The 72,089-nt window shown below is 39.1% G+C and overlaps 2 protein-coding genes and 1 long non-coding RNA gene across 6 annotated transcripts in view; 2 read left to right on the top strand and 1 right to left on the bottom strand.

Annotated features, from left to right (window-relative positions):
• Positions 1 to 491, bottom strand: part of lpar6a (lysophosphatidic acid receptor 6a) — a 2,653-nt gene extending 2,162 nt beyond the window's left edge. The window contains exon 1 of the mRNA XM_051863919.1: positions 1 to 491. This exon is cut by the window's left edge and continues 2,162 nt beyond it. The gene's annotated coding sequence lies outside the window, so the exon portion shown is untranslated.
• A 23,696-nt stretch (positions 492 to 24,187) lies between these two features.
• LOC127496187 (NLR family CARD domain-containing protein 3-like) lies at positions 24,188 to 70,520 on the top strand. 4 transcript variants are annotated; one of them, XM_051863899.1, is made up of 12 exons: positions 24,188 to 24,875; positions 28,806 to 29,050; positions 29,560 to 29,622; positions 34,616 to 34,712; positions 35,006 to 35,119; positions 39,636 to 39,731; positions 39,951 to 41,669; positions 53,545 to 53,634; positions 54,131 to 54,304; positions 55,093 to 55,266; positions 67,750 to 67,923; positions 68,462 to 70,520. In XM_051863899.1, exons 4-12 carry the CDS (start codon positions 34,663 to 34,665, stop codon positions 68,469 to 68,471), a joined length of 2,601 nt encoding a protein of 866 aa, XP_051719859.1. In that variant the 5' UTR covers positions 24,188 to 24,875; positions 28,806 to 29,050; positions 29,560 to 29,622; positions 34,616 to 34,662; the 3' UTR covers positions 68,472 to 70,520. The 4 variants fall into 4 exon arrangements, with proteins under 4 accessions (XP_051719859.1, XP_051719857.1, XP_051719860.1 ...); XM_051863897.1 differs by having other exon boundaries at positions 29,560 to 29,633; XM_051863900.1 differs by lacking the exon at positions 55,093 to 55,266 and having other exon boundaries at positions 29,560 to 29,633.
• Positions 37,192 to 38,724, top strand: LOC127496202 (uncharacterized). The gene is made up of 2 exons (XR_007925262.1): positions 37,192 to 37,866; positions 38,444 to 38,724. It is a non-coding gene; the product is annotated as an uncharacterized LOC127496202 (long non-coding RNA).
• Positions 70,521 to 72,089: the final 1,569 nt, after the last annotated feature.

Here is a 72,089-nt window from a genome sequence, read left to right as displayed (position 1 = left end):
TGTTGCCCCAAGCTTAGAAGCTACTCACTTCAAAGTTTCAATTCACACAGTTCTTTCCTCTGCTTTGACTTGAGCAATACCATCCACAAGCAGCTAAAGGGAGTAGTCCTGTTAGAATCCACTCCTAGTATATCCAATTGAGAAAAAGCAAACTTCTTATTCCAACATACTAATTAAAGTATTCTAAAATAGTTGTAGTTCCCCGACTTTTCTTGAAGTATCCTTTCAATTAGCCCTCTTTGTTCTCAGTCCCACATATAGTCCAGTGATTGTAGAGCACCTGTAGACCGCATGCAGCACTCCCTGAGTGTGTGATAGTGCAAATGAGCGAGTCAGACTGGCTTCAACCGAGGGTCTGTTGGCCCACCCCCTTCCTCACTGCTCTGTCTTGGTGTCTAAGTCAGTAGTAGCCCAAGGGGCATTCTGTGCTGTGTGCATTGAAGAGGCGGGAGAGAGGCAGCTGTGCTGTGGAGGACTTTACAAGCCGTTGTTATCATGACTAACGTATCTGACTAACCATGGCTCCTCCTACCTCCTGGATAGATCCCTCCTCCTCTGACAGAGAAGCCAAACAGCAAAAAATTATTATTAAACAGTGTGCAAGGTGCAAACTGTATCTTTTGACAACTTTTAATGTATTGTTGTATTCTTTAATATTAAACCTTACCCAAAAGAAAAAAAAACAAATTCAAGAGATTGTGCTTTACAGGCTTATTGGTGTTCTCACATGGTGTGTCTTGAAATCTGGAGCTATAAAATGTGGATAGAATAGCTCAGTTAGTGGGACTTTGAAATAATTTGTTGAGAAATGTTTGAGTTCATATTGAAATCTCGAACTCGTGCAGATACTGGTATCTTGACAAAGAGTTCTGCGTTGTAAGCTTACTAGGGAGATTACTAGGGAGTCATGCCTTTAGCATGGACCAGTTAGCCCCTGCTGGTAGATGCCATAATTACACCTTCTGACTGCAAAGCGCATTGTAATATAGTATAATATAATGTATAAACAATATAATAATTATTATATTATTATAATTTTATTTTATCTGAGTAGCAAGAGACTTTTGCTACTTGTCGGAGAGAAACCATTTAAATATATTAAAGAGCTCTCACTTGATTTTATTGCATGAACAGAGAAACTGCATCTCTGTGCTTTTCCAAACAATAACAAAGATTAAAAAAAAAAAAAAAAAAAAAAAAAGCGGAAGTACAACCAGCTACCTCAGCAAAACGTCCTTCAGTTTAGAGACATTATTTTTGGGTTAGGCAAGACATTCTGGATTACACCACACCCTATGACACATTGCACGTAACTTTCAACAACAATATGCAACGTATTATGCAATACTGTGAGGAGTCTTTGATTAAATAATAGAGGGATCGTAATTCTGGAAGTATTTTCTCATTCATTCATTTTCATGTAGGGATTTTAGACAAAAGTCCTCAATGACCATGAATAACCAGTGCAGAAAATCATATTAAACTTAAAGACAGCAGCACATTATAAAACAAAATACTGATTTATAGACATTTATTATGCATATTAAATGCAATTTATTTCTAGTCATTCATACCATTCATATAAAAAAGACGGTGAAGAATGTTAGAAATTATTTTATTGTTATAAATCAATTTCTCCATAGAAAGGGAGTTTAACTTCCAAACCAATACGTGTTTAGACTGGCAGGTGATAAAACAGGCCAAAAATCCTCAGTCAAAACTCAAATATTTGATGTTGTAAACCTTACAAACATTGTGATATTTCAAATGTTTCACTTTTCTTTGTACAGAAAAAAAGAAATGAATAAGTAAACATACTCCCTAAATGGCGTAAACTGACGCTTTTGGAAAGTTGTAACCTGGTCGGCGAATGCTTTGTTATTGCGCCATTTGAGGCTGAGATTTGACAGTTTGTAACATGCTGACATGTATATTCATGTCTAATGTATTGTGTGTGACATAACATTACCAAAGCAAACATCAGCAATGCTAGAGTGTTTGAGATTTTATTAAGAAGTGAAAATACTCAGCAAACTGACATGAAAATATAACTCAGAAAGCCTGTGCCGACCCTGTAAAACATGTAAGATGTTTTATGGCCATTGTTCTGTTTTCCCCATGGGACTCTCTTAAAACAAACACCACCAAGGTCAGGGAGACATTTTTGGTGAAAAACAGACATGTCATTGTCTGCTGCACGCAAGACCTCCAACAAAACCATTGCACTGAACACATAAAAACAAGACTCTCATTTGTGCACTGCTACTAGATGAAACGTATGTCTCAGGAACGCAAAGCATCTCATTTCAATAGCAGGAAACTGCGCAAAGGCCAAGGTATGCTCGACTGGGGACCAACAGAAGTGTTAGCTGTCCCTCGTGTCATTTAAAAAAACTATAGACATCTACAGTACCTTGTCCTTGAAAAAAAAATAAAATATATATATATATATATATATATATATGTGTGTGTGTGTGTGTGTGTGTGTGTTAATGCATCATTTTGTTGACAAATTATATTTGCTAAAAATAAATTGTTCAGCATAGTGGTGAAATCTCATTAAATACATTTTTTTTTTTTCATTTTAGCATATTATTAATTAAGAGTACACTGTAAAAAAAAATTATAATAATTTTACGGAAAATAACAGATTTTTTTACAGTCATTTTCTTTTCTTTTAAATTATACTCAAAACTCTGTAAAATTACAAACAATGTATGTAAACTCAGCTGTTATTTTAAGTATTATGACATTAATGAAAAATTACAGTAATTCACATATTTTTTACAGAAAATTTACTGTATATTTTATACAGTATTTGTTCTGTTTTCTTAAATTACAAACAAATGTATGTAAAATTACAAAAATAATCAGTAATTAAACAGTATCAAAACAGTTAAATGATAAAACGGTCAAATGAATGGAAGCCAAAAAACCCTGTAGAATTAAAGTAAAATATCCTAATTTAAATAAACTGAAAAACACTGTTATTTTACAGGTATTTCCTGAATTATTACAATCAAATACCTTCACTTTTAAAAAATCGTAAAAAAAAAAAAAAAAAAGGTCAACGACTGGCAGCAGTGGCTGCCAAACAAAGGCTGTAAAATTAAAAGTAAAATATCCTAATTTAAATAAACTGAAAAACACTGTTATTTTACAGGTATTTCCTGAATTATTACAATCAAATACCTTCACTTTTAAAAAATCGTAAAAAAAAAAAAAAGGTCAACGACTGGCAGCAGTGGCTGCCAAACAAAGGCTGTAAAATTAAAAGTAAAATATCCTAATTTAAATAAACCGAAAAACACTGTTATTTTACAGGTATTTCCTGAATTATTACAATCAAATACCTTCACTATAAAAAAATCCTAAAAAACGGTCAATAACCGGCAGCTACGGCTGCCTACAAAAACCATAAAATTAAAGTAAAATATTTTAATTTAAATAAAGTGCAAAAAACTTTAACAAAAATTTTCTTTAAATGTTAAAAAATGCTTTTATTTTACAGGTATTTCCTGATTTGTTTCAAATGACTGGCAACAACAGAACATTAAACACTAACAGATCTCTCAAGATCTCAGCATCTTCACTTATTACAGTCTAGACTTTATTTCTTTTATACTAAGGTTCTTATTGAAAATTAACAAGGATTTAGATGTTGATGTTTTATTGAAAAAAAAAAGGTTGATGTCACCGTTATGGAGGTAAGCGTTTGCTTTAGTTGGGCTCTTGACTCTTGACTTTTTCTATGTTAGTTTTATCTGGCTGCTTTAACTGTGTGTTTTGAATGCGTGTTTGTTATAGCAAAAAGTGCAGGAGAAATGCTGATCAGGTGATTTTGGCTGCTTGTTGATAATATAGTTATCATAAAGTGGCCTGATTCACTGATATCATTTAGTGTAAAATTTCTGAGTATATTAACTGTTAATTTCATGTGATTTACTGTAACCTTGATATTGTGTTATCATATTATAATAACCTGGCTTTCTGATTTGTAAGTCATTATGCAGAAAATGTTTTCAGCCATGTGTTTTTTTTTTTTTTTTTGTGGGGGGGGGGGGGGGTCCACGGAGACATCAATTATCAACATATGAATCTCAACAATGGTGACAATCAACAAAGCTTTTTTTGTGACTTTAGTAGCTTGTTTTGTGACGTTCAGAGTTGATCTGAAATTTTCTTTTTTTTTTGTCACCATTGTTGAGATTCTTGATGTCTGTGTGAGTCTGCATGACCTTGACAAAACATTTTCTGCATAATGATTTAATTAAATTGTTTATAGTATTATAGTACTGCAGTAGTATTGGCATGTTAAATTACAACTAATATTAAACAATTTAGTCAAAGACTAAATCAGATCAGACCACTTTATGATGATTATATCATCTGATCTGAGTTTTTCTTGCATTTTTTGCTATAACAAACATGTATCAGAAACACACAGTTAAAACAGCCAGAGAAATACTAATGTTAAAGAGTCAAGGGTCAAGAGCCCAACTAAAGCAAGCACTGACCACCAGAATGGTGACTTCTAACTTTATTATTTTATTCAATAAAACATCAACATCTAAACCTCTGTTAATTCTCAATAAAAACTTTAATATGAAATGAAGTCTGGATTGTAATAAATGAAGATGCTGAGCCTTGAGAGATCTGTTAGTGTTTCATGTTCTGTTGGGATTTAAAGGGTTTCTGTATCATCTGTTTTGTGGATCACCATTGTGCTGGAGAGTAGAGGCTGTGCTTCAGTCCAGGATGAGCCAGAAAACATTGGTGTTATGTTGCATGTTGCATTTCATCAAAAATAACTTAATTTGTGTTTCGAAGATGAACAAAGGTCTTACGGGTGTGGAACGACATGAGGGTGAGTACTTAATGACAGAATTTTCATTTTTGGGTGAGGTGAACTAACCCTTTAAGGAAATACTATACTGTAATAGAATACACTTAAGTGCGAACTGAACGTAATGTTTTTAGACACTTAATTACATGTATATATATATATAAATACACCGATCAGGCAACATTATGACCACTGACAGGTGAAGTGAATAGCACTGATTATCTCTTCATCACGGCACCTGTTAGTGGGTGGGATATATTAAGCAGAAAGTGAACATTTTGTCCTCAAAATTGATGTGTTAGAAGAAGGAAAAATGGGCAAGCGTAAGGATTTGAGCGAGTTTGACAAAGGCCAAATTTTGATGGCTAGACGACTGGGTCAGAGCATCTCCTGGTCTGCAGTGGTCAGTATCTATCAAAAGTGGTTCAAGGAAGGAACAGTGGTGAACCGGCGACAGGGTCATGGGCGGCCAAGGCTCATTGATGCACGTGGGGAGCGAAGGCTGGCCCGTGTGGTCCGATCCAACAGACGAGCTACTGTAGCTCAGATTGCTCAAGAAGTTAATGCTGGTTCTGATAGAAAGGTGTCATAGTTTATTGCGTATGGGGCTGCATAGCCGCAGGCCAGTCAGGGTGCCCATGCTGACCCTTGTCCACCGCCGAAAGTGCCAACAGTGGGCATGTGAGCATCAGAACTGGACCACAGAGCAATGGAAGAAGGTGGCCTGGTCTGATGAATCATGTTTTCTCCACATCCACATCACGTGGACGGCCGGGTGCGTGTGCGTCACTTACCTGGGGAACACATGGCACCAGGATGCACTATGGGAAGAAGGCAAGCCGGTGGAGGCAGTGTGATGCTTTGGGCAATGTTCTGCTGGGAAACGTTGGGTCCTGCCATCCATGTGGATGTTAATTTGACACGTTCCACCTACCTAAGCATTGTTGCAGACCATGTACACCATGGAAACGGTATTCCCTGGTGGCTGTGGCCTCTTTCAGCAGGATAATGCGCCCTCACTCAAAAAAATTATACTTTAAACTAACTCGTCATGGACAGTGGTTCCACACAACCAACTTAGTTTTTATTAACATTAAAGGTTTATTTTTAATCTATGCAAAATCCTTGAGTTGTGACAACACAACTGACTAAAGAAGAATCTATGTAAAATAGTTATGTCCAACCAACTCAATTCAATCATGGACAGTGGTTCCACATGATTGAAACAAGTAAAACCCAATAGAATCAACCATGTTAAACTAACTAGAATCAATTGTGTTCATTTAACTTGATTGAATGGTTTTAGTTTAAATAAAATAGTTTTCATATAAATTGATTTTTACAAATAATCCTACAATTAATGCTTCTTGTTTAGTCTTATGATTTACATAACTATTGTGATATTCTGTGTTGGCAGTCTAGAAGCGATACTGGTTTTATCCAGAGCACTACCATAGTGATTACTTTATTATTAAAGTAATTTGAAATTTTGTTAGCAGGTCCTCAACCCAAGCACAAGCTCAGCACTTCACAACAATGGTAACCCCAAAACTATTAACATAACAGAAACTTTTAAATACCAACATAATAGAACAGTAAACATTAAAAAGTCTCTCCATTTTCTCATCTTGCTAAAAACTGCTTAAAATAACACTTTATTTCAACATTTACTCTCCCAGTTCAGCCCCTTTGCAAAGCATGATAGGAAGTGAAAGTCCTGTTTGATTGAGTCCTGGTTGAGTTTACTTGATTGAAACATGTTATTTTAATATGAAAACATCAAGTTAAGTCAAAAAGTAATTGTTTCAAGTTAATTTAACATGAAGCAATTAAATTTGAACCAGAAACCTAATACAATGGTGTTGAATCAAAATAAGTTGTTTAAATAAAGTGAACAGCATCAAAAATCATTTTTTGAGTGCTGCCACAAAGCAAAAATGGTTTAGGAATGGTTTAGGAGCACAAAGAGTTTAAAGTGTTAACTTGGCCTCCAAATTGCCCAGATCTCAATCCAATTGTGCATCTGTGGGATGTACTGAACAAACAAGTCCGATCCATGGAGGCCCCACCTCGCAACATACAGTACTTAAAGGATCTGCTGCTAACATCTTGGTGCCAGATACCACAGCTAAACCTTCAGGGGTCTAGTGGAGTACAAGCCTCGACAGGTCAGGGCTCTTTTGGCAGCAAAATTGGGGCCAATGCAATATTAGGAAGGTGGTCATAATGTTATGCCTGATCAGTGTATATATAGTAGGACTTAAGTACATCTTAATATGGAATTATGGGATTTCACAATTGCTCCTATTGTCTTTAAACTGCGTCAAATCTGTTAACTTTGAATGTAATATCAAATAACCCTCAAGTTGTTCCAAACCTGTATGAATTTCTTTCTTCTGCTGAACACAAATGAAGATATTTTGAAAAATATGGGTAACCAAACAGTTGATGGAGCCCACTGACTTCCATAGTATTTTTTTTTTCATACTATTGAAGTCTATGGGGCCCATCAACTGTTTGGTTTCCCATATTTTTCAAAATATCTTCTTTTGTGTTCAGCAGAAGAAAGAAATTCATACAGGTTTGGAACAACTTGAGGGTGAGTAAATGATGACAGAATTTTCATTTTTGGGAGAACTAGAACTTTAAGACTGTTTTAAGAAACAGTCATGAAGGTGCACTCTCTTAAATGGCCTATTACTTCAGTAATATTATAATATCTGCAAGTACAGGGTTTAAAAATATATACTTTTAAAATTTGAAGTACAAGCGCACATTCAATACAATTAGGTGCACTTATTTTTCTCAAGTGTTAGTTTTTGTAAGTGAGATTGTGTTGATGCTTACATAATTACTGTACCAACTAATGTAGAAACACTGGATATTGACTATACACTAAAGAGTAAAAAGATCAGATTTCATTACTTACGAAATAACAGTACGGACAGTTAATCAGGATTTGAAAACCAAATCAGATTTGTGTGGCATGTGAAAACCCTTTATACCATCAATTAAAGCTGCATTAGAACGTGACATTTCACAAATTGTATACATAATGCACTTATCTGTATCTGTTCATTAGGGAAAAACGATTTGTGGGAAAATCCAGTATGTATGTTCTTCCTGCTTCCCTTTGGTCATAATATCTTATCAGTAGACAGCTAATAGTTGGGTTAGGTTAATAGCTGCCTTGGTCGAAACACATTAAATATTTAGCCTTACAGACAGTTGGTCTGCATATAATGGACAAAAAAACAAAAAACAAAAAAAATCAATATCATGGCTCTTTGATTGTTGACTATTGAGAGGGTGTATTTATACAGTACATGTGGGCATATTACTGATGGCTACTTGGCCATTATGTGGTACATCCTGTGTACAATCTATAGTTGATGGTTTGCTTTTTGCAAATAGAAACACATTATAATGTGTACCAGATGTTTCTTACTGTTTCCAAATCTAACTTAAGAGGACTAGTTTCCCTTATAGTTTTTGCAGGAATAGTTCATCCAAAAATTAAAATCTGGCCCTTTAAAGTAGTCAGTAGTAGACTGGACTTTTCCAAATATTCCCTTGTGAAAATAGTGCACTTTTCCATTATAGGAAAAATAGCAGCCGGAACATTGTGCTACAGATTTCCTTTTGTGTTCCATGCACTGAAGAAAGAAAGTCATACAAGTTTGTGAAATCTTTCCTACCTGGTTGCCTTCTCCCCCCAAAAAAGTTCTGTTAAAGCTCTTGTATTTGCTGGTGTTTATGGCACACAGCCTCAATTTTCATATGTCAAGGGAGAGGTGTTTATTTGATGTTGCAATTCACAAATTCAGAAGAGTGGTTGGTTGTTGACAAAGAATGTGTGGCAACATGTTTGTACAAACTGAAAAGACACTGCGTCATGAGTCAGTGTTGCACCATTGGCAATTCTTGCAAAATTCTGGGTACTGGTAGGAAGGAAAAGTGAATGCAGTGATGCAATGTGCACAACCAAGTAACATCTTCTAAGAAAAAGAAATGTAAGAGGAAGTAAAGTATATACATTGATGTTGGCAAGTCTCTCACCAGTAGCGAAAATGCTTTTGTTTTGCATTTTGCAATACAATTTTGCTATACAAATTATGTAATTATGTAACAGAAACACGTGTGATTGGTAAACGCGCCAGTTGGGTGGATCGAATATACAAAGTATGTTTACGAAGTTTCAAAGTTTGTTTAACCAATATTATCACATTATCATTAAACATATATTCTATTAGATGAATATTTTGAAACAAATTTCCATGACTTTTCCAAAACTTTCTGGTTTATTCATTTTTCCAAAACTTTTCCAGGCCTGGAAATCGCTGTTTTAAAATTCCATGACTTTTCCAGGTTTTTCATGACCATACGAACCCTGTTTACATGTTAATTGTCTGTCACACTTTTTGAGCATAGATATGAAAATGGCTTTTCCAACTTAAAGGTGCAGTATGTAGGATTTCTGTCCGCTAGAGGTCGCTAGAGGCCTATTCAAAACAAAGGCGTAGCTTGGTGATGCCAAGTTTGAGCGCGGAATCTTGGGACATGTGGTCTTCACCTCAACAGATGGTGTAAAAGAATAGGGATAGGACTTGGGAAGAAATCATGTTCATGGATGCGATTATTAACGTTACTGTAGTATGAAGCAGAGCAGGTCCGAGTGTTGTGGGAGCTGAACGAGGCCACTGGAGCGATTGCGCAACACACGCCTCACGAGCAGCTGAACTTTTATTACGCCACAGTCGCCGGCACCGCTTCCGCAAAAATAAAGTTGCATCTGATTATGCTATGTTAGCTACTTGACAAAATAGTGTTTTTCTCTGAGGCATGCCTAAAATAATAAAGCATGGTACTCGCAAAAAATCAAGAAAATTTGATTTAAACAATAAGACTAAACGTGTTGAGCTATATAACAATAATTATTTTTCTGTCTATAAATGTAACCAAACAGTTGTTCCCTTGTCTATTAAAACGTGTAATATATTAAAGCGTCTTTGGTGTTTCCATGGAAACCGAGGGTAACACGGGTATGAAGCAATTTACAGGCGACTCCTGACACGTCCCAGAGCCTTGGTTACAATAGCAATTTTAAAATAACATAAGAATAATGACACTGACATATAACCTGACAACATCTCATCTCATCTCTTCTCATCTCAACTTTTTATGCGTTTTGGCTGTTCATTTACACGACAGCAGTGGCCTGAAAAAGCAAACTTTTGAAAATGAGTTTTAAAGTGCACGTTTTTGAAAATTATACCATTATTGTCTCTGTGTAAATTACAAAAACGTAAATTTGTGAAAACGGTGACATCATGCGCATGTGTATTACATCTTTATGTTAGTCAAGTAGTTTTTCTTTACAAAGCGACATCGCCTACTACTGGCCTGGCAGCATAATACAGTGTTTTTAGTCTTCACAGATCCATGTGAACAGGATTGTTTCTGTCATCTGTACACGCAAAGGAAAATCTTTAAATTTTTAGTACTTTGTTGTTGTGTAAACATACCCTGAGAATTGTTTTTTGTTGTTGTTTCTTTGAACCCACTTTTGGCTCGCAACCTACCAGTTGAGAAACGCTGAATGGTCATATTAACATGATCAGTAACCATAGAAACAAACAAGGATTGGGAACACGACCAAACAGGAAAAGAACAGAACCAACCCAAAACAGAAAGAAACTAACATACTCGTGACAGTATATGAATGATATTAAAAGGCAGGTTTGGACTGTGCATTTGTATACTGTAAAGCTTTGGGCTAATTCTAGTTGGTGAAACAGTGTTCCAAAATGTCACTACTATCTTTTCAGATAGATAGACCACTTCCTGTGAACAAAATCATAATAACCTTTGATTATTTCAAATGTAGGATGGTAATTTTTGCCATTTGATACCTGATAAATGTGAAGTGAATAACAAATGGGGAAAACATTGCGTGTTAGTAGGCTAATAAAAGGTGGGAAGACAAGCATGACAGACAGGAAAATCTAGAGATAAGAGGCTGTTAAGGTTTCCAGACACCCACAGATTTGGTCATGGTAAATCTAGGTCTACACACATTTTAAGATACTACACAATTCGATCAAAGTCTGGAACTACATCCTCCTTTCATGCTGTTTTGAAAGTCAAACCCAAACTCATGTTAACTGTGAGGTCTTGTGCTTTAGAGGAAGTCTTGGAGACGTTGAGGCATGTGTTTTTCTCAGAATGCTCTCACAAGCATGAACTTGACAGCCCTGAGACACAGGCAGACCTTAATTCTGAGTAACAGTATGTAATCTGTGACAACTGCATTTTACAGTGCACTTAGTCTGATGTGTGTTTTCATGTGATATACTGCCATCTAGGGATGTAACACAATAAGGCACAAAAGTCTGTGACTACATTGAAAATCTGAGATTCTTTTTTGTAATTTAAACCTGGACATGAAGATTTAGGATTTTTTTTTTTACATTTTTTTTTAAAAAAATGTTTTAGATGTTTCAAAATTATGATGTAAAATTCAATCACTTTCAAAAAACAAAAGGTTCTGCTAATAATCAAGTAGTCAATTTCAAGGACTACTCGAATGAAAATAAACCCACAGGGTGTTTAGATTTATTATGATGAGACATCAACCATCTCTGCATAAAAGGCATACTTTTATAATATAACTGTTTATTTCAAAAATATGAAATATTTGAACTCTATATCAACATTTTGACACGGTGTTCTAAAAACGTGGCGCTCAAGTTAAAATCAATTCAACTTTTAAAAAACGTGCCTCGAGACCTTGCATTTTTCACCCCATTCCACTGGCCACGTCTCGCATTTTTCAAAGCAAAAACGCGTTCTGTGTGAACTGGCCCTTACTCTGTCTTATCATCTATCACAGTTTTAACATTTATAAATTGGGTAGAGTAAAAACAGAACAGCAGTTTAAAAACTATGTTGGACTGTGTTGTGTTGTTTTGTCTGTCCATGAATACACATATCAAAGATGCCATTATTTAGAAGTAAACACAAACAAAATAAGCTTATTCTTTATTGACTGTTTAATCTGCAAGCATTATAAAAGTGAAGAGAACCTGTATTTAAAGGGTTAGTTCATCCAAAAATGAAATTTCTGTCATTAATTACTCACCCTCATGTCGTCCCAAACCCATAAGACCTTCGTTCATCTTCGGAACACAAATTAAGATATTTTTGATGAAATCCACAAGTTTTTTTATCCTCGATAGAAAACAACGAAATTACCACATTCAAGGTCCAGAAAATAAGTAAAAAGGTTGAACCACTGTAGTCATGTTGACTGTTTTTACAATGTCTTTACTACTTTTCTGGACCTTGAATGTGGTAATTTCATTGCTTTTTTTATCAAGGATGAAAAAAAAAAGTGGATTTCATCAAAAATATCTTAATTTGTCTTACGGATTTGGAACAACATGAGGGTGAGCACTTAATGACAGACATTTCATTTTTTGGTGTACTAACCCTTTAATGCAGACCACTTTGTGGCCTCCCCTGACCCCCAGGGCTAGTCCTCCAGTCCAGTGTCAGAAGGTGAGTGAGAACAATTAAACAAATAGTGAACTGTTGTCATCTTGCTAGTTAATCTAGACTAAATAGACTTCATCTATGTACATCCTGTGTGGAGCCTGGACCTGCTGCCCAGCTACACCCATGTCTGCTCAGAGAGAGAAGAGGATTGCAGTTCCAGTTCCAGTCTTAAAAGTGCCACAGAGTGTCCACTCTTTTTGTTTTGTAACTATTTTATTGATCACATGCGTTTTTGTTTGTTACTTAATAAAAAGTTCATATGAGAACACGTTGGGATTTTTTTTTGTTTTCGTCCCTTGGGGGAAGGACCATTCACCATTCTTGAAAGCAACTTGAAAGCACCATTCTTTCAAAGAGTGTCAGATTACCTAGCAACAGCCCTGCTCTCTTCTCCTATGTAAGATCGCTGGAGTGCTGGAGTCTATCCCAGCATCTCAGGCTGAAGAGAGGGAAACACTCTGGGCATCAATGGTGTTTACACATTTCACAATAATTAGTGGTGCTTTTTGAATCATTCATTGAAAACGATTTTTTTAAAAATAATTCATTCAAATTCATTAAACATTTTTAAATAGACTGCAGCAATTAACATTTTGTCAGAACCTTTAGTAAATTACATGTTATTTTGTTTAGTTGTCTGTTCAGAATCATGGGAGATTTGTGATCACTATTTAAAACAAACAAAAAAAAATTGTGATTGTCAATTTATCCAGAATCGTGCAGCTCTAGTGCTTGCGAAGCGAATCTCAAATGCTTACTATTCTTCTTCCATACAAACTTCGGCGCGTAACTAATCCCACACCGTTGACGTAGAATGAAGTGTAAAATCATGTGGCTTATTTAGGAGAGATGTGCTATGACTTTTATAAGTGATCAGACATACGATGTTCGCACAGCGGGCAAAAAATCCAGACTTAACTTTGGACAGAACTTTGTGTCATATCTCTGCATCAGTATGTCATACAATCTTGAGGTTGAGCTAATTTGACTTGGCTTAGCAAGCTAATAAATAATGACATTAAACTTCCTAGCCAAGCCCTAGCAACCACTTACAGTACCCTAGCAACCACCCCAATGACATCCATTGAAAAAATGTGAGAGGTATATCTGGATCAGAACATTGTAGAGACAAGTAGGTGCCTCTTTTGACTTGGCAAGTAGACTTTAAATATCACCATGGAAACTGTCTAGCTATGCCCTAGCAACCATTTAGGGCACCCTAGCAACTCTATAGCAACATAAAAAGCCATATCTCAGCTTTACAACATTGTACAGACATTGTATCTCTCTAGCTGTGAGATATGTGAGCGGGCTAATTCCAAGCCACATATCGTCACTTCTTGTTTGTTGCTGCCGCGCTGTTTGAGTTAGAGCTCCGTCGAGTTGATTCCTAATTGCTTGTTTTTTTCTTAAAATCAAATTTATAACCTACCATTCTCTCTTTTACGGCGGGGGAACACATCCCTGACACTATTTTATATAAAAAACACTCGGATTGCCTTGATATCGCTAGTTTTATCCGATAATTCGCTACTATCGCTACTAATATCGAACATTCGCTACTAGCTTTAGCCCGTTAGCAATAGCGGCGTGGTCACACTAGCGTTTGTACTCTTCTCACTCACAATATTATTGTTCATCTATACTAATGGCGGGCGTACCGAATGTGTCTCTATCTTTGAGTGCAGGTGAGGACACGTTCGAGCTGCATGCGGTGCAGTTGGAGCTGGAGGCCGTGGAACGACAGATCCGGACCCTTCTGGAGAAGCAGGCCGAGCTACGGGAGCGGCGAACAGCGCTGGAAACATCCCGTGCTGACGCTCACCAATCCTCGGTAAGTTTGCAGCGCGATATTAACATTCCTGCTTCCTCTACGCCGTGTGCTTCTCTGCACAGGGCCCGAGAACCCAGAACGCGTTCATCCCAGCCCTCGTTCACTCCGGCGCCGTCACACCAGGGACCTTGGGTTCTTCAGCAACGGAAGGCGCGAGCCAGGCCTCGGACCAGGACCTCTCCCCCTCCGCCGCCCCCGGTCTTCGAGGTCTCGACGAGGAACCGCTTCTCCCCTCTTCGCAAGGCAGAACGAGACGCCGTGGTCATCGGAGACTCCATCGTCCGTCACGTCCACGCTACCACAACCAAAGGTAAGGTGCGCAGTCACTGTTCTCCTGGTGCTGTTGTTCTGTCGGAGCTGTTGTTCTGCACGTGGGGGTGAACGACACCAGGCTGCGGCAGACGGAGGTGCTGAAGCAGGACTTCAGGAGCCTGATCGAGACGGTACGAGCCACATCGCCCGCGACGAGGATCATCGTGTCCGGACCGCTTCCGACGTACCGACGTGGACATGAAAGGCTCAGTAGATTATTTGCTTTAAATGAATGGTTAATGTCTTGGTGTACTGAACAGAAGCTGCTCTTTATAAATAATTGGAATCTTTTCTGGGAGCGACCTAGGCTCTTCCGTGCTGATGGCCTGCACCCCAGCAGAATCGGAGCTGATCTTCTGTCGGAGAACATCTCCAAGACGCTTCGCACCATATGACTAGTAAGTCAAACCTCAAATCACAGTCTGTGTTCTACCCACTTAATTGATAGAAATGTGAGTGTAATACAGTCTATAGAAACTGTGTCTATTCCCCAAATAGTGAGGTTCAACAATAAAAATAAAGGATCTAGAAAAAATCTGATCGTGATCAAACCAGAAATTCGCAAAATTACCGAACAAAAACAATTTCTAAAGCTAGGGCTACTAAACATTAGATCGCTGACACCTAAGGCGGTTATTATAAATGAAATGATCACAGATAATAGTCTTGATGTAATTTGCCTTACTGAAACATGGCTTAAACCAAATGATTATTTCGGTCTTAATGAGTCTTGTCCACCTGGCTACTGTTATAAAAATAAATGCCGTCCGGTTGGCCGTGGCGGTGGTGTTGCAACAATCTATAGAGAGATTCTTAACGTTACCCAGAAAACAAACTACAAGTTTAATTCATTTGAAATTCTCGTGCTAACCGTTACACTCTCAGATATAAATAAAAAGTCGCTACTATCTCTTGCTTTGGCTACTGTTTATAGACCTCCAGGGCCTTATGTTGATTTCCTAAAAGAGTTTGCAGACTTTCTCTCAGACCTATTGGTCAACGTTGATAAAGCGCTGATTGTTGGAGATTTTAATATTCATGTAGATAATACAAATGATGCGTTAGGGGCTGCGTTTACAGATTTACTAAACTCGTTTGGGGTCAAACAAAACGTCACTGGACCCACTCACCGTCTTAATCATACACTAGATTTAATTATATCACATGGAATCAATCCTACTGATATAGAAATTCTACCGCAAAGTGATGATATCACTGATCATTACCTTGTAACATGCGTACTGCATACTGCTGATATTTGTCAAATTGCACCGCAATATCGACTAGGTAGAACAATTCTCCCGACAACTAAAGATAAATTCACAAATAAACTGCCTGATCTGTCTCACCTGCTCATTGTACCCAAACACACAAATGATCTTGAGAAAATTACTAGCAGTATGTGCACCACTTTCACTAGTACATTAGATACTGTTGCACCGATGAGATTAAAAAAGGTTAGAGAGAAAAATACTGTACCATGGTACAACAATATTACTCACGCTATCAAAAGAGAAACTCGTAATCTAGAACGCAAATGGAGACAAACTCGTTTAGAGGTCTTTAGAATCGCGTGGAAAGACAGCTCGTCCCGTTATAGAAAGACTCTAAAAGCAGCCAGGGCCGAGCATCTCCGCAAACTCATAGAAAATAACCAAAACAATCCAAGGTTCTTATTTAGTACAGTGGCTAGATTAACAAATAAACAGACATCACCAGAACAAAACATTTCATTACAGTTTAGTAGCGATGACTTTATGAATTTCTTTACTGAAAAAATCGAAAGCATCAGAAATACGGTTGTAAATGTACAACCCTTGACAGAGTTTTATGATTCAGCCTCAATTATCGTCCCTCAAGAACAGTTGCAGTGCTTTACAACTATAGGACAGGAAGAGCTAAATAAACTTATCACAGCGTCTAAACCAACAACATGTTTATTAGATCCAATACCCACTAAACTACCGAAAGAATTGTTACCTGTAGCAGAAGAGCCTCTTCTCAATATTATTAACTCGTCTTTATCTCTAGGTCACGTTCCAAGACCGTTCAAGTTAGCAGTTATTAAGCCTCTCATTAAGAAACCACAATTAGATCCAAATGTATTGGCAAATTACAGACCCATTTCAAATCTTCCATTTATATCGAAAATATTAGAAAAAGTGGTGTCGGTCCAATTGTGCTCCTTCCTGCAAAAAAATGCTATCTATGAAAAATTTCAGTCAGGATTCAGGCCTCATCATAGCACAGAAACTGCGCTCGTTAAAATTACAAATGACTTACTTCTAGCTTCTGACCAAGGCTGTATCTCAATACTAGTGTTACTTGATCTCAGTGCTGCGTTCGACACTATAGATCATAAAATACTCCTAGATCGACTACAGAATTACATTGGTATCCAGGGACAGGCATTACGGTGGTTTAGGTCGTATCTATCAGACCGTCACAATTTTGTTTATTTAAACGGGGAAGAATCTAAGATAACGATAGTAAATTATGGAGTGCCTCAAGGATCTGTGTTAGGCCCTCTGCTATTTTCAATATACATGCTGCCACTTGGTAATATTATAAGAAGACATGGAATTAGTTTCCACTGCTATGCCGATGATACTCAATTATATATTTCAACACAACCAGATGAAAACTCTAAATTATCCAATCTGACAGAGTGTGTTAAAGAAGTAAAACATTGGATGACTAGTAATTTTCTTCTATTAAATTCAGATAAGACTGAAGTATTACTTATTGGGCCAAAAACCTGTACACAGAATCTCTCAGACTACAATTTGCATTTAGAAGGATGTACTGTTACTCCATCCTCGACAGTTAAAGACCTGGGTGTTATATTAGACAGCAACTTGTCCTTTGAAAATCATATTTCATATGTTACAAAAACAGCCTTCTTCCACCTCAGAAACATTGCTAAGATACGGAAAATGTTATCTGTTTCTGATGCAGAAAAGTTAGTTCATGCTTTCATGACGTCTAGACTAGATTACTGTAATGCATTACTAGCTGGTTGCCCTGCTTCCTCAATAAACAAGCTACAATTGGTACAAAATGCAGCTGCTAGAGTCACCAGGTCAAGAAAATATGATCATATAACACCAATTTTATCATCTCTTCACTGGTTACCTATTAAGTTCCGTATCGATTATAAAGTACTGCTAATGACCTATAAGGCTCTAAATTGGTAAGCTCCTGTGTACTTAACCAATATTTTATCGCCCTACAATCCTTCACGCTCTTTAAGATCACAAAACTCTGGACTTCTGGTTGTACCTAGGATAGCTAAGTCCTCTAAAGGAGGGAGAGCGTTTTCACATTTGGCTCCTAAACTCTGGAATAGCCCACTCACCGTCTTAATCATACACTAGATTTAATTATATCACATGGAATCAATCGTACTGATATAGAAATTCTACCGCAAAGTGATGATATCACTGATCATTACCTTGTAACATGCGTACTGCATACTGCTGATATTTGTCAAATTGCACCGCAATATCGAATACACCGCAATACAATCCTTCACGCTCTTTAAGATCACAAAACTCTGGACTTCTGGTTGTACCTAGGATAGCTAAGTCCTCTAAAGGAGGGAGAGCGTTTTCACATTTGGCTCCTAAACTCTGGAATAGCCTTCCTGATAATGTTCGGGGCTCAGACTCGCTCACCCAGTTTAAATCTAGATTAAAGACACATCTCTTCAGCCAAGCATTCACATAATCCATCTCATATCAGAGCAATTGCACATGACTATCTTTGCTTAATGTTATGAACAGCAGCTATGCTAATTATTCTCCATTTGCTTTTCTGTTTTACCTCGGGACGCCCGTCCCGAGGTGACTAGAGAGTACATCAGTTTCAGTTTGGATCCAGCCTCTTAAGAAGACCTCAGATGACTAAAACTTTGGAAGAGACGGCGCCAACTCCTGCGATGACTTCAGAAGATGCAACATCTGGATCAACACGCACATTCACATTCTATAAATCCTAATTATTGTTAATATGTAATTCATTTTTCCAGGAGCTCTTTGCTTCTACCTCCAATTAAATTGCTAACAGTGATTGTATGTTAATCGCCTAAATTATTACATTATTAGCTAACTGCAGTCTCCAAATTGTAATGTTGATATGCATTCTCTGTAAAGCTGCTTTGAAACGATATGTATCGTGAAAAGCGCTATACAAATAAATGTGAATGGTGGTTGGCTCTCGTACAATCACGCAGAACACTTTAGCAACTGCCCAGTGCCAAGTTTTGCCACAGCAAGCACTACTTACATTTTCTTAAGAAAATGTACATGTCTAGTAGTGTTCAGATAAATGTAGCCTTGGTGCGCATAACAATTATTTTTCATTTTTCACTTTGGGGTAAAATGAAGTTCGAAATACGTGACCAGCGAAATACTGTTAGCGAACATCCGACACCGTTCACTCTGCTGAGAGTGACGTTTAGATGAAAATATAAATATACTGTATGCTGCACCCTTTCCTCTCAATAACAAAATAAACACACAACAAAACTGAGAAAACAGCAAGCATTTTTTAAAATAAAGCATAAGAAAAGCATCTGATCATCATAGCAATGTGGATATGTTTGCACAAGCTTGTAGCAATGCCACATAAGGGGTGACATTTATACTTTTGTCTGATTAACACTAATGTATGGTTGATCATTTATTCTAATTGTCACCCCGTTTTCTGTACTGTTGCCTCAGTGTGTGTGTGAGACCCCGTATGAACGAACTCTCGCGAGATTCCGCACGTCCCGTGCGGCCTAGTCATCACGTCACAATAACATGGAACTTTTTACTATATATGTAGCCGGCTTACCGGCGTCTGGTAGCGTCTGTGTTCGCTCCGTTCTCTGTTGCCTGGGTTTCGCCGCAATTGTGGACTATTTATCTAACTGTTTTGTTGGAGTATACTGCCGCCTCACTTGTGGAGTTTTGCCTGTGTGTTTTTGGACATTGGACTGCTTTCCAGTGAGGATTTTAACAGTTTCGGTTGCCGATTTGGATCTGCTCTCGGACATTCATTCATTCATGGACATTCCCCGTTGAGACTGATTCAATTTCATACATAATACAGTTGGACTTTCACACTCACATACACTCTTTTTTGTTATATTTTTCTGGTTGTATTGTGGTGTAAGATTTTTCTAAATTGTATAATACACTTGGGTGTTTGAAACAAATTTTTGTCTCAATCATTTTTTCTTTTTTTTTTCTTCCTTGTGGAACGTTTCCGTCATTTTGGTGTACTCTCCATTCAGAGTGTTACATAGTGGTGGCCCGTACAGGGAACGTTCTGTTTGTAAACTTTTTTGTTAGTGTATATATTTGTAAATATGGAGGATACAGATTCTGCTACTCAGACTGCTATGGTTAATGATAATGTACAGACATCTAATGATCCTGGTGAAAATGTTGATAACTCTGGTGCTACGCCTGATGTAGATTTTACGGCAGGCCCATTTGTAACTCGACGTAATCCTACAGCAGAGTTAACATCTATGCTAAGTTCCCTTTACATCTCTGACCCTGATGATAAAAGTGATGATGATGATGTAACATCAGCCTGTGCGTACAATGTTAATGTCATACAAACAATGCAAGCAGATATTGATAAGGGCCAATAAACCCACCTTTAACTTAACACAAAAGTGCAGGCTGGGGAATGTGATTTTAAACAGTCTATTGAAAGCGCTTTAAATAGAGAGGCCAATTTTCGGCAGGCAGTGGATGCTAGCTTGGCAGAGCTGGAAGAACATTTCCAGAAAAGTCCGGAGAAGTTGGAGAGGGCCGTTGCAGACTGTTTTCTGAGGAGAGAAGCAAAATGGGAGAGTCAGATGAAAAAACTGAGTCTCACAAGTACCCCTTCTCTGTCCTGCCTACAAACATACACTCCAGCTACTTCCTTTTCTTTTTTTACTGCCCCTAGAAAAAGAAAAGGCGGATAAAAAACCATCTGAAAGAAATACCTCCAAACACCTGGCTGGCTTATCCATCGCCCAACCACAGGCAGCAACATCTCTCCTATTGGTTCCGCTGGCGGTGCAGGGTAAAGAAATGAAGGCAGTGGTTGACACAGGAAGCACCTTTACACTAATGCAGGAAACCCTGTGGAGACAGTTAGGAGGTGAGGCAACGACAAGAACAACAGACCCTCCCCAAAAGTTCATAATGACAGATGGCAAGGTTCATCAAGCTGTAGACCAGAGGAACATCACCTACAGGTGGCACAATAAGGTATGCAAACTAAATACCTTTATAATGAAAGATGCTCACTTAGCATTCCCTCTGTTGGTTGGATTGGATTTTTTGAGGGCTGCTGGTGCCATTCTGGAGCTTGCTCAGAATAGATATGGCCTGGAGACAGAAGGAGGTTACATGTATTACCCTTTCTACAACACTCAGCTGACTCCGGGGTTAGCTACCATGTCTGCTGGTCAAACTGGGCTCCACACTGCCACTGTAAGTCTATACTACGCCTTACCTCCAACCTGGGAAATGCCACTCATGTCCCCTCTGCCTCTAGATGCTCCAAGCTGGGACTCAAGTGGACAATCAAGAGGAGCTGCTGAAGCTGATGGCTGCCTGGCCGTGTGCTACCTCCAACATCCTGGGGAAGACAGATGTGAAAAAACACAAAATCAATTTGACGGATGAAGTACCCATTAAATCTCGAGCTTACTGTGTTTCCCCTTTTAAGAAGAAGATCACTGAGGAGCACGTGGACCAGATGCTCAAAAACCGTATCATCGAGCCCTTTTTTTCCTTTTTGGCGTCACCCGTCGTCCTGGTTCCTAAACCGAATGGAACATACAGATTTTGCGTCGATTACAGAAAACTTAACAGCAAGACAATACCAGAAACTTATCCCATGCCTCTTGTACATGACATCCTGGAGTCCATAGAAGGAGTTGCGTGGTTCAGCACCCTGGATCTCCAGTCGGGATATTCGCAGGTGGAGATGGAGGAGAGCAGGGGCTATACCAATCCCGGTCTATGCCATTTGGGCTCAGGAACTCCGCAACCACCTTTCAGAGACTGATGGAGAAGGTGTTGGCAGAGCTTAGAGGGCAGTTTTGTTTTGTGTACATCGACAATATAATTGTCTTCACCAGATCCTTACCAGAACACACATCTCATCTAAACCTGATATTCCAAAGACTCACCCGAGCCAATCTTACTCTCAACATGAAAAAGTGCCATTTCTTCAAAAGACAGCTGAAATTCCTGGGCCATATTGTCTCCGAAAAAGGAGTTGAGGTCGACGCTGAAAAAACCAAAGCTGTCGTTCAGTATCCTCCACCCAGAGACCTAAAGGCACTCCAGCGTTTTCTTGGTTTAGCTGGCTGGTATTACAAATTCATACCTCATTTTGCAGACATCACAGCTCCCCTCAACAATCTGAAAAAGAAGGATGTCAAGTGGCAATGGACCCCAGAGTGTCAGGCCAGCTTCGAGAACATCAAAACCTTACTTCAAAGTCCACCTGTCTTAATCCAACCAGACCTCAACCAGCTGTTCCAGGTCCATACCGATGCCAGCGATGTGGGCCTGGGTGCCATCCTCTGCCAGCAAACACCTGAGGGAGAGAGAGTAATAGCGTATGCATCACAAACGCTTCACGGAGCAGAGCTTAATTACTGAACGTCCGAAAAAGAATGTTTGGCAGTGGTTTGGGCGGTGGAAAAATGGAAACATTATCTGGAGGGAAGACGTTTTGATGTGTATACCGACCATGCTGCTTTGGCCTGGGTATTTAACAGCCCCAAGACCAACTCCCGTCTGACCCGTTGGACTCTCCGATTGCAGCAGTTCGACTTTCAAGTCCACCATCGGAAGGGCTGCTTGAACCAGGGACCTGACACGCTGTCTAGAGCCCCTGGGCCTGTAAACGAAGAGGAGCTAAACATTCTTCAGACATTCCCTACTCACTGGCTGAAATAGCACAGGCCCAGGAGAGCGACAAAACGGTCAGTCATCTGAAAGCAGAACCTAAAACCAGGAGAGTAAAAGACCATCAAATTACCTTTGAAGAACATCAGGGGGTATTATATCGACAAGTTCCAATGAAGAATTCCAGATGGTTGTCCCTCAAGCCTTGATACCTGTATTACTTCCACGACAATCCGTTGGGTGGACATCTGGGAAGACTAAAAACCTTGCTGAGGCTGTTGGAAGTGGCTTGGTGGCTGTCGGTGCGTGCCGACGTCTGGAATTACGTCAAGGGATGTGAAACCTGTCAAAAATACAAGCACGACAATGCTAAACCCAGTGGTCTGCTGCAGTCAACACAAGTCACAGAGCCTGGTCAAATAATGGGAGTGGATCTGATGGGCCCTTTTCCAAGTAGCAAGAAACAAAACACCTACCTGCTAGTAATGGTGGATTACTACTCTAAATGGGTAAAATTGTTCCCCCTACGTGACAGTAAAACACAAAAAATTGTGAGAATACTCAGAGATTTTCACCCGATGGGGGGTCCCGAAGTATCTTGTGTCTGACCGGGGTTCTCAATTTACTTCAAACGTGCTCTCTGAATTATGTAACACCTGGGGAAGCATCCAGAAACTCACCACAAGTTATCATTCACAAACAAATCTGACAGAGAGAATAAACAGGATAAACAGGACATATGTGGGGCAATACCCCACATACTCATCGAAAGACAATCCATGATGGCAGAGGAAGTAAAGCACAGAGTGGAAGTACAAAAAGCCAGACAACAAGGTATTCTAACTACTAGAGGAAAAATGCACAGTTTCAACTGGGTGACCTCGTCTGGATGAGGACTCATCCCCTCTCGTCTCGGATTTAAAGGGTTAGTTCACCCAAAAATGAAAATTCTGTCATTAATTACTCACCCTCGTGCCGTTTTACACCCGTAAGACCTTCGTTGATCTTCGGAACACAAATTAAGATATTTTTGTTTAAATCCGATGGCTCTGTGAGGCCTACATAGGGAGCAATGACATTTCCTCTCTCAAGATCCATAAAGGTACTAAAAACATATTTAAATCAGTTCATGTAAGTACAGTGGTTAAATATTAATATTATAAAGCGACGAGAATATTTTTGGTGTGCCAAAAAAAACAAAATAACGACTTATTTAATGATGGCCGATTTCAAAACACTGCTTCAGGAAGATTCGGAGCGTAATGAATCAGCGTGTCGAATCATGATTCGGATCACGCGTCAAACCGCCAAACTGCTGAAATCACGTGACTTTGGCGCTCCGAACTGCAGATTCGACATGCTGATTCATTATGCTCCGAAGCTTCCTGAAACAGTGTTTTGAAATAGGCCATCACTAAATAATTTGTTATTTTGTTTTTTTTTTGGCGCACCAAAAATATTCTCGTCGCTTTATAATATTAATATTGAACCACTGTTCTCACATGAACAGATTTAAATATGTTTTTAGTACCTTTATGGATCTTGAGAGCGGAAATGTCATTGCTCCTTATGTAGGCCTCACGGAGCCATCGATTTAAACAAAAATATCTCAATTTGTGTTCCGTAGATTAATGAAGGTCTTACAGGTCTGGAACGACATGAGCATGAGTAATAAATGACAGAATTTTCATTTTTGGGTGAACTAACCCTTTAATGTAGCAATGCCACATAAGGGGTGACATTTATACCTTTGTCTGATTAACACTAATGTATGGTTGATCATTTATTCTAATTGTCACCCCGTTTTCTGTACTGTTGCCTCGGTGCGTGTGTGTGAGACCCCGTATGAACGAACTCTCGCGAGATTCCGCACGTCCCGTGCAGCCTAGTCATCACGTGACAATAATACAGAGCTTTTTACTATATATGTAGCCAGCTTACCGGGGTCTGGTAGCATCTGTGTTCGCTCCGTTCTCTGTTGCCTGGGTTTCGCCGCAATTGTGGACTATTTATCGAACTGTTTTGTTGGAGTATACTGCCGCCTCACTTGTGGAGTTTTGCCTGTGTGTTTTTGGACATTGGACTGCTTTCCAGTGAGGATTTTAACAGTTTCGGTTGTCACTTTGGATCTGCTCTCGGACATTCATTCATTCATTCATGGACATTCCCCGGTGAGACTAATTCAATTTCATGCATAATACAGTTGGACTTTCGCACTCACATACATTTCACACTCTTTTTTTTAAAATATTCTTCTGGTTGTATTGTGGTGTAAGATTTTTCTAAATTGTATAATACACTTGGGTGTTTGAAACAAATTTTTGTCTCAGTCATTTTTTCTTTTTCTTTTTTTTTCTTCCTTGTGGAATGAGCGTTTCCCTCATTTTGGAACCCCGGTCAATTCGGCACTCTAGTAAGTCACCTCACGTTTATTTATATAGCACTTTATACAATAGATTGCTTAAAATCAAGTAGCTTTACCATATTAAACATGAAAACCAGTGCCAGTGTCTCATTCCATCAGAAGTACAAATTCATTTTCTACTATAAAGCAGCTTTCCAGTGTGTTCATGTTTTCACTCTGACCTCAATGGACTGTATAAATGAAATGAACCAGTGAAAAAAGGCAGAGCCTTAGAGCCACACCTACCTATCACATCATCGCCACAAACCAATGGTAGTACAAAGGTGTTTACCAGCTGTAGTGAACTTTTCCGGAAAATTCGATTTGGCAAGCTGTTTCGAACTCCCAAAACAAACTCCAAACGAAATTTGTTTTGGCCTGATTTTGTTTGAAATGATGTCACATCAGTTTGTTCTTCGATTTCGCTTGAAGTATATTGGGGCCTTAAGAGATTTCTTTCAAAGACGACTTACTTTCCGACCCACAACTTTTGAACGGTATAGGTTTATATTTCATTAAACTAAACTTATATAACTTTTTTTCTTTCATTTCAAAGATATACTGTCTTTAAAAATCCAATATTAGGCCTGTATTCCTAAGCTTTCATGCATTACATTTGTCTACGCTCAAAAAGGGATGTGACAACTAATAGGTTAAGCTAGTTTCAAAGTCAAAACTGTCTCCAGGTTTATTTCCAGAAAGTGGATTAATGATAATGATTACTATCGGACTGCATTTTTCCATCATCCTCCTCGGCACCTAACCACGCACACATGGAGCTCATCTCACCCTTATCATCAGCACTACATAGGCTGGATCCCAAATGGCACCCTAAACCCTCACGTTCTTTCTCAGAGTCCACACTTATATGACGTAATGCTGCTTTGACTGCCGCGTAAAGTCCTCTGCGTAGCTCGCGAACTTGCGGGCTCAGCTGAAGTGCGCATTAATGGCGCATAGCGGCCGCAAAGGGGGGGCGCTCGCGAGCACCCTTCTGAAACCTAAAATGATGAATGGGACACCCTACAGTCAGAGATTTTATATTATAGGGAGATGAGAGGGTCTGTATCTTTTACCTTTGGAGAAAGCGTAACGGTTAACTTAATCACGTGTAGCACCTCTCAACCTATTGTGTAATGGCAGTGACATCAGTGCCGCCGTTCAAAACTCCTTCCCTGCTTACCGCATATGCGTACTGCCAAAGCCGGGGCGTTAGCATTAGCCGTTACGCTTTTTTGGCTAAAGGTTGCAGGCTTGCCTTCCAGTGGCTTTGCTATGGTCTTGTGGACTTAACAGACACGCGGCAGCCATTGCAAGTCCACAAGACCGAAAGTGCATAGAAGTGTGCCATTTGGAATTCAGCCATAGAGCACACACACTCCCTCAGTCACTGTCTGACCTCATCTGATGCTACAGACTACATACCTGTTATATGTTCCTGACTACCTTGCTAGCTATGCTGTTACCTCATCCAAGTCATTCTCCAGTCATCCAAGTCATCTTCCAGTCAGCCCTCTTCTCAACGTTGTCCTCTCATGCGTGTGTGAGCTTCAACAATTATGTCAGACAAAGACACAAAGTTAACAATACAAGTACCCTATATTTCATCTGCTAACGATCTCAAGTATCATTACTTATCTGTTTATGAATTGTGTTCCTGTCATATCTTCAAATAAACCTCCAGTAACTTTATTAACATTGTGCTGCTTAGTGGCACGTCCGGTTGTCATTGGCATGTGCCACTAAAACTTGTGCCATGCGGTGATGGAATTTAAATGAAATGCATTTACAGATCGGTAATATTTTTCAAACATGTAATCAATTTGTGGCACATCTGTATTTGAGTGGCATGAATGTTGTGTAATACCAGTGCTACTATATGTTGTCGATCTCTCAAACTGCCCATTCTAGGAAACACACGGAATAATTCTATCATAGGTCACTACGGATGCCACATTAACAGTCGCATCCATTACTGTAAAACTTTATATTTGCATAATGCTGCATGCATGATGGTAGGTGTCTGTATAAGTAAGTGTAACAGTGGCCAACACAAGATGAACCAAAACTTACGACAGTTGAGAAGTATCCACGGGTGTTGTTTTTTGTTATTTATTTGAATTAACAGGAGCAAAAACAAGTAATACGAGTCTGATATCAATCTAAATAAATATAGATATAATTTAATGTGTGGTTGGTGGCTCTCATCTATGGCTTTAATATTTAACAAATAATTTTATGGAATTATGTAGCAAGAAATCAAAAAAAAATAAAAAAATAAAAAAAATTAAACAATGTGAACATGCATTCCTTCTGGAATTGCCTGAAAGATTTGATGATGTGTTTGACTTGCTGTACTAGGCACATTATAATAGACATCCAGTTTAATATAATATCTTTATTACATTACTCTGCATTGTGAAGAGTTGTGTCAAGTTCCAGCACACTTCTGAATGGTTTCTGCCAGTTTTCATAATGCATTTCAGAATGATAGGTGTCACTGTATAATGGTTTGTGGCATTTTCTCTCATGCTTAACTCATGCTTAAAAGTTAACAATATGAAATACCTGATTGGCAAGTGTCAATTTGTGGTGGCACATACCCCTGCTGGTTTCACTTTTTTAGCTGTGTCCACCAGTCTAAATCATGTCTATATTCTTTTATAATTCCAAATGTCACAGCTGAACTGTCAATCCTATTTAAATACAAAAAAATGTGTTGAGTTATCAAAACAACTGTGTATGGACAATATGTATTTAAATACATTGTAAAAAAAAAAAAAAAAAAAAAAAAAAAATATATATATATATATATATATATATATATATATATAATTAAAAAAAGAAACGTGTAATAAATATAAACACATACAACGTGCCAGAGGGAGATATTACATTTGGAGAAGCCTAATGGTTGTTGTAACTCTGGGATGTAATAAACCCCATATGTCTGGAGGAGCCACAACATACAGTGACATGCTCCACAACAATGTCAGTGGCAATGACGCAATCCATCAGCACATGGCAAAAGTTTTAGTGGCACATGCCAATGACAACCGGGTGTGCCACTAAGCATGCCACTTAATGTTAATACTGCCTCTCTAAACCTACCTGTTTAAGTTTTCATTGATTTCTCAATTCTGATCATTGCATCCAAGCCTGAGCGTGACTAGAGAACATTATTTCCTGCAAAATAAACACATGTAACATAAGATGATCATAGTTAAGTGATCTTTGTAGACTTCATAAGCACCTAACATCAGTACCATAAAGATGATTCTCATTGCCAGAGTCCTAAACATTAGGCCTATATAAAGTGTCACTATTTTAAATGTTTTGCGCTTAATGTATTAATATTGTGTATGCGATTTTCTATGCAAATAAATAAAAACAAAAAATAGCATAAATATGCATATACACCGTGGTTATAGGCACAGTTTTAATGGCATGACCACCCTTACGGAAAAGAAGTACTTCAAGTTAATGTGATCAAGTATATTTAAGTAATGTTCAAGTATATATTTTTAAGTATACTTTATGTAATAAGTATACTAGTATCAATGTACTAGTAGTAAACTTGTAAGTGTACTATTTTAATACCGCTTGGGACTAAATTGGTCCAATTGAAGTGTACGTTTAATTGTACTACAAGTGTAACAGTAGTAAACTTTAAGTACACAACTAGTTCACAGCTACGTTTCTCATTTGTATTGCATTTGTACTACAAGTGAACTTATAAGTATACTAGAAGTTTACTATTTTAATACTAGTAGTACGTTTTTAGTATATGAAAGTACACTTTGAAATATACTCTCAGAAAACTACTAGTTTAGTGCAAGTATACTTGTAAGTTTTCTTTAAGTGAACATAACATCACACTTACAGTTTACTTATATATTATTTTTGCACTTTGAGTATACTACTTATGTTCCTACCCAGATAGCAACAGACTCCGGGGCGAATCCGCCTTCAAGTCGCCTGCTCCGCTGTACGCTCAGATTCAATTCGGCAATGCGCACAGAATATGTCCCGCCTCCGCACAACGCACTGTCAACTCGCGGACTCGTCACAGACGCTTGGCTGATTCATTGACCGGAAGTGCCTTTTTCAACTGTCGTCGTCACTGAATCCTTCTCCTCACCGTGGAAAAGCTGGAGCCGACAGGTCGGTGAAGACTGAACACGGTAAGAATAGTTAAAATATGCTTTATTTGTACAGTTGTATCCAGTAACATTACCGTTAATTGCTTTTTTTTTTTTTCATTTTTGTCATTTTTGTCATTTTTAAAACTGACTGTGGCCAAGTTACCTCCTCGGTGTCATTAGCGTTAACTTAGATTTGAGTGAAAAGTAATTTGGCAAATAACCTTTTGAGTAAAACGCTATTTGGACAGAATTTCTTTATCTTTCTGGGAGGTGGGGTGATTTAATAAATAAGGTTTCAGTCCAATCCGACTTAAAAGCAAATCTAAACTCCTTTCGAGTAAAATAGCAGGCGAGATAAGCTAATGTTAGGCCTGTTTTTTTTTTTTCCCCCTGAACTTCTAGTTGTTTGAGTCTATTTTTTTGTTTACATATGACTATTCTCCACCTCATGTAATGTTGTTTCAGATCATTATTTCATATCCTATTAATTCATAATTAATAAGTTACCGTCTCTCTCTCTGTGTGTGTGTGTGTGTGTTCTGTTGCAGCTTACAACTCATTCAAGAGCCACCAGTGTGTTTTTGGAGTATTTCATCTTTCGTCTGAGGAAAGTAAGATTTAGGTATTATTTTTTATATACCTTTAACTGTACTTTAACTCTTTCCATTTTAAAAACATTTTATTCTAGCTTCATGAATCCTTTTTTTTTTTATCAACACTTAAATGTGGGTAAGTTTCATTAAAAAAAGGAAACATTTTTAAACAAAAAGCTGAGAAATTGCATTTTTGTCAAAAGACTATGTCCGGATGGGATTCAGAACGATGATCAAGCACGGGTGGAGTAGATCGAGTCCATAAACACCCCCAAAGCTTCATAGTCCTCATTCAGTAACGTTAGGCAGTTTTGATTTATATGCTGTTTAATGTTTGATGATCGCTTTATTTTATATTTACGTGAGTAATCTTCTATCGCGCGTTTCAAATTCTTCTTCTCCTGCACTTTGATCCGGAGATTCTGTACTCTTTCAGAAGATGCGTAACAGCGCCCCCTACCGTATATAGCCTGAAAATTCAGTCAATGGCGACGAAAGAGTGAATGTACATTCCTATGTACACTACCAGTGGACTAGCCTACACAAAAATTCAGATACTCAGAATTAGGAACATATCTGTTTTCTTTATAAATCAATATTTTCAAACAATGTACTTTTATACTAATACTTAAAAGTATATTTATAAAAGTAATCTCGATCAAAATAGGCCAAATATACTTAGACTTTTCTGTCAGTATAAGTCAAGTATACTAAGTGCAATTTTAAGTATATTTCTCAGAAGAACATAAAGTATATTTCTGAGAAGTATATAAAAAGTAGACTGAAAGTATACTTACTTATTTTTAGTTTAAAAGAAGTATACTAATAGCACACTTGAATAAACTTCTTTTTTGTAAGGTCAAACTGATGACACTGGATTCCAGATTTGATTAAATTCCAGTTCAATTAAATACTGAATGATTAAATTATAATACCCAACCCAAGTTTTATTGATGTCTTTCCATGACCGAAACATTAAGTGATTGATTGAGAGTTGACACGTTTCAGTAAGTTGTACTGTATCTTTCTTCATACCATCTGATGTTCATTCATGTCTATTTCATGACATAACTACTGTAGTAGTATAGATGAAGAGATAATCGGTCCTTGTGTGCTTGCGTTTCCATTTGAACTGAGGCGCTACAGCAATCTGTCACACCACATTAAAGAGTGTCAAAACTATTGTTTTGAATTTTGTGATAATTTTTTAAAATTATTTATACTGTTGTACAATAAAAAATATTAAGCTTACAAAATAAAATAGTTTTCTAAAAAAAAAAAAAAAAAACGTATTTTATATGGCTATACTGTTCTAAAGCCAAAGCAAATTTAACAAAATGTTAACTGGAAATAAGTTACTTTTTCTACCCACTATTATTAGCACAAGAAACATTATATTAAGATTATCTGTGAAGCACTTTAATTTTAAACAATCAATTTAATTCCAAAGCAATGTTTAAATGATTGTGTTAAACATATTTAATTAATATCTTAAGGTAATATGTTTTCTTTGACAGCCCTAAAATTTTTTGTTGTTTTCAGTAGTGTCAAGGATATACTTACACATATTAAAATAAATAAAGATTCTTTATTGATTTATTTTATGATGGGAGAAATCAAGAGAGCAATCAAATGGCATTAATGATTGCAAAATCGCTAAATAAATCTTGCCAGAACCTACATTTTGTGTCTTTGCTTTCTTCTTTTCAGCCTCTCCATGTTTCTTATTCACAGCTTTAAGTCTTTAAGTTGTTCATAAGCTCAAGTTTCCTTCTGTCTGCAATTACAAAATGAAAACGTGGGTTATGGAAATGGAATCATGGATCATGAAAAAAGAGATACGGCAACTGTGCCATCAGTACAGTCTTAACGTATCGAAGGACATTTCCCAGTCAATGAAAACCCTAGAGATTGAAATAGTGGAACTTCAGAATTTGGTAGAGTCCACAGGAAATCAAGGACATATTGAGCTCCTCAAAGTTAAAAGAAGGACTCTGGATAACCTGTTAGGCATCAGAGCACAGGGAGCTTTGATCCGCTCACGTTTTCAGAGTGCAGTAGAGATGGATGGTCCAACTAAATTCTTCTTTGGTTTGGAAAAGAAGAATGATCAAAGCAGATTTATACATTCTTTATACTCATTGGGTGGCAAAGAAGTGGTAGAGCCTAAAAAAATTAGAAAAAGAGCTGTACTTTTTTATTCTGAGCTTTACAAGAGTGAACATACAGAGGCAGATGAGCTAGCCAGTTCTTTTTATATGGGTTTGCCTAAAGTACCAGATAAGACCAATTCTTGGCTTGAGAGGCCGCTTTCAGCATCTGAGCTGCATGTTGCATTTTAAGAAGACATTTTAAGTGATTGTTTGTTTGATATAAAATTAATTGCTGTAAGGCCCCTGGAATTCATGGTCTACCATTTGGATTTTATACAATGATTGGGTCAATGCTGGGGGGGTGATTTGCTGCCTGTGCTCAGTGATAGCCTGGCCGGAGGGTTGCTACCTTTAAGCTGCAGGAGGGCAGTCATTACCTTATTACCCAAAAAAGGTGATAGCTGGGACACTGCTGCGGTTTGTGTCTGTAAGCTCTGTATAGATTTTTGTTTTGAATCTCTATTTACTATCATTCCTTGTTGTTTATATTGTTAAATATAACTTAGTCATCACCATATATCAGACATTGTATTATTTATTATCATATTAATCTGACATCGCTAGCTTTAATCTAAATTGTTATCGCTAGCACAACGCGCTAGTCTTTTCTCTCTCGCTCTCACGCCTTCACGAGTCCATCAAACGACTGTGGTAAGTTGGATCAGTCAACAAACACAGTAAGTCATGTCATCTTTACCTGTTATTGTCATTTGCACTGCCTGCCACATGTATAGCATAGCCTTCTCTGTCAGCGGTAAGATTTACACATGTGATAAATGCAGGGAGATAGTCAGGCTGAACGAGAAGATTTCAGAATTAGAAACACGCATCCAAACATTAATTCATGATAGTAAGAATGCAAGGGCTTTAGATACTGCTTTGGATGTGACTAGCTTAGTGAACTCTGTACATTGTTCGGTTCCAGCTGTAGAGCCCGTGCAGCAGGGCAACTGGGTGACTGTGAGACAGCATAGTCGTGGGACAAAACACTGCTCTTCCATTCCGATTAGAACTTCAAACAGGCTCTCCCCACTCAGTGACGCACCCACTGAGAATCCTGTTATTGGCAATTCTATTTATTGGCAATTCTATCAAATCCTAGTTATTGGCAATTCTATTACATGGAACATGAAATTAGAGACACCAGCCACCATAGTCACATGTTTGCCGGGAGCCAGAGGGCCTGACATCAAAGCAAATTTAAAAGTGCTGGCTTATGCTAATCGTAAATTCTCTAAGATTATTATTCACGTCGGCACTAATGATGTTCAACTTGCCAGTCGGAGATCACTAAAATTATCATTAAAGTGGTTTGTGAACTTGCAAGTACGATCTCAGACACTGTAATTTGTTCTGGCCCCCTTCCTGTTCGTCAGAGTGGTAAGATACTTAGCAGATTATCATCACTCAATGGCTGGCTGTCTGAGTGGTGTCCGCAAAATAATATAGGGTTCATAGACAATTGGAAAAGTTTTTGGGGCAGACCTGACCTGTTTAAAAAGAGATGGTATTCATCCCTCATGGAGTGGTGCTGCTCTTCTCTCTAGTAATATGGCACATAGTCTTAGAGATGAACCTTGACTGACTGGGGCCCAGGTCAGGAAGCAGACAGACTGGCTAAACCGACCGTCTGCTAGCTGTCTCACGTCACAGAAGTCAGATATATCACAACATAGAGACTCTTTCACCTAGATATCATCACATAGAGATATCTCACAGAGGAAGAAAATAATATGTTAATTGACTTTTATAATGGGAAACTGGTTCCTAACAATACAGATCCCTTTCCAAGTAGTTTTTTTAGTCCCAGTCTCAAAGGACTGTCTGGATCTTTTATATAAATGACTTGTAAAAGTTTTAAGTAAAGCAACTTTAAAAGAACGTAGTGATACAGTGTGAAGAGAGAAATGGGACTAGATGATGAAGTTAAACCAGTTTGGCGAGTTTTATACAAACCACCAATTGAAAAACGCACAGGTGATTTTCAATGGAGAGTTTTACACGGTGCAGTTGCTTTAAATGCATTTGTGAGTGTTATTAATATATTGAGTGATTGTCCTTTTTGTAAAATTAGGGAGACAATTTTTCAAGTTCTATAAAATGAAAATAAAAGATTTCAAGTTTTATTAAATGATGAATGATTTAGAAAGTGTTTTGCCTTAATCGTGTTTTAATGAAGCTATTTGTACAGTTGTAGATGAAATGTTTGTTTTTTACTACCATGTTGCAATAAGCTTTGGTCTTTTGCACCTCATTTTTGTTTTTTGGTTGTGATTTGTTGTTCTGCTGACTTTGTAATGATTAAAATAATGTGTGTTGAAAACTCAAAAACTCTCTTTCTCCCTCTCTCACTTGTCACAAATAGAAAGTGAAAGTAAGTTAGAGTTCCCCTGCCACCATTTTAAGCAGGTGAAATATGAACGCGATACAGAAAAAACAGAGAAACATAGAAACATTAATAGAAACATTTATCTAAGTTTATGCAGGAATTTCCGTGTATCTTTATGATGTTCAAGCTAGAGGATTTGAGATCCTGTATCTTGTAAAAGTTTGATCAAGGTGAGTGTTTATGTGTGGTGACTTCCTCATATTAATATGAATCTCTGGAAGACATTTTAAGTGATTGTTTGTTTGATATAAAATCTTTAGTAAAGGGTTTCTTTCAATTTAAAGATTATTTTGTGTTTCGTGACGATTCTTCAGAAGTTTAATAGCATGTGTAAACATGTATGACTGAGCTTGAGCTAATGCAGTCAAATGATCCCTTTTCTCCCACACTCAAGATATGTTCAGCTAAATTATGCAGGTTGTTTAATCAATTTAATCATTTAATTTTGTGTCGATTGTTTTTCATTCAGAGTCTGTGGAGGAGATCAAACTCATCAGATTCACCTGCAGCTTCATCATGGCTGATTCACAAGGATCCAAAGATGGAGATTTTTCTCCAGGATGCAGGTACTTTCAACAAACACTGTTAAATATTGTATTACATCACAGAAAAAGATCACAGTTTTTTTTTTTTTCCCCATCAGATCACAGAAACAGTTTACAGAAAAAAAAAATGTGTAGCCTATTTTTGCCTGTTGTTTTGTTTTAATACTAACATGAAATATGAAATGAAAAAAATCATGAAGTTCCTCAAAAAGCTTTTTGATGAAAGATGAATGTGTTTATATTAATATGGTTCCTATCATAAAGAATGAACACAGTAATCTAAAGGATTAAACTGAATCTGTTCTCTGTTACAGTTCAGTCCAGCAGAAGAGCTCAAACCCAGAGTCCAGCTGTGTGTCTATAAAGAGTAACTGCTCTATGGATCCGCCACAAAAGTTTAAGAGTGGAAACACAGAGCCTGATCTCAGGTACCTTATTTTTATAAAATATATGCTTATAGTATTTGATCTATTAAAATACAGGAGTGTAATGATCTGGATATAATAATTCTATTATTTCCAAATAATTCTAGTAAATAAAAGTTCAAATCCTGCAAGTTGCAGTCTTTTAATTATTATCATGTTATACATCATGCAAAACCGTTGAGTGTCTATTTTTATTCGTGTACACTCACAATAATGACAAAAATTTGTGCTTTTGTAAAATAAAGAAAACAAACAGGGTGCGCTTTCTGCCGTCTCAGTCTCTGTGAACTTTTTTCTGAAACATGTTCCAAAAATGAACTGAAACTCAGTGAATACTTGCCACACAAACGTAAGAGATATGTCTTTAGAAAGCTTGAAGTGTTTACTTCTAAATGAAGTAAGTCATATCAAAAACAAATATTCTCTGTTTATATAATCCGTATGAAATGAGGTACAGTTTCTCACGCATCTGCTCATTCTGTCAGGACCACTTTCGTCAAATATGATTGATAATAGCATAGAGTTTGTATTGGCGGTATGGTTCTGTTCGGGGCAACTCCCTGCGCATCCATGCAGCCTAGCATAGATAAGAGCAGTTCCAAACAAAACCATATGCTGAAATCCCCCAACACAATCTGACTGCGAAAATCTGAATGCCATGTTTCCTTAAAATGCAGTTACCTGAATGAGCCCAGGCCACAAGCATGTTACCAGTACCTGAAAACTTAAGCAACACCATGTTGCCAACAATACCAGAAGCCTTAAGCAATGAGCATGTTGCCCTTACCCAGATGACCTTAACAAGTATGTTGCCATTACCCGCATAAGCCATAGCAACAAGCCAACATGTCCTTCAACCAATACGCCCATATAGGTCGTTTGTCACTTCCCTGAAATACGACCCATAGGAGCGTTTACTAAAGTCGCGCCCCTATCGACAACAGGACACTTTCATTTTAATTCATTGTACCCTTTTATCTGCGTCATATTTTGGGTTTCCCGTAGCTCAATTGGTAGAGCATTTCAATATACAAAAATATGCAATCATGTGGTCATGCGATCTTGGATTGTGGGGTCATGTGCTCATAAAGTGTATATGCACTATAAATCACTAAGGATAGGTTTAGGGTTGGGGTAGGTGTAGTCGTTAATAAAAAAAATGAGTTTTGCTAAATGGAAATAGGACGAATGGTGGGTAAGGGACCGTGTAAAAAGTGCACACATTGTATTTAAATGAACACGCACCGTTTTTGATTGGTAACGATGGTCATATGTCATTTCATGACGACAGATGTAACACGACAATGTAAATATAGGTCGTAATAAGGTGCTTGAAAAAACGACCTATAGGGCCGAGGAGGACAGTCTCCAACAAGCATGATGCCAAAAAGTTTAGCAACAACGAGCATATCCCATGAATGACATGCCATCTGGAATGAAGAAAGTTAGGACTGAGTTATCAAAATGAATCAACACTGCTCGCTTATGGTTTGTATCTGCTGTCCAAGTTCCAGTTCTTTTAGTGATGAATGTACAACCACCTGCTGGTGTTGACAGTTAATCATCTCATGCAGGTGCAGAAGTGCAAGCATGTTGTTGGCTGTAGTCTTGTGGTAAACCTTCATCCGTGAGAGTTGTCTTTTAATCTTTACTCAGAATGTGAAGATGGATTCTCTTCTAGAATGGTGTCCTTCTCTGCTGCATCAGTTGGCCACTTGGCCAACATCTTTAACTACTCCCCTGCAACAAACAAACTGCTGTGAGCTAGAGATGAGAGATAAAGATTTCCACTTTTACTTTATGCAAGTGGTACACGGTGAGAAATAGACTTTAGAACAATATAATGTTGCAATCAAATTAAAGGGATAGTTCACCCAAAAATTAAAATTCTGTAATCATTTACTAACCCTCAGGTTGTTCCAAACCTGTATAAATTTCTTTGTTCTGGTGAACACAAATGAATTTATTTTGAAGAATGTGGGAAACTGAACAATTCTGGGGCACCATTGACTTCCATAGTATTTTTTTTTTCCAACTATGGAAGTCAATGGTGCCCCAAAGCGGCCTGGTTACAAACTTCAAAATATCTTCCTTCGTATTCAACAGAACAAAGAAATGTATTCAGGTTTGGAACAACTTGAGGGCAAGTGAATGATGACATAATTTTCATTTTTGGGTCAACTATCCCTTTAATAATAATATAATAATGATAAATAATACACACACGATTATGTATTAGCACCTTTGGCAATAGAAATGATTGTAAATGAGCATAAGCCCTGTACGGTCCGCTATGCTGGTTTGTTTACATCTAGCTACCACAATTCCTTGCGCTCAGGCAGTTTGGCGTGACTTGCCTGGAACGCTACAAAGTCGTGAGTCGTGGTTTGAAGTCGTGACTTACAGGCTCAAAAACCTGCCTGGAACACAGCATTATATATGGATGCTGTGATAGGCGTCGTATCCTATAGGTAGACGTGAGTCACCTGGGAGTCAGTTGATGCAAACTTGACTGACGTGACCTGCCAGAACTGACGCTACGCTTGATTTATCTTTAATGTGACCACACCCACACGTTGCGCAGCATTCCAAGTGTGAGGTACGCAAACCTGTAAATGCCCCCATCACCTTGATAAACAAACATCAAGCTTCATCATTCCTCTGCTTTTCTTTGAGTTTGGTAGACGCATTGTGAGGAATAAACCTTGAATTTACCTCAGAAGAAGAAGAATGCAATTGATCCAGCTGCGGTAAGTAATTTATTCCCACTTACATTAGTTAACATGTTATTGTTACATAAACTTGTACACATTTAATTAGTTGCTGAACAACTTGTGTTTGTGGATATCTGTTCAAACGTAGATGTTTATAATGTGCTAAACAATAATGTTTCATAGAGTAAATGGTCTCATTAAGCACTGCAAGTTTGTGTCATTTATGATGTGCAAAGAGACACCAAACATTACATTTGAAAAGCAAAAGGCACCAAACACTACATGTTTTTAATCCAAACTTACTTCATAACATTACGTGTATGGATTAAATATGCATTACATTTCTAATGATTTATAGTTATAGGCCGCCTGCATTTTCCCAAAAAATAAAAGTTTTCTGTAAAGTAAAATTATTATAATTATCATTATTTTATGTAGCCCTACAAGTAGGCACAACAAACCTGGTGTTCTTTATATTTTTTTTGTGGATTTTAAATCACAATTTTAACCAGAAAAATCACAATTAGATTTTTTCCCCCAAATCGTGCAGCCCTAGTTGCTCCCAATATCAGCATGTTCACAGTTTTGCTGTTTTTTTTTGTTTTTTTTACAGGGACCAGATGCCATTGAGTCTTGTTGACTTAAACATTTACTCTTCAAAGTGTTTTTCTCTGAGAGTGCTGTACCAACATAAGCAAGCTTGTACATGAACATGGTAAAATGAAAAAGCATGGATATGACAGGTGTGTTGAACAAGAACTGTTTCAGAAATAGCACAGCGGTGTGTGACTCTTTAAGTCCCTGTTTAGATCAGTGTGCTTAAAAATGTCCTTTTTTTGTCCTTCGTTGTGTATATTTGGATTGTGTTTTGTAAATAAAATTCAATCAAAAAGCCATTCTTTTAATCTCCTCACATTCTTTCTTCTAGTCCCATTCAGCTGATAGAGCCATTAGGGGAGGGGTCTTTGTCTTCCCAGGTGTGAAACACATAATTCATGATCATTCACGCCCTCAGCGCATAAGCCTTCCTGACACAAAACATGTATTACAAATTTTAAAGCAATGTATTGTTTTATGTGAAAGAGTGGGCAGGATGATTTTCACATCATTCTGATACGAAAATTCTAGGCCACAGGAAACATTTTTTAAAAATATTGAGAACAAATATTCAGTATGTGTTTTATGGCCTTATTTCAGTGCATTAATTTTTATTTTATTTTTTTTCACAATCCATGCAAAAAAAAAATTCTCAAAACTACAAACTTTTACATACATGCTGCTCACATATTATTATAGCAGAGTTTGTGCTAAACACAGTGAAATCAGACCTATGTAACGCTAAGGTTCAATGACGAAGAAGAAGATTAGAGAATATGCACACCAGATTTAATAGAATAATCCCAAAGCCAACATGCGAGCATTAAACAAACAAACAATACCGGACATCGAACTGAACACAAGCAGAAACTAAATACATAGTGATTAACTAAAAGACGATCAGCTGTGATGGTGTTAGTGTCAATGGTGACTGATGAGTGGTGGGAAACTAGAACAAAGGAACACATGTGAAGTGTGAAAACCAAAACAAACTGAACATGACTGTCAACTTTAGCCATGAAAATGTTATAAGTAACAGAAATAAGCACAAATGCCAGGACATTTCAAAACATCTCCAGGGTCCAGAAAACACTTAAGACACCAGAGGGTTAATACATGCACACACTGTAAAAGCTGTTGGTAAGTTACTCAGTTAATGACACATTTACATCAATATCAGTGTGTCTGATTCTTTATTCTGATTTAAGGTCAAATCATCTATCCAGACCATTTAAAAACAAAACTGTGTACACGCCTGTGATTCAACCACAAGACTTTAATGAAAGCATGTATCCTGGTTTCAGGTAAAATGTAGGACTTTTGTTGTTGTTTAAGTTTTGGTGCTACAATGCACACCACACGCTCAAACACATGATTATTAATTGTTTATTAACAATAATAAACATTTCAGAAACCTAATGATGTTCTGTGTCCCATCATACAGCAAACAAAAAAAAATCTATTTTGTAATTTATAGCTATTTACTTTAACTTGTGTAATAATCTGGTATTTTAATCTTACAGCCATGACTCTAAATTTGCTGAAGTCCTCAAAACATTGAGATCAAATCTGAGAAAGAAGTTTGAGTGTTTGTATGAGGGAATATCAAAGCAGGGAAACCTAACACTCCTGAATGAAATCTACACAGAGCTCTACATCAGTGAAAGTGGAGAGATCAGTAATGAGCATGAGGTGAGACAGATTGAGACACAGTCCAGGAGAGCAGAAACAGAGGACACACCGATCAAATGCAATGACATCTTTAGACCTTTACCTGGACAACACAAACCCATCAGAACCGTGCTAGCAAAGGGAGTCGCTGGCATTGGAAAAACAGTCTCTGTGCAGAAGTTCATCCTGGACTGGGCTGAAGGGAAAGAGAATCAGGATGTCCAGCTCATATTTCCACTTCCTTTCAGAGAGCTCAACTTGATGAAGGACAAAACACTCAGTCTTTTAGATCTTCTTCATGTTTTTTTCCCTGAAACAAAAGAAATGGAAATATCCTGTGATAAGTATAAAGTTTCATTCATCTTTGATGGTCTGGATGAGTGTCGTCTGTTTCTGGATTTTCAGAGCGATGTGAGGTTGTGTGATGTGACTAAATCAGCCTCAGTGGACGTGTTGCTGACGAACCTCATTGCAGGGAATCTGCTTCCCTCTGCTCTCATCTGGATCACCTCCAGACCAGCAGCAGCTGATTTGATCCCCTCTGAGTGTATCCATCGAGTGACAGAGGTACGAGGCTTCAGTGACCCACAGAAGGAGGAATACTTCAGAAAGAGAATCAGTGATCAAATTCTAGCCGACAGGATCATCTCACACCTGAGGTCATCAAGGAGCCTCTTTATTATGTGTCACATCCCAGTGTTCTGCTGGATCTTAGCCACTGTTCTAGAGAAGGTGTTAAAGAAACCATGGAAAGGAAAGATCCCCAAAACTCTTACTCAAATGTACACACACTTCCTGATCCTGCAGACCAACATCGAGCATGAGAAGGACTATGAAATGAAAGTGAAAGAAGACATGATCATCAAACTGGGAAAACTGGCTTTTCAGCAGCTTGTGAAAGGCAACCTAATCTTCTATGAGGAAGACCTGAGAGAGTGTGGCATTGATGTGACAGAAGCATCAGTGTACTCCGGATTGTGCACTCAGATGTTCAGAGAGGAGTTGGGCTTGTATCAAGGGAAAGTCTTCTGCTTTGTTCATCTGAGCATTCAGGAACATCTAGCAGCTCTATATGTGCATCTCTCCTTTATAAACAACAGCATCAATGTGTTTGACCAGATTACCACACCAACTAATGGAGACAAAGTTTCACTATCTGATCTCCATCAGAGAGCTGTGGATGAGGCTTTAGACAGTAAAAATGGGCATCTGGACCTTTTCCTTCGTTTCCTTCTGGGTCTGTCAGTGAAGTCTAATCAGAATCTCTTACATGAACTAACGACACAGACAGGAAACAGCTCTCACAACAATGAGAAAACAGTTTGCTATATTAAAGAAAAGATCATTATGAATCCCTCTCCAGATAAATACATCAATCTGTTTCACTGTCTGAACGAACTGGGGGATCTTTCTCTGGTGAACGAAGCTCAACCTCATATGAGCTCTAGAGGATTACGTAATGTGAAACTCACCTCATCTCAGTGGTCAGCTTTAGTTTTTGTGTTGTTGACCTCAGAGCGGGTAATGCATGAATTTGACCTGAAGAGCTTAATTGGAGAAGAAAATTATCAGTAAGTAACAATGAGTTCAATCATTAATCATTTTTGTTCTAAAACATTATTAACAAAACAAGTGAAACAAGAAGCTGAGAAATCTGCAGTCTTGCAGATGTCACACAGATTTTAGTATAGTTCATATTTTTATGTTCTTTTATTTCTCTCACATAAACAAAAAACAAAATCACTCCTCCATACAGAAATAATGCACAGGAATGCCCACTTGTCTGTTTTGAATCCAAAATAGGTAATTTGTGTGAAAAGGAATAAGGGGGAATGCTTAGGTAGTTGGCTTGAAGCCAGTGGGGATAGGAGTCTTTATTGCACATCCAAGCAGGTATTCTCTCTCTCTCTCTCTCTCTCTCTCTCTCTCTCTCTCTCAAGATTCAAGATTCAAAATAGCTTTATTGGTGTAATGAAGGGTCGGCAGAATGGGGATCCATTTGCAGCTTTATTAGATTAAACACCAAGGCAGACAGGGGCAAAGGCAAAGACATACACAGGAACAGGCAATGGTCGAGGCAGGCGGCAGACAAACAGTAACGGGTCACAGGCAGAGATCAGGGCAGGTGGCAAGCAAACACAGTCCAGTAAACAGGCACAGTTCAGGGCAGGCAGCAGAGAATCACAATGGGTAAACAGTCCAACAGTAACAGAATAAACAATCCACAGGAAAACGCTCAGAAATGATCACCGGGGCAAATCAAGACTTCGCCATCGGGTGGTGTGTGTGTGTCTTTTATAGTCCAGGTAGTGTGCTAAACTGTATGTGGCAACAGGTGATTGGTGTGGAGTGTGCATGTGATTGGCAGGGAGGATTATGGGAAATGGAGTCCAGGAACTGACAGGAACCGACGGTGATCGTGACAATTGGCATGGAGAAAGAAATCTTTACATTGCCAAAGCATTAATAACACTGTACAATAAAAATAAATAAATAAAATAACAATGAAGAAAAAAATGAAGCCGCCAAAAATGAACAGGCTAAAGGCGGGCATACACTGTGCGATTTTCATCTGATTTTGAGCCGAATTCTTACTCGTGCGATTCTTTTTTTTTTTTTTGAGTCGAGACGATTTTCGTCGTTTGTCGTGCAGTGTTCGTGCAGTGTACACAGGGAAACGACAAGTGATAAACCTCTCCCGACCGACAATCAGATGGCCAGATGAATGTCTGGCATGTCAGAAATTTTGGTCGCCCCTCATGAGGATATCGCACAGAGCTACGAGTCGACTGCCCTAAACTCTGTCTTTTTCCCTCACTACATCTGCGCAAAAACTGAAATTAAACCATTTCATTAATGCAGCCAGAAAAAAAAAAAAAAAAAAACGTAAAGAGGGAGATTTTTAAGTTCTGTAGCTATCAAACTAGCTGCAATTTAGCAAACTGTTGCTTACCTCCAGTTCATGTTGCATTATGAATAAACCATAGGCTATTACCAACATCTTCCAAGCCACCTGCGTGTACATATACTGTACACCTACGCCTCTTGTACTAATTTGACATTAATTTACTTGTTTCACTTTTCATTTTCTATTTACTCATTTAGGCTATTTAATATTTACTTAATTTTATTATCACAGGAAATGTGAACCGTTGTCCATCATTTGGCAATTGGTGATAAAGAAAAATGTCACATCGTAATATTAAAATATAATTACTGTATAAATCCTACTTCAGCATGCTTAAAGGCCCACTGAAGAGTGTTGGAACGCGCACAGCATTATTCAATGTGTTGACGTAATTTCAACTAAAACAGGTAGACAGGGCAATATATCGAACAGCCCCGCCCCTTTTTTAAATAGCCAATAGTGTTTTATGTTACAGCTCACCAGAGCCGTTAGACTCTGTAAAACCTCTGTTTCCTTCTAATCTCTAACCGTTTCTCCTCATAATGTCCTTTATGTCGCTTATATACAGCATTCTGTGCAGAATTCAAATGGTTCTGATACATTTTGTGGTCTGTGCCGACTCGCACATATAATCTGCTCTGTGCTCTCTTGTGTCTGGACTGGAGCAGACTGCTCGCGTTGCAGCGGTTCATGTGACACTAACGCGAAAACGGACTTCATTTGCGTCAAAGGAAAGCATATTTACACTGTCTCAATCGTTCCCCATTCTCTATATAGAGCACTATGTGCCATTCACCATGTAAAAACTAGTAAATGTGTGAGCAAATGACCGATTTCAGCCGAGGCTTCAGCGTCTGTAGGAGTTTAGGAGGAGGCAGGACTTCAGATTCTAGAGAGCATTTGATTGGACCGAAGATTTGACGGGAAACTGAAGTGCGATGTGATGTCATGAAAATCCATGATCCATTTTAGCGAAAGTGAGAGACTGTAAGTTTTGAATGCTTATATCTCCTAAATGCAAATTTTGTCATTGTTTTGGAACACACCAGCTTATTCATAACCTTAAGGCTAACATATTCATACTAAAAGCTAAAAAACTTAAATTTTGATTTCAGGGGGACTTTAAGAGGGGTGTGGCACTTGCTTTGAGAGTGCACCCAATATAAATATGAAGGAGACTCCTGTTACTTTCAGGAGAGGTAGGATGAAATTGCGATAATTGACATAGTGATAACCATAGCAACGGACGGGGGAAAAAATCTGATATGTCAAAACAGATCTGTGCTACAACAGTGTTGTAGTGTAAATGCAGACTAATAGACCTGCCACAGCAACATTGACTGAATCTGTATTGGATGAATATGTTTAGTAGTTTTGGGGCAGAGTCCACCTTTGTTAAGTCCAAGTCGAGTACAAGTCCTTAACCAATCAAATCCAAAGGGGGCAGAGTCATGCTTAAGTCCGAGTCAAGTCCGGCCGAGTCCAGAAAGATTTAAATTATTTGAGCTCTTAAAATAATATTTTAACCTTTACAAAATGATTGCAATGTACAGTTGCAGTCATACGTTTACCTATTCACCTTGCAGAATCTTCAAGGTAATGCTTAAGAAGCCAAAACAATGCATTATGAGCCAGGGGTAAACTTTTTAACAAGATGATGGTGATGTGTAAATTTATCTTCTTCTTCTTCTTCTTCTTCTTATTATTATTTGGCATGTTAATATCTTATTTAGCCTCCAAAGGGCAGTACTAAATGAATGAATGAATTTTTTAAACAAAATAAGAACAATTTACACCGATCATACCGTTCAAAAGTTTATAGCCCCTGGCTATTTAATGGATGTTGCCTTCTTGAGCATCACTAAATGTTTGCTTTTGTAATACTTGTGTATGAGTCTCTCAGTTGTCCTCAGTATGAAAAGATGGATCTCAAAATCATACAGTCACTGCTAGAAAGGGTTCAAATATTCAAAAGATGCTAGAAAACCAAAGAATGTTTAGGAGCTGGAGGAATTTTCTGAAGAACCTTAGGCAGTTTATGTGCTTGGGACAAACAAGGGACTCATAAACAACTATCACAAAAAAAAAAAAAAAAAAAAAAAAAAAAAAAACGGAACACAATATTAAAAATCAAACGTTTATAATTTTCTTGTATTCTGTTTTGTATTTTGTCTTTTGGAGTAGACTATATGTAAACATCTGTTACGTGAAATAGCTTATTTAGGGCAGTACTTAACAAAAACAATGTTTTTATGATCCTTCCTTTTTTATAAAAAAAAAAAAAAAAAAATTTGTAGGTTCTGCAAGGTTTATGTAAACTTATGACCAAAGTGTAGATGTAACAAAAATCGGGTAAAAGATACATCATGCAGATGTGCTGGGACATATCATCAGTGATGTATCCTGGGGTCATTGGGTGTTTCGGGTATTTCAACATCAGACATCCTCGCTCAGGTGACCCGGCCGGAGTCGATCAGACCACTGTTACAGTTGGTTGTATTAGCAAAGGCACAGACACGGACTTCAACATAAAAGGGATTTAATCACCAAAGGAGAGCTACAACACAACATAAAGCAAACAATAGAACCGACCGGGAGTGCTAGGAGTGAGTCCAAATTAAAGGGTGTGCTAATGACAATACACAGGTGCAGGGAATCCAGGGATGGCGGGAAAGCTGACGAGGGAAGTGAGTACAGGTGTGCAGACAAAGAGGATTGTGGGAACTGGAGTCTGGGAAGGCGTGGTTGTAACAACCACAGCCTGTGTCCAAGCAGCATTTGTCCATGGTTCTGCCCTCTTAATCCAGAGCCATCTAGTGACTTTCCCTGTGGCTTAGGTTGTGGATCTGATCATCTTTCTCTTTGCCTCCCTGGTGATGCCTAGTAGTGTAAACACTTTGCAGAGTGATCGCCCTGCAAATCCTCTGCAGCCCCCCTCCAGAGGCTCACAACAAGTTTGCCAGCCCTGCCTCCTGCAGTTTTCCACTAGCTCCTGGTACTTGGCGCGATTCCTCTCATTGGCCTTGTCCATGCGCTCTTCCCAATGCACAGTGAGCTCCAGCAAGACCAATTGCTTGGTAGAATCTGAGACAATGATCATACATTATTACATCCTGTCATTTATTTATTATTTTATTTATTTATTGTCATCAGCACCTTGACTAGCTTCTTGGCAAACAAAAAATGTTTCTAAATTGGTTTTTACTTGATATTGTCATTGTGATTAATAATGTTGGCTATTAGTATTTAATATAGCTACTTTTTGTATAGTTAATTTTTGTTAATTAATGAAGCTACTTTTTTCATGACAAATGCATGTCATGGACTTTTTTCACATTTTCGGGGTTCTCAGAAGCAGAAATCTTTTTTTTTAATTTATTGCCAAGGTAATATAACACAAAGTATAGAGTTCTAAATGTGTATTCAAATTTTTAAAAAATGAAAACATTAAAAACTTTACAAGATTGAGATATTGATAACTGGAAATACGTCATCACAGTCCATGAAAAGGGTTCAATATTCATGTAGATTACACATCCAAACGTCTCGGGTTACTTGTGTAACCCTGGTTCCCTGAATAGGGAACGAGACGCTACGTCATATGACGTTATGGGAACCTTCTGCGTGATTGCGTCGTGAAGCACTCTTGTATCTAACCAATGATGAGACGAGACGTCAGAGGCGGGTGACGTCACGGACCAGGAAACTATAAAGCATACCCAGAACAAAGAACGCTAGCTTCTGGATTATGGCTGAAGCAAGACGCTCACAGGTATGCCAGGGATACGGCAACGCGACGTAGCGTCTCGTTCCCTATTCAGGGAACCCTGTCTGTTATCTTGTAGACAGAACTGACGACCCCGGAGTGGAGCCTATATCCAGGTTATAAAACCTAATAAATGTGTGCTGGGATGACCATCCAGCTGAATCACATGTGTCATTAATGGATACTCCTGACATTAAGGCCTTTGAGGCCGCCATACCCCTAGTAGAGTGGACACGGACAGCTAATGGAGATGGCTGTCCGGCCGCCTCATAAGCAAGTGAGATAGCCTCGACCACCCACTTGCTCATTCTCTGCTTAGATGCTGGGCCTCCTTTCTTAGGAGACCCGTAACACACAAACAATTGATCTTTTTTACGCCACAGGGCAGCTCTGTGGACATATGCATCTAAAGCCCTCACTGGGCAGAGCAGATTGAGTTTCTCCTGATCCGAAGTCTCGAAGGGAGGAGGATAGAAGGCCTGGAGCACAATAGGACCTGGGACATTGGTGGGGACCTTCGGCACATAGCCAGGTCTAGCATGAAGGAATGCCTTCACCATTCCTGGGGCAAATTCCAGGTAAGATGGAGCAACTGAAAGTGCTTGTAAGTCTCCTATCCTTTTCAGGGAAGTGATAGCAAGTAAGAAGGAACCTCCTCTAATGGTTCGAAGGGAGCCTCAGCTAACCCTTGCAATACCATGGCCAAGTCCCAGGCTGGACCCTTGTGCGCACTGGCGGCCTCAACCTCAGTGTACCACGGAGGAAGCGTGTGACGAGGGGGTCTCGTCCTACCGAGGAATCCCCCTCAAGAGGAGCATGATAGGCCGAGATAGCCGCAACATAGACCTTTAAGGTTGAAGGAGATAGGCCCTCTGAGAATTTTTCTTGGAGGAATCTTAGCACGAAGCTTATAGAAGAGTGGACAGGGTCCGTATTATTTCGTCTACACCAAGTAGAAAATAAATTCCATTTATAGGAATACAAGGGTGAGGAGTTTCTCTGAAACTTCCTCTAGTGGTTCGAAGGGGGCCTCAGCTAACCCTTCTAATACCACCGGAGTCCTTGTACGTACTGAAGGCCTCAGCCTCAGAGTACCACGGTGGAAGCGTATAAAAAAAGAGAAAAAAAAAAGGGGGGTCTCGACCTACCGAGGAATCCCCCAGAGGAGCATGGCCGAAATGGTCGCAACATAAACCTTCAAGGTTGAAGGGGATAAAAACATCCGAGAACTTGTCTTGGAGAAATTGAAGCACAAGGCTAATAGAAGAGTGGACAGGGTCCACATTGCTTTGTCTACACCAAGTAGAGAACAGTTTTCATTTATACGCATACAACTTCCTCGTGGAGGGAGCTCTGGAGTGGAGTATGGTCTCCACAACCTCAGTTGGGAGACCAGCATCTATGAGCCTGGCCCCCTCAGAGGCCAGGCCCACAGTCTCCGTAGTTCATACAGGTCGCAGCCTCGGCCACGTCTATACCATGGCATCCAGACCTAGTGGTGCTGGATGAGATAGGGAGAACCACAGTGGACACTGGGTTGATTCCCCTGAAGCAAATAGGTCGACTTCCGCTCGACCAAAGTTTCCCAAAGTGAGCTCCACCACCTCAGGGTGGAGTCTCCATTCCCCGGGCCTCGGCCCCTGCCTCGACAGGGCGTCTGCTCCCACGTTTGATGCCCTGGGATGTAAGCTGCTCTCAGTGAGAGGAGCTTCCCATGGGCCCAAAGGAGGATCCAACGGGCCAATTGCATAGTTGGCGAGACCGCAGACCCCCCTGATGGTTGATATGAGACCACCGACATGTTGTCCGTGCGGACCAACATGTGATGGGCCCTCAGGTCTGGGAGGAAGTATTTTACTGCAAGAAATACCGCCATCATTTCCAGCTGATTTATGTGCCAGGAACTCTGATGGTCCTCCCAGAGACCCTGAACTGAGGAACCACTCATGATCGCCCCCCAGCCCGTGAGGGAAGCATCCGTCGTAAGCATTACGCGACGACAAGGAACCACCAACACAGGTACTTGGGACAGGAACCAAGGCTTTTTCCACATGACCAGAGCACGAAGGCATCGCCGCGTGACTTTGATCATGCAAAAAGGATTTCCCCTCGGAGAAAACCCCTTGGTCCTGAGCCACCACTGCAAGGGTCTCATGTGCAGCAGGCCAAAAGGTATCCCGTTGGACGCAGATGCCATGAGACCCAACAGTCTTTGAAACTGTTTAACAGTGAGTGACTGGCCTAGTTTCACCCCATTCACGGCATTAAGAATGGAACTCACACGAGCAGGAGACAGATGTGCCTGCATCGTGGTGGAGTCCCAAACTACCCCTAAGTAGTTGGTAATTTGAGCCGGAACCAGCACACTTTTCTTGGCATTGAGCCTCAGCACAAGCCTCTTCATGTGTGACAGAACAACATCTCGATGTTGAACTGTCAGATGTTCTGTTTGAGCTATAATCAACCAGTCGTCGATATAGTTCAGTACGCGGATGCCCTGGAGTCTCAGTGGAGCCAGAGCTGCATCCACGCACTTTGTAAATGTGCGGGGTGATAAGGCCGAAGGGAAGAACCCTGTACAGGTAAGCTTTGCCCCCGAAAGCAAACCTGAGGAACTTCCTGTGTTGAGGATGGATGGATACATGAAAGTAAGCATCTTTCAGGTCTATCGCAACAAACCAGTCCTCGGACCTGATCTGTGGGATAACCCTCCATCCTTCTTTGGAACAATGAAGCACTGGTTGTAAAACCCTGACAGCTTGCTGGGAGGAGAACCCCTTCTATAGCTCCTTTTTGCGAGAGCGTCATAACCTCCTGTTCCATTACCAGAGACTGCTCGGGGGCCACCACTGTGGGAAGGACCCCAATAAACTGGGGCGGGCGAGACCCGAATTTGTAACCCTTTTCTATTGTGAGCAGCACCCATTTTGAAATATTTGGGAGAAGTTTCCATTCTGCCAGAAAATTTACTAAGGGAACCAGTCTCTCGAGACTGGCCTCTGGTGTTTTTTGAGCACTTAACTCGGTGCCCTGAAACGGCGAACCGGCAAGGAACAGCCGAATCAAGTGATGACCGGCCCTCCTCGGAGGGTCAGTGGAGACCGCTGCGCCCTGAAGCACACTGGGTGGCAGGGTTAGCAGAACGGCCCCCTGAGGGCGCCAAAGAGGGATGGGTACCAAGTATTTTAATACCCGACCCTCTCTGGAGGGGGCTGCCCTCCAATGTCCCTCGCCACTGGCATCAGGACCTCTTCGAAGCCTTCTTGGTGATAATTACAGTCCGCAGATCTGTGTTACCCCACAAAGACTTCAGCTGTGTCGCCTGTCCCTGTCCCCAGCTTTCTGCGGGGGAGCACGGGTGGCGACACTTTCTTTGGATGAACGGTCAGACCAGTGCCCTGAAATGGCGAGCCGCCAGGGAACATCTGAACTGACCGCTCTACAACCCTCCTCTTTCTTGGAGGAACACTGGAAACCACTGCGCCCTGAAGCACACGAGGTGGCAGGGTTGGCAGAACGGTCTCCTTTATTTTCTTTTAAATTCCTCAGAATTTAATGTATTTCAATGTATTCAATATTTCATTTAATCCTCAAATTAAATGCAGCCAGATTTTTTTTTGAACAGGCTGAATATATTTAGAATACAAAAAAGAATTATAGCTCGTAATAATTCGCAAGGTATTTTAGGGAAAGAGAGAAAGGGAAACTCCCGTCTACTCAGTTCCCTCCAAATATATATATATATATATATATAAAATTACGGACACGTGATCTATGCGCAGCCTCGGCAAACGCGAGACCCGAACCGTATATTCTCTCTTGCAGACGTAATCTACGCGCTGCCTCGGCAACGCGAGATCCGAGCTATATATTCTTTGACGAAAACTCAATCCACGCGCTGCCTCGGCAAGCGCGAGATCCGAGCCTTGCGTTAGACTTTTATTCCCTCGAGAATAAAGCCAACAGGAGTGGAGCTAAAAAACTCCCGCTAGTGCATGCTTCTCTTCGGGACATTTTTATGAATGAACACTGCTCACTGTCAGTTGTGAGCTGACGTGCATGCTCCACTCCCAGCAAACAACACATAAACCGCGTGTATCCCCACTCGCTTTATAATGTAGCACAGGGGGAAATGCGATTCAAACTGCTGTTCACTATTGATTTGTTATAAACGTGTGATTTTTGAAACACGATATGTGTGTGAGGTGGCGAGTCCTCAGATCGATATCACAATATCCACCTCCTCAGAGCTGGACATGTGAAATACCGGTGCCTCAATCCGGGGGAAGAAACCGCAGAGCGTGCTTCCACCTGGGAGATGGCACTGAACCTGGCAGGTAAGGGCAGAGAAAGGGCGGCGCCCGTCTCTAATCCCTCTGTCAGATCCAATTGTGAACCCCACGAATGGAGCCTCCGCTCTGCCTCAGCAGAAGCGGGACCCGATCCGCGGGGAACACAGGAACACAGTGTTCTGAGAGTGAGTTTTTTCGCCATAATACGTGTCTTTTTTATATATAAATATATGGATTGGTGTGAGATACTCTTGTCCTCAGACGAAGAGATTGTGACTTGTTTATGTAATAAGACAAACAACACCAAATAAGACACACGATAACACAGAGCGCTTGCTGAAGACAACAGAAGCTAGCGTTCTTTGTTCTGGGTATGCTTTATAGGTTCCTGGTCCGTGACGTCACCCGCCAGTGACATAATTCATAGGAGAATTTCACTACAATAAACATTCAGATTTTAGTTTGTTTTATTTCTCCATATCTTTTTAGATCTCGGACAAAACAGTTTGCCAGGTCTACTTAGGTAATTGGAAACCCTACTTAAAGAGGTTGTTTCACATTATTAAGCAAGTCACAGTTATCATACAATATGGGGAGGAAGAAAGATCTTTATGAAGATGAAAAGCATGAAATAGTGCAATGTTATGTAAAAGGCATGAAAACAACTAATATTGTGTGAAAAGTGAATGTAAATGATCAAACTATCATAAGATTTGTGAGTGACTTAGAGCACAGCAAAACTCTTAAGGAAAGTTTCTGTCAAAAAAAATTAGTTGTATTAAAAGGACAGCTAATGCCTAATGACGAATGCCGTACTACAATGGATGGTCTAGATGGATGGATTTCTGGATGGTTGGTGAGTGGCCACCACGTTCCAACAAGACTGATGTCAGCAGGGAGCTGGCGAGTGATGATTTGGGCTGGAATATTGGGAAGTGAGATGGAAGGTCCCTTTAGGGTCTCTGAGGGTATCAAAATGACATCTGCAAGATATGTGGAGTTTATAACTGGCCATTTTCAGCTTGGGTATAAAAAGAAGGATAATGCCTTCTGAAATACAATGCACTATGCACTATACCATGCTGCAAAAAACACCTCAGCAATAAAACTGTTTGAAAATGTATTTCTACACCCACTGTAAATGTTTCTCTTTGTGAGGTATGGTTAGGGGTGGCTGAAATGCAATTTTACACATAACTGCCAGCCTGCATGGAGAGGTTCTTGAGACTCCAAAGACACCGGGAGCTTCAAATACCTGCTGCTCAACAGTGGCTTTTTTTTTTTTTTTTTTACAGCTGTCCTTTTAATACAATTAACTTGTTTGACAGCAACTTTAAGCCTTTATCTGACCGAGTTCTGCTGTGCTCTAAATCACTCACAAATCTTCCATAATCTCCATTCACTTTTCACACAATATTAGTTGTTTTCATGCCTTTTGCATAACATTGCACCATTTCATGCTTTTCATCTTCAGAAAGATCTTTCTTCCTCCCCATATTGCATGAGAACTTGCTTAATAATGTGGAACAACATCTTTAAGTAGGGTTTCCATTTACCTAAGTAGACAAACTATTAAACAAACCTGTCTGAGATTGATACCAGTTATCTAAAAAGATACAGAGAAATAAAACAAACACTTTCTTTGAAAAACTAAAGTCTGAATGTTTATTGTACTGAAATCCCACTGATATGTCACTTGCATAATAATTTGGAATACAGTGTATTGTCGTTCAATAAATATATTATTTTATATAAATAATATGTCGTATTTGGTATTGAGAAAGTGATTGTGATATGGACTTAAGTGAAAGTTACATTATTACGTCATTAGATGGCAGCAAAGACTGTTAATGTGAGTGAGTTAGAACAAGAAAGTTGTTTTAGCGCTGTCTTTGTCCATGTAAATCTTTTAGACAAAGACTTTTAGACAAAGATATCAGTTTCCTCAGCTGACATTGATTTTTTTATAATGGATATAATATTATGGACATCGACCTGAAGAATGAATGCTATATCAGATGCAGGTAATACACTTGTTTAGTCGGTTTTTATATCATAATACAATAATAATCTACTCTGCATTATACAATAAGCTTCAATGAAGCGACTTAACATTCCTTCGTTACTAGTTCTAAAGTGACGTTTTAGAATTAGTAATGGAGGCTTGGGCTCAACTGTCAACTTGCGGTTTGAATCCATGGCAGAAGGAAGTAGTTCTGCACAAAAGGGTTTTTAAAGACACTTTGTTGTTGTTTCTAATTTATTTACTCACTTGGGCCATCAAACTGTTTTATAAATGCAATATCACACTTGTAGCCATGCGAGATGGCTGTATCACAGCACGTTGGGATTACCTATAGCCGAATCACAGACGTGCTGATATACACCCATATCACACTACTACTCATGTGATATTGCCCATAAAATATTAATTATTATTATTAGCATTTATAATTAACTAATTTTTTATTTTCAAATAGTGACACATCTGTCACCCTGAAAGCACAAAATACAGCAGATGAAGTTGTTCAGAAGCTGCTGCCTGTGATTACAGCAACTAGATCAGCTGTGTAAGTAACACTGAGAACAATCATCACTGTTAAAACATAACATTTCTAACTTAAAAATTATAAATTAATGGTTTAACAAAAAATATCAGTCAAACTTCAGCCTTTAAACCTTCCACATATCTAGCCTGATTTGTGATCTATGTAATCGTTTTTATGACATTTGTGTGAGAAATTTATTTTCAAATATTTATAATGTATTTATATAAACATTTAAAATTAGACTATATATATATATATATATATATATAATTATTTTTTTAATTGGTTTTAAATTTTAATACATTTATATTTATGTTTAAGGAAAACAAATATATTTAATGTATTTCATTTTAAAAGTTTTATATGATCTTTCTCTCTTAGAGACAATCTCTTAGAATAACAGTAAAACTCACTGACATATTGAATTGTTCAAAAAAGAGATATTGCACAAATTATAAACACAACTAAAAAAAAAATTGATCTGAGAGAGTGAAGAGTGTGTCAATGTTCTCTACAGGTTGAGTTATTGTGGTGTCACAGATGAAGGTTGTGCTGCCCTGGCTTCAGCTCTGAGATCAAATCCCTCACACCTGAGAAAACTATATCTGTCATTTAATAATCCAGGAGACTCAGGAGTGAAGCTGGTCTCTGCGGTACTGGAGAATCCTCACTGTAAACTGGAGGAACTGTGGTAAGATCATCAGATCACATGAAATTGAGTCACTGTGATTTCACAATTCCATTTATTCATAAAGTAACATAAAAATGAAATGGGGGAATCAAACAAATATTATATTCATTTAAACTAGGGGTGCCCAAACCTGTTCCTGGAGATCTACCTTCCTGCAGAGTTCAGCTCCAGCCCTGCTCAACACACCTGTCTGTAATTCCTTGTGCTCCTGGAGATCTTAATTAGCTGACTCAGGTGTGTTTTATCAGGGTTGGAGCTAAAATTTGCAGGTAGGTAGATCTCCAGGAACAGGGTTGGGCACCCCTGATTTAAACAATTGGGAGTCAACATGATTACCATTCATTAATTTTAATATCACATCTGTTTAAATGATGTGGAACAAATAATATTTTTCTGTGTTCAAGTGTTCAATCTTTTTTTCTTGAGTTGAGGTGATTGAGTGATCTGTAAATGATTGAACACATGAGCTGCTACTCATTAAGGTGATACAATCAACATTTATGATTAACATTTTTCAACATTTACACTCTTTACTTTAAACAATCTTAGCAAAGTCAGGACTTCGATATATGAAGAACAAGAATTCATCCTTAAAGACCATCACATTCATCTTCAGTTTTTATATAAGATTTCCTACTCACACAAACCCACTGTGTCCTACACACACACACACACACACACAAATAACATGGTAAAACTCATATCAAACGTGGTGATCTGTGCTTTTTTTTTTAATAATGAAATCTGTTGATCTGAGAGAGTGAAGGGTGTGCCATTGTTCTCTACAGGTTGAATGATTGTGGTGTCACAGATAAAGGTTGTTCTGCTCTGGCTTCAGCTCTGAGATCAAACCCCTCACACCTGAGAAAACTGTATCTGTCTGAAAATAAACTAGGAGACTCAGGAGTGAAGCCGCTCTCTGCTGTACTGGATAATCCTCACTGTAAACTGGAGGAACTGGGGTAAGATCATCTCTACCATAAAGACTGAGTCAGTAATAGTGCATGCAAAATATCCTTTGGCATAAGCCCCTTCTGGCGGTTCAGCGACAGATTCCTGCTTGAACTGTCAGATCCTGCCGGTAGTAGAAGGCAGGGGTGAGGAGTCGACCCAAAAGGAACATCTAAATATATTATTATCCCCCAAAAGGATGTAAAATGCATTAGTTATGACTGTAACCTTGGTTCCCTGAAGAGGGAACAAGACGCTGCATCGATTGATGCTGTTGGAACGCTCTGCATGATTGTGTCATGAAGCACGTGAGAAATCAGTCCAATGGTGTGATGAGACGTCAGAGCAGGTGACGTCACGGAACTATTAAGCATGCTCAAACAATTCAATGCTAGCTTCTAATAGGCTGAAGTAAGTCGCTGACTGGCACACAGGAGGTATGGCAGGACAATGCAGAGTCTTGTTCCCTCTTCAGGGAACCAAGGTTCAATCATAACCGAGACGTTCCCTTTCAAGAGAACTAACGGAGCATCGATTGACGCTGTGGGAACACTTATACCCACACCGCCATAATAACAAGTGTCTGTCTAGTGTGAAATCATGAAAAATGCACTAAGACGAGAGCACTTGAGCCCCTGGTGTAGAACTTAAGTCCAGATTGTAAAACCTCACAAATGTGTATAGTGAGGACCAGCCTGCCGCATCACAAACATTTTGAAGTGAAACTCCTGACAAGCCAGCCGTAGAGGCAAACATACTCCTAGTCGAATGGGCTTGGATAGGCATAGGGGAAGGCAGTCTGGCTGACTCATATGCAAGAAGAATAGCCTCGACTACCCACTTGCTCATTCTCTGCTTAGATGCTGGGGACTCTTTGTTAGGAGACCCAAAACAGATCAACAGTTGTTCAGAGATGCTTTGGCTTCATTTTTAGGACTTGTGTGGCACGCTTGATCTAGCCACATTTGTGGGGACCTTGTGAACATAACCTGGCCTAGGGTGAAGGAACACCTTTACCACACCGGGTGCAAATTCCAAGCATGAAGGGGCAACCGGCAGAGCTTACAGATCTTCTATCCTTTTAAGTGAAGTGATAGTTAAGAGGAACAACATCTTGAGAGAACTTGATTAGAACCTCTTCAATAGGCTCTAAGGGAGCCAGGGACAGGCCTTTGAGCACCAAAGCCAAGTCCCATGCCAGCACCCTGGTGTATAACAAGTTACCAATGGGTCTGTCCCTAAGGACATTCCACCCAAAGGAATGTGGTAAGCAGCTATGGCTGCCACATAAACCTTTAAGTACCAAGATATGAAAACTCTCCACTTCAGGACGAGCACATGGTGGCCCCTGAGATCTAAAAGGAAATTCTTGAGAGCAAGAAAGACAGCCATCATTTCCAGGCATTTGATGTGCCAGGAAAGATGGTTCCCCCTCCACAGACCTTGAGTTGAGTGACCCCCTAGAATCGCTTTACCCTTGGAGAAAACCCCCTGGTCCTGAACCACTACTGTAGGGGTCTCTTGTACAACAGGCCTTGCAGATGCAACAGTGCCAGTGCTGCATCCACACATTTGGTGAAAATGCCGGGTGATAAAACTAGACTGAATGGAAGAACCCGATATTGGTACGCTTCGCCCCCAAAAGTGAACCGAAACTGAAGTATGCACCCTTGAGATCTATCGTGACAAACCAGTCCTTAAACCTGATCTGTGACACAATCTGTCTCAAAGTTGCATGACTGACTGGTTCAGATGATGCAGATCCAAAATGGGATGTAAGCCCCATCCTTCTTTGGAACGATAAAATACCAGCTGTAGAAATCGGTTTCTCTGTTCAGGGAGGTACATGCTCTATGCCCCCATTCCATAGTTTTTTACCTCCTGTTCCATAACCAGAGCCTGCTCAGGGCCTATAACTGTGGGTAGGACCCCCATAAATCTGGGCAGGCAAGACTCAAACTGTATTGTGTAACCTTTTTCAACTGTGCGCAGGACCCAACAAGATATATTTGGTAGTAGCTTTCACGCTGCCAGAAAATCTACTGAGTTAACCAGTCTCTCGAGATTGGCCCTGGTGATTTTCGAGCAACCATTTCGGTGCCGTGAAGCGGCGCACTGGCAGGGAACAACCGAGTGAGGTGGCGAGTCCTCAAAATCTTCTGCTTCGATGCTTACAACATCCAATTCCTCAGAGCTGGATAATTGTAATGCCTTTGCTTCATTCAGGGTGGAAGGAACCACAACGTGTGCTTCCGAACCCTGAGAGAAAGCACTAGATCTAGCAATTGAGGGCAGAGATAAGGCCAGGCCCATCTCTAACCCCTCTGCTAGATCCCTCCTCAAAGAACACCAGGTGGGAGCAGAGTGTCCATAATATAAGCTCACAGTGTTCACAGTGAACACAGCCAGCACCCTCGAGTGCCGACTGTGCATACTCCGCTCCCAAACAAACAACACAATGATCGTGTGTATCCCCACCCGTGATGTAGTGTGGGCAGGAATGAACACACAATCTAAATTGCTGCTTGCTCGCCATACTGATATAATGTAATGATAGACAGACAATTTCCGTAGTCCAGAAACTTTCTTTAGATAAAGTTTAATAACAAAATTAACTGGAAAAATGTTACACGGTCAAAAAACTGTTTCGCTCCAATATTGCTTCACAAAACACTAGCAGTCTTTTCTGGAAATGACATCATTGTCAATATGAAATGAAATACACATATTAAATTATTTACTTTTATAATTATTTTACAATAGCTTAACACACATAAATTGGTTGGGCAGGAGACCAAACAATTATTATATACATTAATATTAAGAGCCATTAAATTTGAACATTTATAACAATTAGCTACTTAGTTCTTCCACATTTTTTTTTTTTTTTGGTTATCTTTACTCTTGATAGTTGTTTGTTAGTCTTCATGCTTAAACTGCCTCTTGAATTAAGCACAATTTATTTACAGGTCTCTCCAATACATTTGTTTTGGTCTTTAACTTCACACGGCGTACAGTTCAACTGGAGTCTGGTAAGCTTTGAATTACCCTTCCCATTATCCATGAATTGCAGGGGGAAGAACTGTCCACAACTAACACCACATCACCAGGTTCAAAATTCCTTTTTAATATTGACCATTTACTGCGTTCCTGAAGAATGGCCAAGTACTCATGAGTCCATCTGCTCCAGAACAAATCGGCGAGACACTGGACTTGTTTCCACCATTTTCTTGCATATTGGTCCTCCTTGTTAAAGACACCTGGTGGTAAGCTGGGTTTAGTTTTCAACAACAGTAAATGGTTGGGCGTTAGAGGCTCAAGGTCATTTGGATCTTCTGAGGTACTAGTTCTTGGTCTGTTGTTGATGATGCTTTCCACCTCGCACATGATGGTATGAAGACTGTCATCAGTGATAGTCTGTTCCTTTAAGAGAGTGCCGAGTATCTTTCTTACAGTATGGATTTGACGCTCCCAAACCCCACCTTGATGAGAAGCAGCTGGACTGTTGAAGATCAATTTAATCCCTTTCTGTAGCATGGCGTTTTCAATTTTGTTATGGTCCAGGTTTCTCAGCGCTTCTCGCAATTTTCTTTCTGCGCCGACAAATTTGTGCCATTGTCTGGGCGCATGACTGACACCTGTCCTCTTCTACTTATAAAACGCCTCAAAGCGTTTATGCATGAATCCGTGTTCAAACTATCAGCTTTCTCAATGTGTACTGCTCTGATTGTTAGGCAAGTGAACAACACTCCATACTTTTTTACAGTACTCCAGCCTCGTTTTACGTCGAAGGGTCCAAAGTAATCGATGCCCACGTTCGTGAAAGGGGGTTTATCAGGTAGCAAGCGGTCTTCTGGCAAGTTTGCCATTTTTTGCTCACCAACTCATTAACTCATCCATTAAGTCTGCGACAAACTGCACATTTATGGATAAGTTTTCGAATTGCTGAGTTGGCTTGGGGGATCCAGAATTTTTCTCGGAGAGTAAATAGCATGTAGTTTCGACCACAGTGTCCATATCTTTGATGAATATCATTTAGAATGAGAGTTGAAATCCTGGAGCCTTTTGAGAGGATTGCAGGATGTCTGAATTCCTCTGGCATTGCAACTCTGTTGAGAAAACCTCCCACTCTTAGTATCCCATCCTGAAGTACAGGGTCAAGCTTGAACAGCTGACTTCTTTTCTTAATAGGAATATTCTTTCTCAGAGTCTCAATTTCTTCCTGAAATTGTTGCTTCTGACTGAATTGAATGAGCTGAATTTCTGCTTGATTCAAGTTTTCCAGGCTCAGGACTTTTCCTGGACTTTTTCTCCATTGTTGATCTGTATTTTTGCATTTGCTCCTGTGGCAGGGACACTTGTTTTTCTGCGTCTTTCTCTGATTGGGCAATAGACTTGTCACAAGTGAGGCTCCCGCACTTCCTCCCCCGCACCACCGGAGGGAGCCTTCACCGGAATATTGATAACCTTCATTCAGACTACATTTCCCATAGGCCCTCATTCCTGGGACTGATTGCACACACACCTGCACCACATCACACTCACACTATTTAAGCAGCACGCACACACACACACACCGCGAAGTCTTGATTTGCCCCGGTGATCATTTCTAAGCGTTTTCTGTGGATTGTTATACTGTTGCCGTTTGGACTGTTTACCTCTTATTATTCTCTCTTATTATTCTACCTCCCAGTTATTCTCTGCTGCCTGCCTTGATCCTTGCCTGCTTACTGGACTGTGTTTGTTTGCCGCCTGCCCTGATCTCTGCCTGCTTCCTGATACTGTTTGTCTGCCGCCTGCCTCGACCATTGCCTGTCCCCGTTTACGTCTCTGCCTCTGCCCTTACCTGTGTGTATACTATTCTTAATAAAAGCTGCAAATGGATCCCCATTCTGTTGACCCATCATTACAAGACTCTTGGAACTGTCTTCTTGCTTTACATAATAAATGTAAAAGGGTTTCTTTGAGTCTAAGCATCGATGCCACTGCCTTCTTTAGATGAAACCAACTTGAGTAGTAATCAATCAGCTTACTTACAATGTCCTTGTTTTCTTTGACGTTGAGAACGTTAACTTTGATTTCACCTTTAATTTCAGGGTCTCGTTGTGCACCTTGATTCATTAGATCTCGACTTTGTGGCCATTCTTCCTCTGGTTTCAATAAAAAGTCAGGTCCTTTAATCCAAGTTTCCGCTTGAACAAAGTCCTTTGCTTTAAGACCTCTGGTAGCTTGATCAGCAGGGTTTAGTGATGTCTTGACAAACCTCCATTGTAATGGACTAGTAGCATCTCGTATGAGTGAGATCCTGTTTGCTACAAATGTTTTAAAGCGTGCACTGTCAATGTCAATGTAACTGAGCACTGTAGTGCTGTCTGTCCAGAAAACCGACTGCTGTAGTGGAATTTGAAGCTCTTGTCTTAGTATTTTGTCTACTTTGACAGCTACGGTTGTCGCTGTCAGGGATTGTGATTGTTTGAGTGGGGTAACTCTTGACTTTCCCATCAACAAGGAACAATGTTTCTGATTTTGTTTATTTGTAAGTACCAAATAAGTTGCTGTGCCAAAAGCACTCTCGCTGGCATCAGAGAAATTATGCAATTGTGCTTCTGCTGTATTTCCAAACTTCTCTGGTTTTACACACCTTTTGATCTGGAAGTCTGAGAGGTGATTTAGATCTTCTAGCCATCTGACCCACTGATCAGCTCGCTTGCCCTCAATCTCTTCACCCCATCCATATCCTTGTTTGCACAAATCCCTTAGAAGGAGCTTGACTGGTAGGATGAGTGGCACCAGAAAACCAAGAGGGTCATAAATTGAATTAACAACTGACAGAATACCTCTTCTACTCAATGGCTTCTCCTGTACCTTGATGTTGTATGTGAAGGTGTCATTTTCTGTACACCACTGTATGCCGAGTGCTCTCTCAAATGGCAGAGAATCCTGATCCAAGTCTAGGTCCTTTATTCCACTGGCTCTTTGTTCTTCTGGAATGGACAATAGTACTTTCCTACTATTGCTTACCCACTTGGTTAAGCAGAAACCTCCTTCAGCACACAACTTCCGAACATCACTTGCTAAGTCAATTGCTTCTTGTTCTGTAGACACAGATTTCAAGCAATCATCCACATAAAAATTGTGCATAACTGTTTCAACAGCCTTTGGAGATGCTACTTCTTTTCTGTCCTCTGCAGTCCTTTTCAATGCATAAGAGGCACAGCTAGGTGACGAAGCGGCTCCGAATAAGTGCACCATCATCCTAAATTCTTCTGTAGGTGCATTCAAATTGCCCTCTGTTGTCATTGCGAACAAGCTGTTCTGGGGGGGACCTTAACTGCGTATCCTTTCTCTATTATATTTTAATGAAGCTACTGTAGTCTTCAAGCAAACTTGAGTTCTTTTGAAGCATCCGTTTCAGGTTAGCAGCACGTAGTTCAGCAACACATCTATTGTTTGGCATGTTGATTGCTTCATTTCTCAATGGTAGTCTTACACAGTAATGCCCATTCTCAAACTTTGTCTTTTTCTGCACTGACTGCATGAACTGTTTGTCCTCCATTAACATTTCCTCTTTCTCTTCATAGTAACGCTCTGGAAAATCTGTGTTGTACTGTTGAATCAACAATTGCTCTTTCTCCACTACAGAGAGACGATTAACTGTATGTTGTGGCAGTTTGGAGTTTTCTGCAGTGTTGTTTTCTTTCTTGATGGGACCATTCACCACCCAGCCAAGTGCAGTTTTCACAGCACAGGTCCGTCTTGTTGGCTGTTTATGATGTACCATGGCTCCATTGCCTTTGAATTGTTGGCTTCAATCAGAAGGTCTACATTTGCATCAATGTTAGGTATGCTTACTTCGCTCAAGTATGGCCATCTTCTTGTTTAGGAATGTTCTCGTTTTGAACTGTGATACTGCTGTGTGTGAAGACTTTAGATAGCTCATAATACTTTGTGTCTTCCAGTGCACACACTTTCAAGTCGGTGAGGATGAAACTGTTTACTAGCTTCTGCTCTCCTGGCTTATCTTGACACATAGTGCTCAGTAGAATTTGAGTTGGCTTCCCTTTCAGGTTCAGTTTCCTTTGCAGTTCCTCAGTACAAAATGTAGCTGTACTTCCTGCATCCAGGAAAGCATATGTTTCTACATATCTGTCACTCTTACTTGACTTGACTTTTACTGGCACTATTGACAGCACGCAGTTATCTCCTCCAGACTCTGTGTTCTCACTTGATTGGTGGTTAAGGGAGACTTGGGCACATGAGATCTTCTTGTCTGGCGTTTCAACATCTTTTGTACCTTTTTGGTTCTCCTTAATGTGTAGAATGTCTGGGTGTTTTTGGGAACATTCTTTCCATTCCATTCTCTTTTTGCAAGTCTTGATAAGATGGCCTTGAGTTAAGCATCCAAAACATAAGCCCTTTGACTTCAGGAACTCCACACGTACCTTATGTGGCTGCTCTTTTATTTCACTGCATAACTCAAGAGCATGATCCTTTGTGCAAAACATACATGGTTTTTCAAAGACATTGAGGCTCTTGGGTGGACTGACCTGTTTCCTTGACACAATTTGAGGTCTTTCCTCCATGCAAATGTTGGTTGCAAAGCTGCTCTTTGTTATTCCTTTTTTAGTAGGAAACTTTTCTTTCTGATTCACCTTTGCTGTTACAACATTGCGATGATCCAGTTTGTCACCAAAGAGAGGGTCCATGGCCACTTTAGCTTGACGATCAATAAAGTCAACTAAATGAGTAAATCTTGCTCTTACTCCTTGTCGCTCTTTGATGTCGTAAGCTTCTGATCACCACCTTTCTTTCATCTTGTATGGTAGCTTTGAAAGTATAACTCCCATATTGGTAGGATTGTCCATTTCCTCCATGAACTCTCCATCTTCCATTGTATTCCGACAACCAATCAGGAACCAATCTTTCGGGGCCCTGGAGAAGTTTTGACATGCCCTGACATTTGTGCTTTTTTCAGTTGTTCATAAACATATTAATGGTAAAAGTGTCATTACACTGTATTCAGCACAAACTAGGCTACCATATTATGTGAGGAACATGTATGTACATGTTTGTGTTTTTGAAGGAATAACGTTTATGCGTGGTTATTGAAAAAACAAAAAACTTAAGTCACTGAAATAAAGCCAAAAAATATATATTAAATCTGTGTTCACAAGACTTCTGGGTATTGGAGGTTGTAGACTAGAGTTTTTGCTTCAAAATGATGTAAAAATTATCCTGCCTACTCGTTCATTTATAACAATATATTGATTTAGTTTTTGTAAGACACTTTTTGTCAAGAAACACAGTATGCGTGGAGGCGTGAATCATCATGAATAATGAGGTAATTCACACCTGAGAAGACAAAAGAATTGCATAAAGACCTCTAATGAGCTGCATATTAATGAGGCCTTTCAGTCAGGTAGGCTGGGAAAAAACCCTCTGTGATCATGTCTCAAGCTCATCACGGTGTATATCAAACATACAAAAAAAAAACATCAATACTGTGAAATATTATTACAATTTAAAATAATGGTATTCTATTATATACTTTAAAATATAATGTATTTCTGTGATGCAAAGCGTCTGAACATTCATGTTACCTCTATGGCATTTCATATAGTCTTTTAGCTTAAAAGCATGCACATTTGGAGAAATATTGATGGATTCTCATATGTTTATGTCAATTTTCTATACAGAGGAGTAATATTTATTCAATATTTATTGTCATCACTATGAGCGCTGGATACTGTGTTTTCAATTCATACTTGCAGCCGGAGGGCGCTCTGTACACCTTTAGTCCACAAATTACTCTAAAGAAGAACAGGACATTCAGGAACTAACGGCATGTCTTCCAGAGATCGCTAACCATGGCTTTAACATCCAGATAAACACTTTTCAAGACAATAAATGCACGATTGAGATGATGTATACATGTATTGCCTCAGAATTTGCCTCTGAATAGCGCTCCCTCCGTGGGCGTGGCCGCATTTAGCGGATAATGAGCTGAATCACGGGCGTCTGACATGTGTCTCTTTTCATACAGATTACATAAACACAGAATATTTGTTTTCGATTTGACTTACACGATTTAAAACCTGACATTTCAACGTTTTTTTAGACATAAGTTTCATTTTTGTGTCATTAGTATTCACTAAGTTACAGTTCATTTTCTGAGAACTATCAATAACGAACTATCAGAACTAATAATGCCTTTCACTTTCGTTCTCCATATCCACAGCGAGTTTTTTGACTTTCTTTGTGATAGCAATCCGTCTAAATTTTCATCAATCTTGCTTATTCTTCTTGTGTGAGCATGATTTGAACTAGAATAACATTCCATAGTCCAGAAACTTTCTTTAGATAAAGTTTATTAACAAAATTAACTGGAAAAATGTTACACAGTCAAAAAACTGTTTCGCTCCAGTATTGCTTCACAAAACACTAGCGGTCTTTTCCGGAAATGACATCATTGTCAATATGAAATGAAATACACATATTAAATTATTTACTTTTATAATTATTTTACAATTGCTTAATACACATAATTATTTATTCCACATCTAAATAATAAAAAAAAAACATATGGCTCTTACATTTGGTTATCATTGGACTCGGATTCAGGAGTCTAAGGACATGACCCCCCTAAAAAGGAGTTGACCACATCGAACGTTATAAGCATTTGAATATTTAATTTTGCCACTAGGTGGCACTGACTTGAAACTTCTCAGGCTCTTTCAGGGCATCGTGCTGATGACCTATACCAAGTTTCGTAATGATATGATAATGCGTTCATAAAATACATCATTTTAGTACAAAATTCAAAATGGCCAATGACCAATGGATATCATTCGACTCAGCATGATGCCCCAAATCTAACATGACCAATTTTATAATTTTTGGACAAACCATTCATTGGTTTGGTCTGAATAAGATAAAGCGCTGTGGAGATACAGCCTTACATCTATTTTCACAAGCGCTTTGTAAAATTCATTTGTGAGTAATTAGAAAATCATTTGACGAATCGAGTCGGAGCAAAGGCCTAGGAGGAGTTAAAAAAAAAAGTAGTTTTTTCAGAAAATTCGAAATGGCGGGAAAATTTTCATGATGGTAGGATACAATCGAATCGTCATGAGCCAGGGAATAAGAAGAAAAAACAATTTTGTTTCTAACCCTTATTACTAGCATAAATGTAAGTGAGACTGACCTCTATCTGTGTGCCAAATTTCACAACTTTACGGTTCTATAGGCTGCCATAGACTCGAGCGGAAGAAGAAGAAATAGAAGAATAATAAGAATAGCAATGGATACAATAGGTGCCTATGCACCTTCAGTGCTTGGTCCCTAATAAAACACAGAAAGCCATCAGCAGCATCTGGAGGTCCTGATGAATTTTTATGGCAGTCACAGACCAGGACCTTAGGGATTAGACTCTAGATGGGTGAAGGGCAGAAACTGCATGTGAATCAATGAGAACTCCTGTCCTTCCCGGGCTCGATACTAGAGGTCTTCTTCTTGCCCTCTAATAGTTGTCTGGCTCTTGTCCTAGCATCTTCATCTGATGGCATTGGACAGTTTGTTTTTGTTAGTCCAGCAAGAGCTAATCAAAATATAGCAAAACTTTTGTCTTCTGTTATTGACAGAGAGGGGCTTGTAAAATAGTAGACCGTGCCATACTGGAAGGCACTTTAGGCACATAGCCTGGTCTAGGGTGCAAGATAGCTTTCACCCTACCTGGAGCGAACTCCAGACAGGGAGGAGACATAGAAAGGGCTTGAAGGTCCCCTACCCTCTTAAGGGACATAATAGCAAGTAAGCCATCTTCAATGTAAGATTTTTCTCCAATGCCGACTCCAGTGGTTCGAAGGGGGGCCAGGGATAACCCCTCAAGAACCACCGCCAGATCCCAGGCTGGGAATCTAAGATGAGTCGCAGGCCTCTTTGACCATGCCCCACGGAGGAAATGTATGACCAACTGGTGCCTCCCCAGAGGTCCATCATTTAAAGGAGTGTGGAAATCCACTATAACTGCCACATACTCCTTAAGTGTGGATGGGGGAAGACCAGCAGAGAAATGATCTTGGAGGAACTCCAGCACTGAAGCCACCAGGCAGTTAGTCTCAGCCTCAGACGTCACGCCTACGGACTGTTGGCTGAACGTCTGATGCATATGGCACACTTAACTGGAAACACTTCAGGAGTTCAGGTTGAATTCTACAGGATGTCTGGGAGACGTGTGTGTCACATTCTTTAACGGTCCGCTTGGAAAGAAATGCCGTTACGCCAAACCCCCTTGTGGAAGAAGAACGCCATCATGTTTACAAATGTGAAAATGAGCGCTTACCAGGAACAACTAAACACTTGATTTTCAAAAGTATGTGAAGTTCGTGGCTCAATTGTTGCAGTAAAGTTGCACAATGTTTTTGAATGAATGATTTATAGATGCAGACAGGTCTGTTATTGTAGGGACATCGACTTTATATTTTCACGCCCCTAAACATGATGCGGAACAAACTGTGATTGGTTGCGTTACATGTCAGTCAAACGTCTTCTTGGGCGGTCCTTGACCAATGAAAGCTGCGATAGAGTCCAGACCTTCTGCAGTGAGTTTGAAGGTCTGGCTACACGAGACTACCAGGCAATTAACTGGGTTAAACCTACGCTCTAAGACATAAAATTTGTAAGCACATTACACAAGACACTTCTCTTTAAAAATATAAATGAGACTTTGATTATTCTAACACAAACTAAGATCTAACACAAACACATGCACGCACACATTAATACAAGTTGCAGAAAGAATGAGAGGAAAGAAAGAGTTTTAAGAGAGTGGAAATGATGAAATCCCAAGTTTCTAGCGTTATATGCACTTCATAAGACCCCACTTCATCAATCATTAATTTAACCCTTCTTTCGCTTCTTAGGTGGGGTTATTAGACTTTATATCAATGCACCAGTTCAGCTAGAATCTGGAGGTATATACTTGCGTCTGTCGTCTTTAAATGAGGATTCCTTTGACAGCGTCTTTGGCTTGGAAAAAGGTCTTTCCCGGATTTGTTGCTGTTCACACAAGCAACGGCGTTCTGGCCATTAAGAGACCATTCACACATCAGTTCAATATGACAACATGATCTAAGTGACAGGCATTAGGGTATATTTAAACAGAACGTGCTTTTGCTCTTTAAAAAATGAGACATAATAGTATCTAACTGCAGAGCTGATGAAAGGAAAAGAAGGCAGGGTCTCAAACGTGATACGTTGAAAAGGCTGCGAGACATGGCACAATGGTCAAAAATGTCCATCTAGTGCATATTTACATAGAAAACTTAAAAAGCAGCGGAGCTTACTGTAAACAGCGCAGAGTAATCATGTCATCTCCATAAGAACTTTATGATTGGTTCAAAGCAGACTTCTTATGTCTAATTGTCTAATATGTCTAATTGTAGTAATTTACCAGTAAAGACTGTATGTGTGAAAGGGGTTATTGTTCTCTACAGTTTAAGGAAGTGTGGTGTCACAGATGAAGGTTGTGCTGCTCTGGCTTCAGCTCTGAGATCAAACCCCTCACACCTGAGACTACTGGATCTGTCTGGGAATAAACTAGGAGACCCAGGAGTGAAGCTTCTCTCCGATCTGAAGGATGATTCACATTATAAGCTAGAGACACTATGGTAACAATAGTTATCACTTTTCATCATATTTTCATTTAAAGTCCAAATGGCTGTTTTACTCACTAGAAATAAAAGGAAATTTTACCAGGTTCAGTAACACCACATGTGTGTGAATATTTTGTCTAAGAAATTCAGCTTCGGTTTCTGTAGGTCTCTGAAACTCTAAAATTAGTTTAATTCTGCTCATTGTGTTGTGACTGATTGTAATTATGTTATTTTCAGCTTTTACCCTTTTACTGTCTCTATGTGTGTGATAATCTGAGATTTGGGTGTTTTGTTATTAACTGATATTAAATTTGTAGTGGAGTGTAATGATCATTTCTGCTGGTTCTGTATCAGCTGTCTGTTGTGCGAAAGTGAACTTTCATGTCCTTTTGATTTTGTAAAGTGATTTTGAGTATCATACAGAAGCTATATTATCATGTGTGAGAATGAATTGATATAGCTTATCTGGTTAGTGCTAAATTTCCTTAGGAAATGATGTGACAGATGTGATGTCTCATACTGCATATGTGACCGTTTATGTGTTTTATTTTAGGACTCATTAAATCTCATCATAATCTTCTCATGATCATCTAGTGAATAAGGATCCACTACAGAGACTCAGTCAACAGAATCAACAGACTGAATATACAGTGACTTCACCGTTATAAATTAAGACTTCATTTTCAACGATCCTCTGACAGACCTGATTAGGGGGCAGTGAAACACCTTTTATTTTATTTTAGTTTTCCATTCATAGATTAACTATTTTATTTGTAAAGGTTTGTATACATCATGTTTTTAGTAATAGTTGTATTACATGTGTATTAATGCATTTAGTATTTCCTTTTAAAATCATAAATGGTTGTTTCATTTATTGAAGTGTTGATTTAAGGCTCAGTATCGTGAGGATATAAATATGTTTTTTCACAAGTCTAGGGTTTGATGGGGGTAGTAAAAGAGATTGTGGAGCTCCTTCACCTCCCAGAACTTCACAATACAACCCAGAGATTTAAACACAAGGAAAAATATTTATTTCTGCTATAGGATCATTTTTAAATGTTAAAGTGCCCCATTATGGATTTTTGAAAATTACCCTTCATGTAGTGTATAACATAGCTCTAAGCAAATGAAAACATCATGCAAAGTTTTATAACTGAAAGTGCACCGTATATTAAGTTATTGTCTCTCAAAAGTAAGAGTTAACTCTGAATCAATTAAACAAGTCATTTGTAAAACAAATCTTAAGCCGTTTCGTTGTGACGTCACTTTACGTGACGAAACATTAGCATATTGCCCGCCCACTTACTGCGCGCGCAGACGCCAGGGAAAACTTGAAACCCGAAGCTTGTGCTGTGTGTTCCCATCATTTTACTGATGACTGCTTCTTCAACCTAAATACATTCAACGAGGGATTCGTAGGCCGGTTGTTATTGAAGGATGGGTCAGTACCCAGTTTATTTGGACCAGCTCTTTCCTCCTCTGAATCACAACCTGTAAGTACGATTAATAATTGTTGCCACGTTTGACAGACTGACTGTTTTGTAGGAAAGAATGTAATTATAATTCTCACAGAGAAAATAATTTAAATTAGTTAAGTTTTTAAAGGAGCCAAGATATAAAACTGCCCCAAAACTAAAAGACTCACCTGTTCTGATGTGCAATTCATCTGAAACAGCACAAGTCTATATCTCCCCTAAGTAAAAAAATAAATAAAAATCTTCTAGACAAATATGCGATTAGCAAGGACTAAAATCCAGTGTGTAACATCCACACGGTTCTGAGTTTCAGTTCAATGGCCTAAGTAGAGTAACGTTACTGGACTAAAACCCTTATACAGTTCAGTTCGAACATGTCAGTGACGTCTCCGCATCCGAGCCAGAATCACCACATTCTCTGTAGCATGCACAAATGTATTGCCTGTGTGTGTGTGTACGCTCCGCGCAGCTTGTAGTTCTCCGGCTAACCAGCTAATGATGGAGTATTTTATCCATCCTATAGGAGACAATTGTAGAATTAGTTTGCTTACTATAAAAGCTAGAAGTGTTTTGAGGCCTCTTGGCCTATGTGACTATAAGGGTCAGATGTGTCTGAGAAGTTAACTTGGCCACTAAGCATATTTTGTTGGTAATTTTCCACCAGACAACAGGTGGCTGTGAAATGAATAAGACCATTATTAAGGGTGTCATGTGAAGGCTTCTTGCCTCCGGGGAGTGTTGATTGTTTTTGATACAATGTTTCATTTGGCCCATGGGAAAAGTGTTGACCATCAAATTGGCAGAAGGCCCATGAGAGATTAAGTCAAAAGATGTACAGTAGTTGGTAGTCGGCCACCCTTACTAAAAAAAATTATCTCTTACATAAGCAACACCTGCAATTTAATTGGTGAAGTGACTGTGGTAAAAATGTTGGGGAGTACTTGGGAGACTCCAAGAAGAGAAAGGGAGGAGAGCACCTGTAAATGAGATCATGGAAAATAACTGTAGGGGTGGATCTCACACTGTAACATAAGAAAAATGTATAAAAGCTGTGCCCTGGCTAGAGAGATTCAGATGTGGAACTGGCATCTCACTTTGTTGCTTGACAATAAAGTTAAATACTTCTGAGACCTGGAACTTTGACTGAGAGTTTTTCTTTGAGACCAGAACCGAAGAAACATTGAATTTGCCACAACACTAACAGCATGTGTTCGCTTGCAATTGTCTAGAAATGTGTCAAATGTTTTTCATTGTTATTACTTGGAGTTATGATAAAGAATAGAGCAATATGTTGGTGTACAACTGCAGTGCTTTATCAATATGTTTCTGCATTGGGCTAACGCATATACCATGACTGTTTGGGTGTTCACCACCAAGCTATGGGCTAGGTTCACTAACAAACAAAACAAATTAATTCCTCTCGGAGTCTTTATTTTTAGAATAGAGCGGAGCACCATCATTATTATAATATAATGTAAGTGATGCAAGCACTATATACTGTACTGTTAACCAGCAGAAGTCATCTGACCAATCACTGCAGATTAACGTCACGCAAACAAGGGGTTCGGCAAAATGAATCATTGATCAAATAAGGTAAAAATAAATGCATATTATAAGACAATTAAAGTGTTTTTTGTCCTTGCATGCTTTTAAACCTGTTGTTGGGGACTCCCAAAACAAAAATAGGAACCTTTCAAATGCCATAATAGGGGCACTTTAACAATTAATTTAGAAGAGTACAAACTTTTTTTTAAACTTACAAACTGTTTCTTCACCAAACCCACACTCTACAAAATAACCAAAGAAATAGGGCTGCACGATTAAAATAAATCATAATTGTTGATTATTCCCTTAAAATTGTAGTTGCAATTATTAATTATGATTATCACAATTTACATTGAATGATGTATTGAATAGCTTTATACCATTGTTTGAAGCAACTGCATGCCATATTTTTGTATAAAAAAAAACAAACAAAAAAACAAAGTTTTTCTATAGCATTAAACCTCAAATGTCAACTATATATTGGTTTGGTTTCTTCTTTAAGTAATAATAATAGATAAAAAAGTCAACATATGCATGGTATAATAATAGGGGCTTTTGCCATCATTGTGGTTCCCTGAGAACTAATGTTCCCCCAGGGCCTGAAGTGAAGTAAACTGCGCTTGTCGTATTATTTTGATGGCACTGAGAACAGTTCAGACAGATCCTGAACACACAGTGCTCGCATTCTCCGTCTTCATTAGTTTACGATCTGTTTAACAGTCCTAATACGTTATTAGATAGAACTGTTATACAAAGAAAGTAGACAGTATATGAAATAGTATTAGCTTTTGCCATGCCTGTGTGGTTGATGCTCAACGTCGCTAGCTTAGCAGAAATGCATAATCATGTTTTGCTTGGTCTGCTCAAAGTCGCGCTGGATTTTCTCCTCAGCATAAGAATGAGAGGTCCTATCATTGTTTTTCATGTTTGTAGTTTGTGGAGTAAATATATAGGCTGTGTACACAGCTTTTTAAAAATGGTGGGTCCTGGTGTTTAGCTTGTGTTCGACATATCAGCGTACACCTACGTTACTGGTAGCTCCTTTTGTGCTAGGTTAGACCTTTTACATTCTGAAGTAATCATGATTCACCCCTCATAACACACCTCTTAAACACGCAGAATAATGTAAGTGGATATTTCTCCTTGTAATCGCGCCTTTGA

Source organism: Ctenopharyngodon idella, chromosome 15 (assembly GCF_019924925.1).
Source record: "Ctenopharyngodon idella isolate HZGC_01 chromosome 15, HZGC01, whole genome shotgun sequence".
Taxonomy (NCBI): domain Eukaryota; kingdom Metazoa; phylum Chordata; class Actinopteri; order Cypriniformes; family Xenocyprididae; genus Ctenopharyngodon; species Ctenopharyngodon idella.
This window is presented reverse-complemented; position numbering and strand designations above follow the sequence as displayed.

Excerpts from the sequence above, each read along its gene's own strand:
- LOC127496187 (XM_051863899.1), top strand. The coding sequence starts at position 34,663 with ATGGCTGATTCACAAGGATCCAAAGATGGAGATTTTTCTCCAGGATGC. Across the intron at positions 53,635-54,130 it reads ACAGCAACTAGATCAGCTGT|GTTGAGTTATTGTGGTGTCA; the intron begins GTAAGTAACACT and ends TGTTCTCTACAG. Across the intron at positions 54,305-55,092 it reads TGTAAACTGGAGGAACTGTG|GTTGAATGATTGTGGTGTCA; the intron begins GTAAGATCATCA and ends TGTTCTCTACAG.